This window comes from Enoplosus armatus, chromosome 21 (assembly GCF_043641665.1).
Source record: "Enoplosus armatus isolate fEnoArm2 chromosome 21, fEnoArm2.hap1, whole genome shotgun sequence".
Classification (NCBI taxonomy): Eukaryota; Metazoa; Chordata; class Actinopteri; order Centrarchiformes; family Enoplosidae; genus Enoplosus; species Enoplosus armatus.
This window is the reverse complement of record NC_092200.1, coordinates 8,377,803-8,449,891: the sequence shown is the minus strand read 5'-3', so window position 1 is coordinate 8,449,891 and position 72,089 is coordinate 8,377,803. Positions and strand designations below refer to the sequence as shown.

At 39.6% G+C, this 72,089-nt stretch overlaps 2 protein-coding genes across 2 annotated transcripts in view; both read left to right on the top strand.

Annotated features, from left to right (window-relative positions):
* Positions 1 to 2,911, top strand: part of LOC139304316 (phospholipid scramblase 1) — a 3,561-nt gene extending 650 nt beyond the window's left edge. The window contains exons 2-7 of the mRNA XM_070928237.1: positions 1 to 18; positions 560 to 602; positions 714 to 934; positions 1,520 to 1,681; positions 2,198 to 2,359; positions 2,882 to 2,911. The exon at positions 1 to 18 is cut by the window's left edge and continues 72 nt beyond it. Of these exons, the coding sequence (XP_070784338.1) occupies positions 1 to 18; positions 560 to 602; positions 714 to 934; positions 1,520 to 1,681; positions 2,198 to 2,359; positions 2,882 to 2,911 (636 nt within the window). The remainder of the gene's footprint in view (positions 19 to 559; positions 603 to 713; positions 935 to 1,519; positions 1,682 to 2,197; positions 2,360 to 2,881) is intronic.
* A 9,117-nt stretch (positions 2,912 to 12,028) lies between these two features.
* plod2 (procollagen-lysine, 2-oxoglutarate 5-dioxygenase 2) lies at positions 12,029 to 42,771 on the top strand. The gene is made up of 20 exons (XM_070927848.1): positions 12,029 to 12,131; positions 23,538 to 23,629; positions 24,704 to 24,840; positions 27,050 to 27,213; positions 29,705 to 29,817; positions 29,916 to 29,979; positions 30,306 to 30,403; positions 31,540 to 31,641; positions 33,494 to 33,619; positions 33,733 to 33,854; positions 34,587 to 34,691; positions 35,630 to 35,755; positions 36,538 to 36,679; positions 37,433 to 37,495; positions 38,802 to 38,915; positions 39,211 to 39,276; positions 39,470 to 39,574; positions 41,080 to 41,226; positions 41,471 to 41,596; positions 41,790 to 42,771. The coding sequence occupies exons 1-20, from the start codon at positions 12,029 to 12,031 to the stop codon at positions 41,943 to 41,945; spliced, it is 2,271 nt and encodes a 756-aa protein (XP_070783949.1). The 3' UTR covers positions 41,946 to 42,771.
* Positions 42,772 to 72,089: the final 29,318 nt, after the last annotated feature.

Sequence of the window (72,089 nt, the reverse complement as noted above, 5' to 3'; positions counted from 1 at the left end):
TTAGAATACCTCACTCAGGTAAGAAATAAAACTATTCAAGCATCTGCTCTCCTTACAAATGTTTAATGTGAGTCAGAATCACCTTCCCTGTTGTTCCCTAAATGTTTAACATCCACATGCTCAGGACACAATATCACCAGCTCGTCCAGTGGCACAGTGTTAAGCTTTTATTAAGCTAGCATTAAGCTGATTCAGTTTCAGGGTCCTGCTATTGTGCGTGCTGGCTCACTGGGACGCTTAAATAGAACAAAGCCACCATTACTGTACTTCTGCCACCATGACAAGTCAAGTTATCTACTGTAAAAAAAGGATCTGTTGGGAAGGGAGTTGCTGATTAGTTGATGCTGCTGTTGTCACCCTTCTGCCAACCCTCACCTCTGCAGATTGAAACTGAACTATGCAAACCATTTCTGTGTTGGAGATGCATTTATACACATCAGTGTATAACACGTACATAACAATGTCCACTGAAACACAGTATACAGGTCCACTGTTGCGTTTAAAAAAAAAAAAATTGTGAACATTTGAACCCAGTGTATGTGGTTATCTGGTGTTCCAGGTGGATCAGCTACTCGTCAAACAGAAAGTGGAGCTTGTTGAAGGTAAAGTATGAAATATGCACTGACTTCTGAGAAAACATATCATTTGTGCTGCTAGTTCTGTTTAGTACAGATGGGTTTTGACGTCTTCATACGTTTTGTTCGTCCATGCAGCCCTCGTTGGTTTCGAGAGCAACAACAAGTATGAAGTCCGTAACGCCATGGGCCAGAACGTGTTCTACGCTGTCGAGGAGAACGACTGCCTGAGTCGGCAGTGTTGCGGTCCCATGCGCCCCTTCACCATCCACGTCCTCGACAATTTCGGACAAGAGGTCATCACTGTCACCAGGCCACTTAAGTGCATGTCTTGCTGCTTCCCTTGTTGTCTACAAGAGGTGAGTGAAACCACTTTCAGGCCAGCTCACTTTGTGTCCATGAAATTACAGTGTTGGAGGTGGTTTTTGACCCCTATATCCATTATTGTTTACACATGACGTCGTCTAGTTTTACGTATTCCTTTTAAAGCAAAATTTCTTGAATAGCTGCATCCCTCTTGAAAAGATCACGTGTACTCTGAGAAATGAATACATCACCTCTCTGAAGATTTGGCAGCCCTACTTGACCCATATTGACACTTTGCCAACACCTTTATCAGATTTGATATAGAAAATGCTACCAGATTGATACACCATTAGTCGTCAGATTAAGACAGGATTATTTATATTGCCTCTAATTATTGTGTGTTTATGTTATTTATTATTCTTTATTTATTTAACTATTTTTAGACTGTTATCTACTCTCTTTTAGTTTGTAGGTGGGTGGGGCGGGGTGGGGGGGGGAGTCATGCATGTGTGTGTGTTCTGTATGTTGTGTATGTCTTGTTAAAAATGAAAATAAAATATTCCCCCCAAAAAAAGCAAAATTTCTTGTGAGGATATGACTACAAATCACCCTCTGTTCTCCCACAATCCCTCGCTCAGCTGGAGGTGCAGGCCCCCCCCGGTAACACAGTGGGGTACGTTATGCAGCAGTGGCATCCATTCTCCCCTAAATTCATCGTTGCAAACGAACACACTGAGCCTGTACTGAAGATCCATGGGCCCTTCTGTGGGTGGAGCTGCCTTCCAGATGTTGACTTTGAGGTGGGTTTTATCTAAACACAGAGATCGATTCAATTTGTGAGTCATAACACGACACGGTAACATTCTCGCCTTCTGGACATTTTTTTGTAAGGAATCCTCCTCGTGCTCTGAAGCAGGAAATATGTTCCCAATCAGAGCAGGGCTGTAGCTTGGATGAAGCCATCGCACAGGGCACGCTCTTGTGTGGTACAGTGTGGCCATTGTTCCACGGCTCAGCTGGTTTTATTAGATTGAGCTGTGAAGGGGATTTGGGTCAGTGATAGAGACCTTTTACCAGACCCAGAGGAAGGGTAACTGAAGCATGATATTACCATCCCCGTTCCTCTCTAGCTGCTTTGAAGTTATTACTGGGATACAAAACTCAAGTTACTGTGGTAGCGGGCAAAAAGCTGAAACTGGATGGGATTATGAATTGTTCCATGATCTCCCTCCAGTAAAACCAAACAAGTGTAGGGATTGATCTTTATCCTAATGCAACACATGTCAGCATTTTTTCCTTCTCTTCAAACTCTGCAGGTTTTGACGATGGATGAAGTCAGCAAGATTGGGAAAATCAGTAAGCAGTGGACAGGACTTCTTCGGGAAGCATTCACAGACTCAGACAACTTTGGTATCCAGTTCCCCATGGATCTGGATGTGAGAATGAAGGCAGTGATGATCGGCGCATGTTTCCTCATTGTGAGTAAAGCAATAAGCATTATTTATGTGTCTTAAGTTGTTAATCAACATCCACTCCCAAAAAAGTAACATGATTACTTGAAAAGGCAAATCCCTGTACCTTTCTTTTTTAGGATTCTCTCATAGCAAAATAAGTGACAGATGCAGTATAGCCTCATATGACCCAGCGTTCATGGGGATGTGTTTCTCTTCACTGGCAGTCGGAAATTTCATGTACCTACCACTTAATGTACCACTTAGCCTACATTTTGTGGGAAATGTGACCTGAAACCACCCCAATCACCACAAATTCAAAACAGCTTGTCAGATTTACTTTCTGCAGTAGCACGAGTCACATTTGCTAAAATGCTTAAATGCTAAAACCTCCGCATGTGGTCACAGTTAATTTGGCAGTGACATGTGAATGAATAAAGTCCACACCTTGGCTGATATATTTTTACAGCAATTAGGCATTAGAGCTGTGTCAATTTAATGCTCTCTCTTTTCTATTAACTCTTTCATCTTCTTCTTCTTTCTTTACAGGATTTCATGTTCTTTGAGACCACTAACTAGGAGTCAAACAGGATATCCATGTAAGCATACAACATTCCTGGAAGAACAAGGCCACAAAGCCATAATGATCAGTCCCAAATGCCCGAACATAGAACAACCTTCAAATGGATAGTTTTAAGAAAGTACCACAAGGTACCTAAATGTTATAAACTCTGCATGAACAATGAAATAGAAGGTTTGTTTTAGTCTTAGCTGCTCAGGTTGGTTGTTAAAACACGTTACCAGGCTGTGAATGCACAGTGCAGTGTTTTTAGGCAATGTTTGTGAGGAAGTTTTCATTTGTGTTTACATTATGGTCGCGGAGCCCATCTGGGCCCAGAACCTTTAGTTACTATTAAAAGAACAAAACACTTGAATAGAAGGACGACATCCATATACAAGTAAATGAAAAGGGAACTCCATTGTAGGCAAGTGCTGTTATACAGTTTGTGAAGGAAAGATTGGTGTTATTATGGTTAGTATGCAAACGGGGTCAGCCAAATAGCACTTGTGTAATTTTGTCATATTAATAGTCAAGATGTTAATTTATATAGGACACTGTGCTTGTAGCTATATTGTGTGAGAACTGAAGGACTCATGTAATGTAGTAGTTTGTAGTTCAGATATTCACTGCTCTTATTTATTGATTTGTATTTTGTTTGATAATTTGTCAACATAGAGCATGTGTGTGCGCTGCTTTGTGTGCGTGTTTGTGTGTCTGTGTGCTATGAGCGTGTGTGCGTGAGTATGTGTGTGTGTGTGTGTGTTAACTAAAACATAAACTATCACAGGATACAATAATATTTTCGATGCCATAATATTTATGCATTGTCAACTCTGTAGAGGTTGGGAGCAGATGGGTTATGGCTTGATGTCCCTGTCTTGTCCACAAGAGGGAGCTAGCTTTTCATTTAAGAATAACCTAACACAGCCCAAATGGACAAACTAAATACCTGCTTATGCTGTAGGTTTTTATTCAGATATTAGTGTCTGATGACATTGTATATTTTTTGGACAAACTCAGGTTGATGCATGCTACTGTATTATAGTGTTGGCTACTGCTGGCTCGGGAATTACACACCTGCACCTGATACTATGAATATGAAAATAGGTTTTGTACATTAAATCATCTAAATATCCATATTTCGCATACATTTCCTGGTATATCAACTTGAATTTTGATCTTTCTCACATTACACATGGTGTTGCGGCTCTACATGTGTCAAAAATGCAAAAGTTAAAAACATGTAAAATTTCCATCAATTGGCCATTGATACTGCTGTGCACCATGCTTCATAATAAAATTCAAATATGATTTAACGAGAATGGCCTTAAGTCTGAATAGGGATGTATAAGGTAAAGTATTGTAGCAGACAAAGACATTATCTATGTGCTACATCAACATTAAAGCTATTTAAGAGCTCTTTTGTAGCATTATGATAAAAAGTGTTTTTCTCTACATATGTGTCATCTGTGGTTATGGAAAAAGAAAACATCCATCTTAAGTCAGTTTTGAACAGATATTAAGTCTTAAAAGCTTAAAGGCTTTTATTTTTGTAAAGTATTATAAGTAAGTATTGTAAACTGCCAGTGGGAAGAGTTAATGTTTCCAGTGTAGAGTCACATTTTCTTCAGCAGTGTTTTATTCTGTCTTTAATATATTGACTCTTGTTTGTAGAATTACCATAAGTGGATTTATCTCAGTTTTTATGAGCAACATTTGTTTAAAAACTTGATTTTAAGACTAAATACATGATTAAGTAGCCTACTTAAGATGGATGTTTTTTGCAGTCTGTTCTCTTTTCATGGCTTAAGTTGTTGAGAAACTACTCAATTTAAGTAAATTTGAATTACATTCTTACCATTAAGATTAGCCTGATTATTTGGCTCTTGTTTGGTTGGATGCATTAATAGTATAAGATGCTGGTGCTACGTCCTCTGAAGGCTCTTTGATTGTGTTTAAAAGCCAAAAATTAAAGTCAGAAAGGGAATTGAGCTATTCCCCGTCAGTTATATATTAAAAAAACAAACAGTTTAAGTACTTATTCTTCTACTTTTGCACTAATACTGTGAACTAATAAACCATTTCATCATGCAATGAATGCAAACAAACTCTGTGAGCTAAGCTTAAATTGTTCAAATAGTCCATGGAAACACTTCAATAAAAAAATAATATTGTGATGTGTGCAGTTCTTCTGATGTTTTGTCTTCAGTCAAATCCATTTTGCATTAAAAACCACTGATCCTCAAAAACCACTAACCACTGTCAGGGACCTTCTATAGTCCTTTCAGTAAAGTTTGTATCTGTGAGTGTTACAATGGTCAGACCTTGTAAATGGTCATGTAAAACCACTGAGCCTTGCCTGTTAATTAGGTGAGTTCATCAGCTACTGTAATTGCCACCTTCACCTTTTTTAAGTAATTTTCTTGAACGGTCCTCGTGAAAAGTGAATGTCTTTTATTTTCTGCTGAAAAGAATCTGGCTTGCAGGTTAATTGCTGGACCGACTACGTCAAACATAGATGTCCTTGAGGGATAACATGAAAGGTATCCCTTAACCTGAAGCTGTTAACCTTGAATGTAACCTAAGAAACTCTCATTTAAAACTCCCCTTTTAAGCTTTTTTAATCACACATGAATGAAAAGAGCAACTTTGGGGCTGAGTTAAGAGCAAGATTAAATCATCGCTTAAATCATTGCTGTTTCTAGTATAGTTTGGTACACTTTTCACAGGAATACACTGCATCTCAGACTTTCTGTGAGTCAAGGCAAATACCAAAGTTTGTGATAATGATTTTTTACACACTGCTTGGCATGGTTTTCTAAAATATATGACGCAGTGCTATAGTTAATTAAGCTGTGGTTGGAAAACAAGGTGATCTGTGGAGGCATGTACATGGAGGGCCAGAGAGGACATGGGTAGGGATGATTTCTTATTCCATCTTCCCGTGATCATGGGAACATTTTTAGTCTGCAGAAGTTCATGGGAATCTAGCAAAAATGTCCAGTCTTGCAATGTTTATAATTCCTGGATCTTGATGTTCCCTGCCCCCATGTTTTTGAGTTACCTACCAAACAAACAAAAGTAAATTTGGAGTATTGTGCCGCCTTACTACTCAATTATCTACATAAACTGTAACACATAAAGCTATCTTTAGCTGCTTTTTCTGTTGACCACCATTTCTATGGGTGCTGTGGTCTGACATTAATTGCTGTTGCAACTTTGGTGCATGGTTGGTACCATGGAGGTGTTAAACTCTCACCTTTGAACTCTCAGTGACCCCTCATTTCAATTAACTTCACTGGGAACTTTCCCCCAGTAAAGAAACAGCTGTGGTCTGCAAAGATTAATGATTAACTCTGCAGTGTTTTCTTCCTTTTTGAACGACTGTGGAGACTTCCTTAGAAATCACCCTCACTATTCTGTTCCGGGATGTTCGTTTTTGGATACACGGAAATTATGCTGTAAAATAACATTCCAGAGAAAATCTCAACATTTGGTATGAATTAAACATCCAGACCACATGTAAGTTAGATGTTACTGATGTCAGTGCAGCAGTGATTTGCTGGCCGAGATGTCCCAGACTGGGAAAATGCAGATGTTTTCTAAAGCTACAGTGTGTGGGGTTCTGTTTTGCGCAACATCCCATTTCATTGACTTCCCTTATAATTAAATACATATTACAGCTTAGCAGCCCATCAAATGTGTGATAATTTTGTGTTACACGTCTTTATAAATGACACAATTGGTTACACACGTGAATTTGAAGTCTGGGAGTCGGGAGATACAAACCAACAGGGTGTAGATTGCTCACTACACACAGCATACTGTATCTGGAATTTCTGGTATCTGCGCTTTAAAGCCACTGTGACAAACAAATGGCTAAAGCAACATCTGTGCAAACGCAGCCTAGGAAAACACCATATACACACAATAGGGGGAAAGAGAGCAGATGCAAATATACAATGGGGGATGGTTATTTACTTTTATCGTGGCATTCCTAAGAATGAATCAAAGACTGGAGACATTTTAGACCTCACTGACACTGTCTCCTAAAAGTTATGCTCATGCACAACGTATTTGTATTAGCAAATATGTTTTGTATTGCAACAAAGTATTTCATTTGTTTTACCTACAATACATGTTCCTTAGCATGATTAATGATTCATCTTTTTATGGATATGTTTAGGCAACTCAAGGCTGGTTGGTTAAGGTTAGGAAAAGATGATAGTTTTTGTTAAGTATTGAAAAAAACAACACAGAGTTGACGCATGAGATGGGACGCATTGACTTCTTACAATATTTAACCAAACCCTAACCTTTACTAAGTGTTTAAGCAGCTAGTCCTGACAACATGTGGGACGAAGGACCCGAATCTGAGGCTATGGTGTCAAAGTACTGAGCTTTGTACATCTAACCACCTACACCCGACCTCCTCCCTGTGACTTCTGGGCAATATAAAGATGTCACACTTCCTGGACTGGAAAAATCATTGTCAGTAAATGGAGTCCTGGCAACAACTAGATTTTCTATAAACTGTATTTGGCAAAGCAAATTAGGAGTGTATGAACGTATTCTTTAAGGCAATGAGGTGGCACTGGAAGGACAGGATTAATGCAAGGTTAACCTACGTCTGGAACGGTTTTTGGAGCCTTGTGGTTTTAACATGGCTGCCTAATGATGACATTCAAATGAAAGGCCAGCAAAGGAGCTCATTAAGTGTAATTTTCAAGAAGCGGTGCCCAAAAAACCCAGCCTATCCTGTTGAAATGCAAATTTAGAGGACTGAAAATCACACTGGTTTGAAAATTGCAAACATCTTCTGCATTTAACATAATTTGCTGCTCAAATCTTTACGGTAAGACAATGGATGAAAGACCGCCCATGATCAAAGTGAATTAATTAATGTGGAACCTCTTTCCCCTTTTGTGGCCATTTTAAAAATGTACTTGCTGTGCTTGTTAAAATTCTTTGGTCTTAGATTAAATGCAGTGGTGATGAAACCCCTTTCTCTTGCCCCCTCCCAGCAGCCCTTCGACCACACCCTGAGCCAATGGATGCCCTGTGGCCTCAAAAGTGGGACCAACGTAGAAAGAACTGAGGCGGGGATGACGTAAAGATAAATTCTCATGAAGACGAGCTAACTGGGGGAAAGGAGTGCTGCCCTTTCCATTGATCTGGACTAGTAATTAAGCTTTCTGTGGAGTGATCAAAGCATTTGGGATGAAAATAAAACCCATTCTTTTACAATCATGGTGCAATTGTGGGTTCTCAAACAGGGTTTAGGGGACCAAATGACTCACCAGTGCAATTGCAAAACCATCCGGTTGTACCACCAAAAGAGGGTTACGTCAAAAATAGAGTCGAAAGTAGAACGAAAATCAAGGTGTGTCCCAACCACCGACAGTTATGTGATTTTGGCTTAGATCTCGCCTGAAGTAGCACACTGACATAAACGGAAGGGACAACACATTGTTTTTTAGATTATATGCCTGACATTACTGATGGTGGTCATAAAAAGAAATCCGTGAATGAATGGAGGAACCATTTCAGCTGTATTTTCCCATGTGTCCCTTTTCTCAATGAGCTCTCTTTTTCCTCGTAGGAATATTTAGTTTTATGGTCAATATTGGGCATCTCCTTTGCAGTCTGCCTCCCTAATGAATCATCTGTTTCTTCTTTTAGCTTGATTAAATTTAAACGGTTCCTGCAAACCCACTGTCTCCACAACAGTGCTGAAAATAGAGGATGGTCTTGTGTCATCAGGAAGCTGTGACACTGTTTAGTCTTCTACTAATGCAAGGGCAGCTTGTGTGTTTTATTTGGCTCTGAAATAAGCCAAAATGAAAAAGCAGGCTCAAGAGCACACCACCTGTGCCACGCAGTCTGTGCTCCCTTTTAAGGTTGATAAACAGCTGTATTTAGACTCCAATGTCTGCCACCTTCTACTGATACCCAGGCAGATATAAAGCAGGGATAATTATGTGCAGGTATGCCTCCCTGTGCTGATGAGCTCCTGGCTTTCTACTCTACTACCTCACCCTACTTACCTACTTACCACAGCAGCCTCCCAGCTTCTGCATTCTGCATCTGCCAATTTTGTGTAATTAAATGTAATTTTCTCACCCACACCACATGTATCCCAAATTTAAATATGTCATCAGTGCCACTGCCACCACCACCAGCATGAGCACGTGTCACATTGCTGCAAATCCTGAATTAGAAAGGCAATAGACTATGGATGGCCTTATGTTTTATAAAGGCTCTACAGTATCGCACTTCTCCAAGTGCAGGCCTCTGATGGGATATTAAACTGCTCATAACTTCTGAACTTTTTTGTCAGGGTGTAATCAAATCCAGAGGACATTCACTGGCCATTCCAAATGTTTAGTGGGTGTTCAGACTTGAGCCAGTAAATTGAAGCAAGACATGGCGCTTTCCCTATCGCATGCTGCCAAGATCCTGCATGAGGTTCTGTACCACAAACAGTTATATTTTCCAGCTGCAGAGAGTTCCCTCACCAGCCCACAGGGTAAAAAAAAATCCCTGGTAGACATTTGTCACTGAGCCGTTTGATTGCAAGTAATAGGATTGGTGTGATACCTTTGACCACTTGGGTTAACCTTGTGTTGTTTTAACTTGGTCTATGTTTGTCTGAGCAGGGAGGATAACCTTTTTTGGTTGAATGTGTTTCTATTTGAGAGACAGTTAGACAGCAAGATTTGAAGTGTTAATTTTCTCATGACACACTAATTTCCATAAACGTGCCTGCCCAGCGCTCACTTTAGTGTCAGCTGCATGCTGAACTACAGTAAAAAGAATGTCCAACTCAAGTATGTTAAGTCTCCTGGCATGGCTGTACATTTTCAGGGTTTATCAGGACCTCACTGGAAAGAAGTAATTTATCCCATAAAAAACATTTGGCTTCTACTCCCTCTGCAGTCGAAACCATGAACCCAGTGATGTCATTAAGTAAAACAATCTGGGCACTGGCAGCCATCGCAACTGCCATGCAACGTGTTTGCCAGGAATGGTTTGAGCCGGGGGGCAAGTCTGTTAGTCCTAATAAGGAATGAGCGACGCAAATGAGACAAAGCATCGGTTTCAAGGTCAGCTGAGACACTGGGAGACACAGATACAATGTGACGGTAAATGGAAGCTGGATCTAATGTTTGGTGTCTGTTTTCCTCTTCATTTCTCCCTCATGTGTGCGTGTGTACACTGCTGTAGGGAAGCAGGAGCAGCTCCAACATCTACAGCATCAGTTAACTGTTTCACATACTGTCAATGGCTGGACGAGGTCAGGGGGCTAACTGCTGTACCACATAGAGAAATGGTGGAAAGTCGAGCTGAAGTTGGTTCAATTGTTAATCGGCAGAAAATGTGATAACTGATTATTTAATCATTTAAGTTATTTTCTCAGAAAAAGCACACGTGAGAAATGAAAGATCAGAGAATTGGGGTCAGGTTTGCTTGAAAATCAGAATCAGAATTTCTGATTTCCAATGTGCTTTTTCAGTTTTCTTTTATTATAATATACTAAATGTTTTTGGGCAAAACAAGAAATTTGAAGATATCATCATATCATACATTGGGCTCTGGGCATTTTTCACTATTTTCAGACATTTTAAAAACCAAATGATTAATTGATTAAAGTCAAGATGAAATGGCATTTTGAGAGTATCTAAAGTTCATATTGTGACATATTTCCAAATGAAACACGATAGGCAGGCGGGACATAACGTTGGGAGGAATTTGATTTGAACATTGAAAAGTGGGCGTGTCATGTGCTGTTGCTAGCTAACTAACTATTGAATGTTAGCTCTGTGCCGCTAAAAGTCGAAGATAGTTTGATGGGTGGATGTCATGATATTATTGGTTGAAATTGGTTGGTTCAAGCTTATGTAAGCACACGTCATATTTAGTTTTACAGGAAGAAAACGTGATTGAATTTTAATACAACAATACAAAGAAATAGATTTGTTGGCCTATTTTGTTAGATAGGTGGCACAATATGCCTGGGGATGTGATCTAAAAGGGTTAAAAAGGATTTTTTTTTATTTCATCTCGACTTTAATTAAGAAAATAATCAGCAGTTGCAACCCCAGTGGAAAGTAACTGAGTACCTCAGTGGGAATTGTACTTTCCATTAGTATATATTTTTATCCTACTTCATAACTTTGCTCCACTGCAATTCACAGGGAAATGTTGTAACACTACGTCCATGTGCAGATTACATTTTTTAGACAAAAAACATGATGCTACTGTTATTGTTTACTACTTAACAGAATATGAGGCACTTAAAATGAGCTCCACCTCCACCAGCTTTATTGTAACAAAGTATATTTAGACTGTGGTATTTCTACTTTAACTTGAGTAAGGGACCAGAATACTTCTTCCACAGGTCCTACAGAGACATTTCTTATACTATATAACCCCATGTGCAATGGGGCTTTAAAACAGGGACAAGTGGACCGTGCTGGATCTGAAAAAGGGAAAAATGGATAAAAACAAAGCAAATATTGAATAAAGCCCTGTACAGTATGCTGAACATTACCATATTTCAAATGTGATTTTGTAGTTTTATTCCACAGTTCACACTAATGTGGCTGAATGAAAAGTCTGTTATGAGCAGGGTGTAGGAGGGGAGTAGTGTTGGTCAGGCGGGCGCTTGGTGCTCAGGGGGAGGGGACCAGGGGAGGGATATCTAACAGTCAAGAGGAGGGGGGGGGGGGGGGGGTCAAATACAGCTGTGCTTGGTCACACTTTCGCGCAGGACGTGCCTGTGTCGGGGGGGTGAACACCGTTATCTTTCCTCCACTGTCCCTCTCTTCCTGAGCTGTGACTTCACCGGCAACACAAGTGGCTGCAGTTGCAATTAAGGAACCACGCCTGTTGCTCTCTAAGTCTCTGTATTGCACTACTTCTACTACCCTTCCCCGGAGCAAGAGAGCAGTCCCAAGAGCCGCTCGTCCAGACAACTTGATATTCACTGGATTTTTTTCTTCATTATTTTATTATCGCGAGATCGTACATTACGACCCTCCAGTGTTGATCCTGACCACTGCTCTCGGGCTGGGAGGTAACAGTCCAGCCGGTCACCCGCACTCTGTCCGGGAACACGCTCTACAACAGCAATGGAGTACCTCAAGTTTTGTTTTGTGTTTTCATGCTGGCTGAAGTTTGCATATTCTGTCTACTCTACTGAAACACCTCAAGCTCCTGCGCCTATTCCCAAAGGTAAGCAGCGATAAAAAACTTCTTCTCCTTCTTATTGTCGCCCCGAACTCAAACACGCCTGATGCACTCATAATGCACGAAGTCGCGTCATATTTTATTGCTTTTTTCCCCTTTGATCGACATGCTGCATTTCAGATGTAATTGTGCAAATAGGGAAGATGTAATTTACATGATGTAACTGTACAGGAGGTGCAGGTTGCATGCCTGTGTGTGTGGGGATCTGGGTATGTACAGCGCTACATATGTTGCAGCGTAAAATTACAGTGCTTGACACAAAAGAACCGTCTGCGGCTTCTCACAATCCTGCTTTTATTTCATGTTGTTTGGTTGCGTGCCGCCAGGCTTTTATACACAGACGACAGCCTGTAAAATGCCAGTGCGAGAAATAACTCACCAATTGGAGGCGAGTCTTGATGGTTTGCACTTAGACTTGAAAGCAAGAACAATCGTGCAGGTTTTAGCTGTGATTTAGCATGGATCAGAATGCACAAAGAAATCAATTAGTAGTTGATTTTAATAGCAATTATGTGCTTGAGAAACAGAGCCGCGGTTGTAGACCTGTTTTAACTGAGGCTCATGGAGCAGAGCCAAGTGCAACCTGTTCGAGTGCTCAGCTGTTGAGACAACCTACATACTGTATGTATGTTTATGCTCCCCAAAGCACCCCCGATGTGTCACAGTTTTATTGACTTGTTTGAGAACCCCTCCCCTGTTAGCATGTTGCTGTGGCTAAATTGCTCTAAATTGCCCTAAAATCATTTCAGTTAAACACAGCTCTTTTCACAGTCACAGGGCATCTTGTAAAAACCTGCAAACAACAACATAAGTGGGGACATATGGTTTTTTTACACCAGAGTTGGTGTTATAAGTACTGTGGGCTTATGTTTAAGTGAAGTCTGGAAATCTGGTACTTTTCTAATGATGCATTATGCTGGGGGAGGCAGGGAACAACAGCTGCCTTCAGTCTCCACAGGCTTGTTTTGTCCTCTGGTCTGGACTAACTGGGTGTCTGTCACACAGTAGCCACATTTACTTTAAGAGGGTTAAAATGTTTGTTTATGAAAGAATCGTCAGTGCATCTGGGAGGAATCATAGAATGAGGTAAAGGTGGTACTTGTTGGGAGGCACATACTAAATCTACTGATATTTAGGCCAATTAGCAATTGGAATGGAAGCTTTCATACTTTATATGACCATTTAATGACGTTAACATGTGATGATATTAGTATTTTAGTGGGTTTAATTTTGTTCATGCTACTTAGTTCTATTCCCCCATATTTATCCAGGTGCCATATTTAAATTTTGATTTGAAAAAAAAGATTTTTATATTATGCCACTTTGCTGCAATAAAAGTAGAAACACCTTTTTTTTAAAGAACAGTAGAGGCATTTCAGATTCAAATGGATTTGATTTCTGTAGGAAAAAGGGTGGGCCATAAAACACAATATTCATGTAATAAACCCTTAGTTGACTTTATTCAATTTTCCCCTTTTTTCATAGCCAAAGGAACATCATGCACAGATGTTTCGGCATATAACTTCCTCAGTGTGCAAAATAACAAAATGTGATCGAGACGGTTTTGCAGTTTCTTTGTGTGAAATCATTCTTTAACTACTAAAGAAGTTTTGATGCACTAAACAAGGCACTGGCGAGTAATTCAACTGACTCAATTAAACGTTTGTGCAGTATAACTCTATGAATAGTTTGCAGCCCCTAAACATATTAGGCAATTACACATTATATGCCAAAGTTTAATATGTAGTGGAGACGTTTAGTTTTTGCAATAATTAGTTTCTCTCATTTTTCTAATCCAAATAGGAACCATTTGTTTTTAACTGAAACAAAAAGATAAAACCAGTGTTCAGCCCTTTTGGGGCCTGCCAGGGTCGTAACGTCAGACACACTTGTGCATTACACTTATTATATGATGTGTTAACAGAGTGGAATATCAACTTGATGACTCATGTTTTTCCCCAAAGTTCTCGGGTAAACTGTTTTCTTTCCCTTTCTTTCCTAAAGAAAGAGGCATGCCCAGTGTTGTGGTAAAAAGTGAAGCAAATGACTGATGACTTGGTAGTGTCATGTTGGGTCTTGGCCAGCTGGGCCTGAATATTCGTCTTTAGAGGAAGGTCAGATGACGTGTTGTCCACCACGTCAAGAGCAACACGTTGTGCGTACAGTTTTACAGTGACTTTCCTTTTAGGTGGGGCAAGATGCTGGTCGTCATAGTGACGGGGTAATACAAAGCAGTTAGGAAAGAACCAACAAAAAGGCTACAGAAAAAATATTTATATATTTATTTAAATATATATATGGTTCAGACTTCTTCAAACAGATTCTGTTACCTCTCCACCAAATCTTCTGTAAGAGCACAACGCCTCGCCATCGGTTGTAGCACAGACGCGAACAGTGCAGTTCAGTGGTGAAAAGGGACAGTGGAAGAAGTAGGAATGCAGAGCTCTGCCCATGTCTCACCTATGCGCACCTGGCTGGTCGCTGTGAACAGCGGACGTGGCTGTTGGTTTGTTGGTTTTGGAAAGTTACAAAAACTGGGCGGCGTAGACCCCCACTGTCCAGCCACCTGAAAGGAGCCTTTCACTTATTTTTGACTGACTGTGTGAACAGCACTTCTGACAGAGTAGATCTTGGATTTAACATGTAGTTCTTGTGGTGTGAGTCTAAACCACTGTATATCTGTGCATGACTCTTTTGTTCAACTGACTGTCAATCCAAGGCCAAATAGTTTGCTACAACACACAAAACCCTCATTCAAACAATTGTTTTTTAATCAATTTTGTTATGAGTGATTGGTTTCAGAGTCATTTCACAATGTTGGTGTCCCAATAAGTAAAACAGACAAGTTTCAGTAAACCATCGCAACTATTCACCTCCTTAGTTATTCTAATGAAACAATGTTTCTCCAGTGTTTTCAGTGTCCTTAGCCTAACTGCTTGGTAATCTATGAAGTTTGAACATGACTGTGCCCCTATCTGTAAAAGCTTAGGTGATCTAAAGGAAATCTGTTTTAATATCAACAGTATTTTACAGAGATGTTGACATAATTTACTTAGAACAACCTTTGAATTCCTGACAGTTACTAGGATATATTTCTTGGTGAGTGAGTGTGTGTGTGGGAAAGATAAACGCCGTTACTCACTATGATCTGGTCTGCTCCACTGTCCCATGGAATAGGCGTCTTTAGATTAGACCTTTCCCAGACATCACTGACGTGTCAGCCGGGAGCATTTTATAGAGAAGAAAAGGAAACTCCACCTAAAATTGTCCGAGCCTTATACACAGTATAATAGCGTTCTCTATTGCCTGAAATTCCAGTCTAACAAACTAACAAACCCCGTTGGCAGGCCAAGCCTGCAATCATGTCTTAGAACATTGTCACTGTATCACCACAAGGTTGGTTCGGTGCCTCCTTTTCAGCCAAATATGCATTGTGTTGTCTGCTTTTTCACTCAGTCTCTTTTTTTCTCGGCTGTCTGAGGCTATAAAATAGATAAGAACAGGATATCAAGCTGACAGTTCCCATGATGCACAGTCTTCCTCTTGAGCAGTACTGAAAACAGATGACATTTCAGCTATGTTGTCAGGACTATGGTTATACTACAAATATCCCATTGTTCTACCTAGTAGGTCATTTAAATGATGACTGTCTGAAAGTGGGAATTGAGCAGCTGTTGATCTTTGGCAAGAGCTATGTTAGCTGAATCGTGTCTTGATACAGCTGACTGGGTGTTCTGTTGAAAGAGCCACTTAATGTTCAAACTTGCAGAACTTTGTTTTAAATTGTCATTAGTAGTTATCAAGATATTAAAGATACTGAGGCTGCAATATTTACTGTAACAAGTGTGATATAGGTTTTAAAATGAGAGAAAATGAGACCATAGCACTAAAAAAATCTGTGTACAATTGTCAGAAGTAGGCAGGACAAAGTTGCATTTTTTTACTGGGAAACGTTCCCTTGGTCGACTCACAACACTGGAGAGAAAACAACAACAAGACATTTACTTTTATGGAAATGTTCTCTGTTATTGCTTTAAGTAATTGATACACTAACAACATATATTCCAGTAGCAAAATTTCAAAGTACAGCCTTTCTTCTGTCTGTTTATTAGCCTGCGATCTCACTTTTTATTTACTTATCACTTGAGTCTGTTAAAATAAATCAGCTAGCTGAGCCAAACCATGCACTTTGCGAGCAGCTCACTGCTTATCTTTAAAGCATTTTCAATTCAGTTTCCATGCAGAGAAACTGGAGCTGTTTCAAGGTAACAGCATGTGGTTGTGCATTAATATTCTCATAGCAGCAAAATACAATAGCTCATATCATAAAGTTTGGTTCTGCTTTCCATTTACAGCACAAAAATAAACTAACAAATTGATTAAAGCACAGTTTAAACTGAAATTGTTAACCTCTAAGTGCATTATGTTGGATTAAACTATGTGTGTGTTCCTGTCAACAATGAAGGATTTAAAGCTCTACAGAGACACCGGACTGTGGCCAACACAGGACATGATTGTCCTTACTGTAATTGTTACCACTGACAAGAGCACTGCATGACACAAACCAGATGAAATTAGTTGTTATTGTGGGATAAAATAAATAAGCTATTCTTGATTCAAAATGATGTGTGACAAGACTACAGAATTGTTTCCTGGCCCAATGCTGGTGACATCATGCCACATCCTAAGGCTGAAGTGCCTGTGGTTTAACACATGTAAATGAAAACAGCCTTTTTCTGTGGAAGCACTACATCACTCTTGTACTATGGAAATGGTGTGTTTTATCAATTGTGGTAACTTCACTAGAAAATAAACTATTTCAGTTGTGGACAGCTAAAATAATGTCCGACTAACTAACCTGAGTGCATCAGGTTTTCTAGTCTCTTGTGTATCCATCCCTCTAATTTGGTGACTACAGCTAATTACAAACACATGGAGCACTCACCTAGGTAGCAACAATGGTATTTCTTTTTTTTAAGGCGAAAAGGAATGTCTGCATGTCTAAGGGCTCCTGGCTTTTGATGTCAAACGTGCTACCTTTGTGCCAAAGCTGCCTGTGGTTACATTAAAATCTAATGCATTCTAAAGCTGGAAAACCTTTAAAAGTAACTGTAGGTTGAGTAGCGTGCTTCTATCTTTAGCTGAAGGCTGAGAATGAATGTATGGCAGAGTTATATATGTGAGGACTTAACAGTTAAAGAAATGTATTGGTCTAAACAGAGAGATGAATTGATTTTTGTGTCTATTTATCTTGGTCTGTGTCCGACCATTACTGTAACTTTCCGAAAAACCGACAATCCGACATTCATATTCACTTCACACAGTGATTAACCAGCTGTGCTGAGGTAAGAAAGGAGCCAGGGTTTGAACTACTCTCCCCAGCTTTCTTCATTCTTTACACAACTATTTCTGTAACTTTTCATGTGTTGAACCAAGTGCAACACTATGAATTCCTTCCAGGAGAGACTGTCTGAAAATGTGGGTCATTGTCCCCATATTTAAATGATATCGTGTCTCTCCCCAGCTTCGAGTGTGGCCATTCAGGAAGAGGTATAAACACATTTGATTTCCAACGTGGTTGGACAACATAGTACGAACTAAAGCTTGTCTAGCATAACCCATCCCTTAGACCTTAAAGCGGCTATGATTTATATTTTTATAAGAATATATCAAATGGCAATGTGAAAACAATGTGACAATGTTAAAGGTTTTGCTCGTAGTGATGAATCTACAGGGAATTATCACCGAGTCTGCATCTCCCCTCGACTTTACAGAGGTTCATAGAGAGTTTCGGCTCATTGTTTTGCTGTCCGGCCTGCAGCTTTACTGTTTTGGTTCACTGTAACTGTTCTCATAGCATTGTTTTCAGCCGCTGCAGGAAGCTGTTCTCAGCAGAAAAGCTCTAAAAACCAACCACACTATCGCACGGCAGGCAGACACAGTTAGTAGCTTGTGAACATAGTGGAGCATTTAGCAGCTAAAGAGCCAGATATTTCCCTCAGGAGTCGAAAAAGAATATTCGCCAGGTGGCAAGAAACACGACTCCAAATGAATGATAATGAAGTAATAAGCAGCTGTTTGCTAACTTGTTCACCATATCAACTTAAAGGGGATGATATGTCACGATTGTGCTCACAACCTGTTTCCACTGCCCCCATTTGTCCAAAAAAAACCTCTTATTGGAGCAATGACCAATAGCAGTAGCCATGTCTTAATGTGTATTCTTTTTCAATAAAGGGAACATTTAATCCAAGTAATGAAACACTTTTTGATCATAAACTACCAGAGTAGTGCCAGAGTTATAGTAACCTTTACAGCAGACAAGAACATGACACTTGCCCTTTCATTTTTTGCAAGATGGATTTAAACGACACAGAGAAATGTTATGCAGGTCCCTGTGGACAGAGATAAGCTCTGTTTCTGCTCTGACTTCCATCAGGGGAAATAGACTGAGCCTGTTCAGTGTCCAAAATATGGATTGTGGGTGTGTTTTTGCTTACAAGCTGATGGTGGTGAAACATTAGGCCACTGACTTATTTGCATTTTCATTTCCTGGGGTATTACTGTACCTTTCATATACTTGGGACCTGGCTGACAAGTCTGTCTCCATGCATATTACCCACTAAGGTGGCCAAACAATTTTGACTTCAACATAACATAACATAACATAACATAACCCTAACCCTGGACCTCTTTGCAACCATGTGCTTTTGTCAACCGTGCATTACATACCACCAGAATACGTGTCCAATGTTGTTTTTTTCAATACATTTCTTCTTCTGCATTTCCACAACATTCCCTTTTAGAGAAAGCTTTTGCCAGGATGGTAAAGGTGTGTGTTACCTTTAGTAAAGCAATGAGGGGTTTCAGCTGTACAACCTGGCACATCACTGCTGAAATTTTGGCACAGCTCAAAGGCCAAGGCCCATCCATGAAAAGTAAATGCCTGGGAGACTGTTACACGTTTAAACGATTTAAACGACCACTCTCCATGTATCCTGATATTGATGTCTAATATCATTATTTCAGGTGCAGGAAAAGAACATAGAGACAGACTTGAGTTAAAGTTAAATTCACATTTCATATGATGAGGGCTGGCTTTTCTGCCGTCCTCAGGAATGCTCTTTAGGTTCAGGAATGGCACATTGGGTTGCACTCAAAAAAGCAGAATTAAGCATCACTTTGCAGTCCTTTGCCTGAAAGTCAGACGCAGGTCTGATTTGGCTGCAAGCAAATAAAGGCATGCTCAGTCAAATAGATGAAAGAACAAAGGAATGTGGGCTATTAACTGAACTACTTGCACTTTCCTTTGCCTGACGCTTTCCGGATAATTTTGGTTAACTTTTAGGTTAGGTTTTAGGTAACAGTGCTTATTTACTTGGATGACCAAAATAGAAAGAACAGTTGTTTGTGTTCACTGGCCAGGAGTGTCTAGTCAAAGAGGAAAGATCCTGTTATTCTCATGTTCAAGGCCAGGGCACATTCCCATGATACCCCTTTCCGTTCTGCAAGAAATGCTTACTTAAGCTCAGCCCCAGCCAGTGAGTCAGAACTTTTGCTCGTCGAAGTGTGAAAGTTTACCTAGACGGCTGAGCCCCATGTGGTACAGAGAAAGAGTGAGAGGGAAAGACCACTTGGCGTCCATGCCTTTCTTGGAGAGGAGTTACAGCAGCTCTGTATGAGCTACATTCCTCTCCTCCTGTGGGCTGTTCTTACAGGGCTGACATGGGAGTGTGATGTGTTTACTCTGACTAAACACTCATCCTCCAAAATCACGGCTGTCTAAAAACTCCTCTCCTTTTGAGTTGCCATCTGTCTCTCAGCTGTGCTTCATTATTAGTGTGATTATGGTGTATTAAAAAAACACATTGAAGGACTGGACAATTGGCCCAGGATTCAATTTTGTACGTAGATTGGCAGGTAGATGTGTACTTCTGTTGTCCTTAAACAATTATTGTTTTCTCTCCTCGGGGACTAATTTGAACAATGAAGCAATATGTGACAAGCCATACTTACAAAGAAAGTAATATATGGTCTGAATGTTGCACAAAAAGAGAAAATATGTACAGATGATGTGCCTTTTCCAGATATTGTGACCAATTGATTGACCCATGACATGTTGATTAACTGTAGACTCCTCATCCACTTTGTTATATTATGTTGTACAATCAATCTTCTATGTCATTTTCAGACAACATCTGTATAAGATGACTGAATAAGACTGGGATTACTTTTACCTGTGGTGAACAGGGTCTTTTGGAGCAGGAAACACACCTAATTTTAGCTGTGCAACGACATAAAGTACGGGTTTAGTATAATATCGATATATTAACACTTTAAGTGTGCAAGGTTGGCCACTTTGTGATCCATAGTTAGATGTGTGATTTAACAATCTTGCTTTAAACATTGTGCCAAACTGATTACAAGAGAATTACCAAGTAAGTGATGGAAATCCCCAAATCTGGGTTTAAAGCTGCAGTTTGACTTCCCCCAATTTAACATAGTATAAAATAGACAAATGGCCTTGGCTTGGCATATTATCAGCAGATCATTATTCTTCCTGAGGCACTTTGTGTTGTATTTGGAGACAATATTATAATATCCAGCCAAGGTTTCCAGCCATAGTTCACATGAGGCCACTGTGAATCCTAAAGGATTTTTTTTCCACCAGGGATTGTGTATGGAAAAGTCATGTGAATGAAAAGTGTTTGAATAACAAGTTTAATGTAGGAAATAAAAGTGTCCATCTCATCTCTTTTAACAATCAAAGGACGTTTGCGTCCCCAGGCTGTACTTAACCGGGAGCTGGCTTGTTGTGATGCACTCATGTGGCCAGCATGTTTACGACAGGAGTGTGTGGTTCCATAAGGTCAGGGCAAAGTCACAGAGGGGTAATTGGTGTGAGCTGTCAGCCTATTTCCCCCTGATGGGAAATGTCTCCCTGACATCACAGGCAAGTCAGTGTTTTTGTTTTCAATATGTGTGCTACAGCACAGGAAAAAGCACAGCCCTTAATAGTTTAGTGTTTAGGAAATTAAAATGGATAAGTCATATTAACTGAATAGAGCAGGGATCACAACATGCAGCTCACCACTGGCTTTCATTGCACAAATACTAACGAAACTACTGGTTATGAAGTCACATTTTATGGGACCAGACAAATAAATTGAATTTGTTGCAAAGAGAAATACAAAACATGTGTCCTGGCTGTAATCGCAGCATCATGAAATAGAGAATTTTCATGGAGGTTTCCAAATATAGCCAAGAAATCCCGGCAGAAAATACTTGCGCCAGTATACTCTGTCAGAGCTGCTTGTCGGACGGTTAAATAGCTTCGGTACCCTCCTCCCAACTATTTGTGGCACTTGAATGAATGGCTTCCAGGAGAGACTTTACGAAAGTGTGCGCCATTTTCCCCATATTTAAACAATATCAATAAATATATCAATAGTTTTGCCCAAGATTTGCTTCACACAGCAAAAAGGAGAAAAAGGAGATATAAAGTTTGATTCATAGCACATCTTTTGCCAAAGGAATTGGTCTTCATTGCATTTAGCATACCTGACATGGGCTTCAACATTGCCACCATTATAGTTTGTAGTAGGAAATGAGAAGCATGTAAACCTCTTCTGTAACCATAAAAATCACTAGTTTTACAGAGCTGCATGGGAAATGTGTTTCCCAAATGTGGGAGACACCATCCCCTCTCTGCACTGTGCCTCTTCACCTTCAAGCCAAGAACAAGAACAGGGACACACCTGTGGCTCGTAATAGGCATCCCCTCCCTCTGTGCGGTGCTTAGTTTGAAACTCACATAGTTCTGCCCAGTTCTTTGCAATACGTCATCTCGTGCTATTAGGTTAGAGGCAGACGGGGAACTATTTCCAACCTGTAACAGAACCTCTGTGTCAGAGGAGCACTGGAATGGCTATTAGAGCGATGACAGGGCCACAGGCTAGACTGCGATGAGAGAATGGCTAAGTCACATTGACAGGAAATAGATGGAAAAGAGCTGTGAGGAGGCTGCTTGTAATGTACTTGAGTGTGGATGAGTGGGTGGGAGGCAGGTGGTGGACAAATAATGCTTTAGAGTGAGACCTAGGCTTTTGTAAGTCCTCAGGCTTTGCTAAGTTTACTTCTCCGGTGTAGAAATAAAGTACAAATACAGCCGATGTCAGGAATCTGTCCAACTTTTCATCATCCACAGAGCACAGATTGTCTGGTACGTTGTATATATAATTTTTGATTCTGATTGTTTATATCCCTATCACAACATTCACCTTCCATGGCAACCACAGTTGTATGACCACTCTTTTGGATGAAAAGTGACATCACCACATATCTTTTTTTATAGCTTGAATCTTTATTTGCATGGTGAGATTTGCTGTGCAGTAAACAAGACAAATAATAATAATAGCCACAAAAATGAAACAATGAAGACCTGTAAATCCTGTATTCTGCTCGCTCTTTAACTGTGTTCTGGGACACAGTGCACTTTATAGGGCCTTCATATGTTCTCTTTTACTCTTCCAATCCTACTTGCCAATGTCCAATAAATCATTTACAAGGGTTCAGTGGAACGTAGTGCTGTGTATTAAACTGAAGGCAGATTGACTCTCGAAACATGAAAAGGAGGATTAGTATTGAAGTGGTCTTATGAAACCATATTAAAGTGTCATTCACTTTTTGTTGGCCTGACTCGATACTACTAGCACAGAACAATGCTTTGCAGAATAGCAATAATAAAGTTTGATTAAACAGATATGGAGATTCAGGGTACTTCCTTCCTCACAAGCACAGACTGCTTTCTAAACAATGCCACCCCCAGTTGGTTTTCAAACATAATAGAGCTAGCTTAGTGGGTTTAGTCTGCCTCTCTGTAGCTTCACATGAGGCTATAGTGCTAATTTGTATTTGGTCTAACCCTTCCTAAAACCTCAGACTTCAGCACTCACGGCCACTGGAAATGTCCTGGAGGTTTGTGGGAGTTCCTTTAACCCAAGAAGAGAGAAATTATTGAGTCCATATTTAAAAATATGCTTCTGTTTTTGAATCAAATCAAAACTACAGTAGATGTACCTAATTTGAGATGTAGGTTTAGAGTGCTAAACCAAATAGTTACCAGTTTGTTGACATAGGTCTGAGGTTTACAAGGAACATTCACAGAAGTGGGAATCTCAATACTTATATAGCATCAAAGATTCTGTGGATATCCTTCAATAGAAAACAAGATTTTGCAATAAAAAGCTCGAAATTCACAACTCAAAATGTCACAATTTTCAGCTACAGGAGTATATCCCCACATCCCTTGTTGGCAAAAACTATGTGATGACTTTATAAGTCCCATAAGTAAGACTGTGGAAATTTGAATTTGTTTTCTTTCTTTTTCAGAAAAACTGCTCGTCCTAACTGTTGCAACAGAGGAAACAGATGGCTTCCTCCGCTTTATGCAGTCTGCAAACTATTTCAACTACACTGTGAAGGTAAGATTGTCTTCTCATATTCTAAAATGATGTCCATAAATGTGCAGTTTCTCCCAGCTAACGATGCTACACTCACACACTCAGCAGCCAGATGTAAACATACATAAACATACACTTGATTGATTAGGCCTGTTAAAGGGAACAATGAAGTGCAGCAAGCTGCAAAAACATCCATCTTAAAGGGACTCTCCTCAATGTGGGTCCAGAATTCCCTTCTGTGGCTGCAATCAGCAGTAAAACAAACATTGTTTTGTGACCCAAAGCTCAGAGTTAGCGCACCGCCTGTATTTACGTGGTCCCCTGCCTCTCTATGCGATCCTTCTGCACCTGTTTGTATTCTATCTCCTGCAGACACATGCTTGCTAGCCTTTTTGGGCCCTTACTCAAGATGATTCTTGCGAGAGACCTTTCTAAATTAGAGTTAATGTTGTGAATTTTCTGTTATTCTTTGCTTGGTACACTCATCTCTGTGCAGCTAAACTAAATTAGTAAACAAAGAATAACAGGGACAATTTGACTGCAACTTAGGTGTTACCTCCTGTGCTGCAGGAAACTCTGGCCATGTGGATTATCAGTATGAGGCTGCCTTAAACTCCAAGGCTCACATTCTTATCTACATCTGCATCTACAGCTGTGTGCTTTTTTCAACACAGCTGTGTTACAAACCAGTGAAATTGTGTGTTAGTGTATTCTGGCAGCACTTAAACACAACAGTTTATAAACATGTGCCATATTGGGTGAAAAAAATGGCAGTAGGGTTTCCCTACTTTCTAAGGCAGCATCTTTAATCCATTTTCTTGAATCAAGTGTAATTTTCTTGAAGTTAGTCGACCCATCTTACACTGTCCTATTTTAGGAATGTTCTTGGAAATTTCTGGCACATTGGAAGACGAGTGAAACATTTCCTCCCACTGGCAGAACTCCTAACTGGGGTTGAGACATTAAAAAAAAAATGAAAGACTGAAAAATGAGTGAAGACTTTTACAGTGCTGCTGGGCTGCCTTCTGCTGAAGTTTGGTGTCAAGCCAGTTCATGTTGGGCTCTACAACTTGTGCTTCATGTGTTCTGACTCAGGTGTTGGGAATGGGAGAAGCATGGAAGGGTGGCGACGTGGGCCGCTCTATCGGTGGAGGGCAAAAAGTCAGACTACTGAAGGAGGCCATGGAGGCTCTGGCTGACCAGGAGGATCTTGTTGTCCTTTCTGTGGATAGGTATGTTGACAAAGACATTTTTTGGCTTTTTTTGTTTTATTCAGCTTTACATGACAGTATGATTTTACCATTTTCATGGTAAATTTAGACCAATGCTACCTTTCCTTTGCGCTCTGACTTTTCTAAATGATTCTGATTCAGTTTTTGTTGATTCAGTAGTAAAACACATATCTCAAAACCTAAATTAATTATTGCTCAGTGATCCCGTGCAGATGGATTGTTTGAATATTGACCGAGAGTGACATTGCCAAGAGATATATTACTATAATACTGTAGAGAAGTCAAGCTCCTCATTCTGATTCCTTGTGTTTTCAACCAACAAATAGGAAAGAAAGATCAAATTGTGATTTTTTTGCTCGCTTATGTGTTGCTTTTCTTAGAAATGTTCAGCTTCCACCCAAACATCCGTTTGATCGAGCTTTGTTCTGATTCAGCTTTGATTTGAAATATAAAACATATCCATAACAAGAAAGGGATGCAAAACACCTTTAATTGCCGTGCAGATGTATGAATTAAAAATTAAACTAATTTTCACAATCACAGACTGTAATAATTGCTCTGAAAGCACTGCCTCCTCAGTGAGAGGTGTCTCTGCACATTTGTGTGGCACTAAACCGCCCTCCACTCATTCATGTAAAGACATTATTATAGAGCATTGCCAAATATACGAGGAGAGTAATTTTCACATGCAGGTAGCTGAATTATGAGTTTTCAAGGCCGATGGAAAGTTTTACTGAGTTAATGTGTGTGGTTTAGAATAATAACAGCTTTGCAGGCCATATTTCCTCAAATAGAGCAGAAGATGATGATACTTACTGCACCATGTCACATGAATAATGTCCGCTATAATTGCTATGCCAAGTTGTCACACCCTTGAAACAGGTAATTGGAATACTTTTTTTTCTTTTAGAGGAAATGATTGTAGTGTAAGAAACTGCATCTGCATAGAAGATTATGAGGCATTCAAATGTGTTATAATCCTGCTGGACCATCTTGGCCATTTTGACAGTTTCTGCTTCTCATTCAGTCACAGCATTTACAGTGAAATTGAAATCCATTCACTGCGTCGTCGAGCTTCTGAGTGTGTGTTCCCAAAATGAAAAGAAAATGATTGCATGTAATTCAAAAAGCCATATACCTTAAATGGAGACCACAATTGCCATTCACAGCCAGAACGTTTTGCGTGAGTTGGCTAGTCGCTCTATGCACATTGTCATGTGTATACTGATGACATTTGGGCTTTGCAATGGGGAATGTAACCAGTTAAGGAGGTTACCATATTTCTAAACACCACATACACTAGTACAGTTAAAACCACTACATCAAGAGTTAAAAACCACTAATGATCTCACACAGTATTTTAGTGTTAAGTTGTGCTCTAAAACCAAGTCAGAGTCATACTGTAGTTTGTACCTTTTAGTTCTGTTGTAAAACAGACCTATTTTTCCTCAGAAGGCTGGTTAGTCTTATTTATTTTAATATCATTCATTTTTTAAACATTTTCATGAATGTTTTGTGATGGACTGCGCGTCATTTTATACTGCAGCTTTAACGATGATCGATGACTTAACAAGGGACAGAGGGTACTTGAATGAACATGTGTCAGCCAGATGTGGATACTGTAGAGCTCTTTCACTTTTCCTACCACCTTATATGAACTGGTATGTACATAGAACAGGATTTTTTGGACAAAATTTTAGAAGTCAGTAGTCACATCTAGAACAGGGTGTTTTATAGTCAGTGACTCTGTGGAAATGGAAATGAATTGACTCTTTTACTGTTATGACCTCACACCTCAAAGTAAATTCACCAGAAATATTAGGAGTTTCCACGTCCTAAAATATCTGCCCTTTGAATGATAGCATACTTTTAAACAAGTCACCACCAGCCCATGTACAGGGTTAGGCACAGAGCTCTATAGGCCCTGCATGAATCAGCACAGTTGTGTGTGTTAACGTCTGGCAAAGCAGGTCTCTTTTGGAAATATCTCACAGTACAATCCAGAAATGCTTGCCTGTACAAATGCCCACTCATGAAGAATGTCCACTGTTTACATTTAGATTTCTATCTATCTCAAGCAAGTAGAAGCCCAGGTTATGCGTCAGATTCAAGATAAAATTTACTTGTTTCAGAAAACTGTCAGACTGCACCTAAAGGGAAAAACAATGATACTGATCTGTTGTATTTCATCTTCACTCCTCCCTTTTAGCTATGATCTTATCTTTGCTGGGGGTCCAGAGGAGATTCTCAGGAAGTTCCAGCAAGCCAATCACAAAGTGCTTTTTGCTGCAGAGGGACTGATATGGCCAGATAAGCGACTAGCTGACAAGTACCCCTCAATCCGCAGCGGCAAACGCTACCTCAACTCTGGAGGTGGGTTCCAAAAAATTGAAATGTTTCGACCTGTTGAATCCTCTCCCCTCATGGCTGACATCATGCTGTGTTAACACTTTGTTCGGATTATGCAAAGGTGTCTCTACTCAACTATCAGGTGACAAAAAGTAGATGTTGAAGTGTCACCCTTGACATATTGCTGCATCTCTTTAAAGAGGAACAATATATTATTTACGCTGTACACATAATGACATAGATTCTTGTTGGCATATGATCATAATACCAACAAAACATATACTGTGGGTACGAACAAATTCTGTGGCCCCTACCTAAACGTGATGAAATAGGCAAGATTCTGAGGTCTATTACACATGTTGACCCACGACTTGCATTTTATTCACGCTAAACACACATATATGCAACCTGAGGTCTATTTTCTTTCGTTTTACATGCAGAACCTACACTCAGTAGTGTGCCTGAATAGACACAGATGGACTGAAGCTGCTGCTGCGGCTCATGCTACACCTCTTGTGTCGACATGGTGTATCCCTCACACTACCCTGACCCCCAAGTTTGACCCTAAGCCTACTCTGACCCCATGTTTAATCCTAACCCTAAATGACACTATGTCTAACATTAACCTGAAGATTAACCATAACCTATACCCTCATCTGTACTGAATGAATAATAAATGAAAACAACTTGCATTTTCAAGATAATATTAAGATTAGTGACACAATGGTTGTTGCTTCACAAACTAAAAGTTGTTAAAATAACCATTTTATTCATGTTATGTACATAGGCATTTTATGTTGGGGTAGATTGATGTTTGAGTAACCTGGTTGTAAACCCATAACTTCCATGGGTGCGCATGGGTTTACTCATTCCACCATCAGCTGTCGAACTTTGAAGACTTGCAGGCCTAGTTGGAATTCAGGGGGCTAAGCAGCAGCAGACGTCAAGGAAGGGCAACAGACTGGTGTTAGTTTTAAAATATAAAACCGCAGGACTTTTATTATTATCTCTTTCGGTAAAATGGAAGTATATTTTCCCTGTGAAATGGCTCCTTGAGGTATTTCCTGTCCGAGGACAGGAGGTGACAGAAGCCCATTCAAGTGAATAATAACTGCATACTTTGTTCCTTTTCAATCCTTTTTTACAGCTAGAACTTTTTAGTGAGACACTTTTGCATAGGCAGGCATCTACATTACATATGAAGATGTTTCTATGCATAATGTGACATAAATGTGCAGACATTTTAAACAGAAACAGTAACAGTATGTCCTCATATGTCCGCATAATCCACAGGGCATGGCCAGCTGCATCCCGTCAGTTCTTCAGGACATTGAATTGCTACTTTCCCTGTGGTCATCAGTCTGGTCTGACCTCCCATATTGGAGCCTAGTTGCCTCAGACTGATCAGAGACTGTTTTTAGCATTCATTGTCATTGACATGACATGTGGATTTGTCTTGGCCCCCAGAATGTGCCACAGTTTGTATAAAATTGTATAAAATTGCAGGTTTTGTTTGTGCTCCTATGGCTACTGCCCAGATGACCATTTGGGAAGGTTTTACAGCATCTACAGCAGACACACACTACTGTGTCACAGAGAGTACAGTGTTTTCAGGGATGGAATCAAGATACAGTAGGGTTGTGTTTGTGTGTGGCGGTGTGTGTTTATTTAAGTATATTAAATCTACTCACTAACAAAACTAATAATAGTTGAAACTAGGGACCTGAAACAAATGGGGGATTTAGCAAAACAGTTTTCTTAAATGTAACAATCTGTCAAAATAGACACATGATAAAAAGTTAGATTGTTTCATGTTACATGCTTTCTTTCTTGCAACTTTGCAGTCAGAATATTGTGAACTGTGTTTTCCAGCAGAGCAGTGCAAATTTTTCCAAAAGGATTGGGTCAAAAAGGCAAGCACTTCCAAGCACTTTCCAGGATCTGTTGATTTTAAAGCCATCATTTTGTGGATAAGCTACCGAAAATATGATTTGCATTGAATGTCATGATATCCTTTTTCTTGTTCCTGCCATTTCGATTATGTCATGTCTATCCATCAACTTGTTTACAGTGTCTAAGGCTTTTTTTTAAATGATGGGATGCAAAGCGGTGCACACCAGCAACATAGCCAAACCCTACAATCTGTTACTGTGGTCAGTGTCCTTGAGCAAGAGCAGGAAAAAGCAGACACAGGGGAAAACTCGAGTAGAGATCGCCATGAGAATGTACATTTAGAGAGGATGTGATATACTAGCACACACAGTGAGTTGTGGGACAGTTATAACATATAGATTACAGCCTTCCACTGCCCATTATTGCACTCCTTTCTGTCTACAGACTGTGGGAAGTCCCTGCCCATTTCTTGTGTGGTTGGATTTTTGCCCAAAATCATACTTTGTGTAAGGCGTTCAGGCGAAGTCTTTAGACCAAGGAGCCAGCAGATACAGTATCACCGACAGTTTGCCAGTTGTATATGACCGCAGGATATGAGTTTCATGCTGTATTTTACTTGCAGGTATAATCGGCTACGCCCCATACATAAACAGAATTGTTTCACAGTGGAACCTCCATGACAATGATGATGACCAGCTCTTCTACACTAAAATATATGTGGACCCTTTACAGCGAGTAGGTATCTTGTGTCAACTTCGACACTTAATGTGAAAATATATCCGTAGAAAACATATCTTAGATAGTTAAAATACTCATGTTTCCATGTCTTTCAGGAAACTCTCAACATGACTTTGGACCACAAGTGCCAGATTTTCCAGAACCTGAATGGGGCAGTTGGTGAGAAATCACAGAAACTGAATTCCACTATTCAATTTCCTGCTAATCTGTATATTATTTGTCCAATATTTTAAACTCAGTTATTTAAAACCCCAGTTTTATGCTCGCACGAGTAAGTGAAAAAATGAAAACGTGGGCATTAAATAACTTTTGCTGCACTAACTTATACCAACTGTAGCTCCCACACTCTGTGAAAGATTATTTTCAGAGAACTTGCAGGCTTGGCAATTTACCCTGTAAGTTATAAACCTTCACAGCTCTTGCCCATGTGGTAAGTCGATTTTCATAACCTGGCCTGAAATGTCTCTTGTTTCTCTTTTTGGCAGATGAAGTGCTCCTCAAGTTTGGAACAGACCGCGTAAGAGTTAGAAACACAGTGTACGACTCTCTGCCAGTGGTTGTCCATGGCAACGGAAACACCAAAGTGAGTAAGAAGTTCTGCCCTGGGGCACATCTAACATAGAGTACTTATGGCACAGCATAGATACTTTTAAGTTAATTATTCTCATCAAGGACACTTGCTTTGGGTTTAATTATTGAACTCTTCTTTCCCATTTGCAGACGAGCCTTTTAGTTTTTTATGCAACTAACATTAATTACCAAAGATTGCATTGGAGTGCATACATTCCCACACACTCAGGATATATACACAGTGTTCCTATGATGCTTGCCAGTAACCCTGGCCATAAAAGGCAGCTCATTATTCAGTGGAGGGGAGAGGTCTGGCCAAAACTAGGCTATAATTCTACTGTCCATGTGTCCCCCATTTTCTTTTTGCCATCGCTCTCTGTATATAAGAGTGACAGGCTCAGCAAGCTGAAGAGCAGGATGATCCGTATGATACCATCATCATTCTGTGGTGGTTTTTTCTGGTCTTCCCCCCCCCCCCCATCTCCTCACAAGTCTCGCTCCACCACCAGCCGCCTGTCTCTGGTCTTCCTTGGTAATGAACCAAAGCCATCAAACTGTTGAGTCATTCTTCCCAGAGGCCTCAACATCTGGAGGAGAAGCTCTAAATGGTAGATCACAGAAGTCTTGTCCTAGCAGTGGTTTCTACTGTTGGAGCTGCTGAGTTGGATCTTTGACAATTAGTTCTTTATTATTTTCCGGTTAGTTCAATCCTGTTACAAATACATGATCACAATGTTAATGTCTGCGATAAGAGATTTGCAAACTGTATTACACTGAAACTATTATGTTTCCCATAAATTTGAACTTTTTGTGCACACTAAATACAGAGCAGCCATAACTCTGACATTTATGAAGAGAACTGAGAAGAAAAGGAATAATTACACCAAACTGTCAAGTCTCAATTTCACTAGAAGAGACATGTAAAGCCCTGTGGTCTTTAGCCTGACAAGTGATTCTGCCTGGTGATCGTATCTTATCCCAAATTCCTACAATAAATCTGTGGACTCAATATCCACAGTCATATTCCACTGTAGAATATTCCAAATGCAAGAGCTGCTGAATCACAGGAAAGATTTGGATTTTTTTCTAATGCTGAGTTTAATCTCCTGTAACCATGCATTCACCTGCTCTGAATTCTTTCCTTTACAGATGTACTTGAACTACTTGGCCAACTATGTCCCCAACACATGGAACTATGAACATGGCTGTAGCAACTGTGATGATGATGTTGTGGACTTGTCTCAGTTAAAAGTAAGTACTTCAAATTGAGCCATTTTCCATTTATTTATCTGTCCTCTTTAGTCCATTTTTAAAGTTCTGCTGTGGAAAAATGTGTATAAAGCCACCTCCCTGTGGACATAGGAAAGGATGAAACATTGCCTGGTCTTCCAGCATGAACCATCCATCAGTTTCTGTCTAGACAGTAGGAGTGGTGCCCATCTTGTCCCATTTCAACAGATAAGCGAGACTGTTGGTGCTGCACACACTCCCTTTCCAACAATAATAGGTTACGTGCCCATTAGTCCTTTTTGGACCCTTTTAAAAGAGCATGAGTGCCAGGGAAACTACTTGGGGAAGAGGAAGCACTGCACTGCTGTGGTGCAGGATATGGCTTCTGGGGTTTCCAGAAGGGCTCATTTAAAGGGGTGTCACTGTCGACCAGCCTGCCTTTTAGTGGGCTTCTCAGTATGGGTTTTATCCACAATAGTAAGCTATAGTGGTTATGCTGAAAATGTGTCACAGAGTTCAGCCAAGGCTGGCGAATGTATAGACAGCAGGAATGGCAGGCACTGGGAAATGTCTCAGGCTGTGTGGTTGTGTCTGTCAACAATGTTACCAAACTTTGCTTCTCTCTTTATGGGCAGAGTACTGAAGCATACACAAGATCCCAGTCAATCTGTTCTATTATCCTTGTTTTTATCTACTAGGTTACTGCAAGTTAGTTTGGTACAAACAGCACTATCACAAAATGTATTACTGAGACATAAATCCCTTGAGATTTACTGTAATTCTGTTGGCTAAGTTTAACTGGAGCTGATTCAATACAAACCCAACTACATGAAAGGCATCTCTGTGAAAGCAGCTAACGGTGACCTTCCATAATAAATGCAGAACAACGCTGCTTCTCAATAATAGGGAAGTTAGTAAAGACATTTCATTCCACTGTGCCACTCTGTGTGTTTGGGAGAGAGACTTCTAGAAGATCAGGTCATGTGGAAACACTGGTCATACTGTGGTAAACCCAGGTCACTGGCAGTCCAGCTTGGTTCTTTCTGTATGTTGGTTTTGGGAATGAGCTTAGGCCTTGCAAAGACACTGAGTGTTACACTACCAAAGCCCTATACTTGTCTCTTGTGTTCAACTGAAAAACTAGGTGTTGCCTCTGTCTTCTTTAATACATGCCTTCGTTATACTTTTCTCTGGCCTTTTTGCCACTGCTTTCCCTTTGCTGCGCGTCCACAGTATGTCCACAACAATTTAAGCTCACATTGGCAAGATGAATGAGTTCCCCTTCTTGTGCCTGAAACACAGTCTTTGCGGAACTTGCAAATTAGACGGTTCTCCTCGGATCCCTTTTCATCCCTGGTCCAGACCTTTGCTGTGAACTGGTCAAGAGGATCAGGAATCCAGACTGAGCTGTGTGGGCTGGAGCTGGAGTGTCATGGGAAAATGTTTCCTCCTCTCTTCTCTGTGTCTCTTTATTTCCCTTTAAATCTTCTTTGCCCCAACTGTCAGAGCAATAATTTTGTACGTTAGCAGTCCTCTGAGAAGAGTTATACGTGGCAATCTGAGTTAGAAGTTAGAATTTGTGTAAAGTAGTGCATACCTAGTGTACCTACTGTCCTGGTCTGTAGAACCAAGAGATTCAGTTTAGGACACTGCAGAGAATAATAACAGGGGTTATCAGTTCATTCAGAGCAAGTAAGTGACGTTAAAGCAAGAGAATGCTGTCGTGGATCATCATCAATCATCCATAGCAACTTGCTTGCTTATGTCAGACGTGAAATGTCACAATCCTCAATGATTTATGTTAAACAGTGTTCCACAACGCAGCCTGTTTGTTTGAAATAGTACTCATTTGTCTCTCCTCTAATCTAAACAGGAGTATCCAAATGTGTTGGTTGGGGTATTCATTGAGCAGCCAACTCCATTTCTTCCTGAATTCTTCCAGCGACTGGTGACAATGGATTATCCCAAGGATAAACTCAAACTTTTTGTCCACAACAATGTGAGTACATGCAGCTGCAGCTGTACTCTTAGGTTCTCTTCTACAGTAGATCTCTACCATGCGTGGCTCCTTATATGTGGCTTCTAATCCATTAATATTGGCTCCTTGCTCAGGAGGTTTACCACGAGAAGCACATCCAGAAGTTCTGGGAGGAAAACAGGAATGTGTTCAACAGTTTCAAGGTTGTGGGACCAGAAGAAAATTTGAGCCAAGGAGAGGCCAGGAACATGGGCATGTATGTGTGCCTCTTCTCTAAATCTCTCATCTCTCAGAAGCTGTGGTTTGAAGAACAAAATTGATGAAACCAGATGATGGTGTTTTTGGTCCAGATTAAGCATAGCCTAAAGGAAAACTTGCCTGTTACTTTTAAACCTCCAAAGGGTGCTTGCATGATTTCTATTTTATCAAACAGTTCTCTCATGTTGCAGAACAATGTCAATACATTGTGGTTATGATGGTCCTTCTTGGCCCCCAGGTGTTTCAAACTAAGTCTGTTATGCATATATATGTAGTTGGAATATTGTCAGATCAATAATTTGCTCTCCAGACTATCTGTTTCCTGTCTTGGGTAGAGCACACAGAACTGTGCATGTGAAATACTACATAGCAGTCAAAGGTGCAGTATTTCTCCCGGATTCGTCCTATGTGGACCTTCCTTTTATCGCTCAATGTTAAGTAATAGTCTGTTGTCATGGTGATGATTCAATCTCCAATGCCTCATCACAGAGATTCTATCAAAAGAGCAGCATGCCTAAAAGCATTGGTCAGGACAGCCCTATAATGAAGAAGTCTAAGGTTTATTAGCAGTCTCTAATCTTCCTAAAATCACATTATCCCCTGGAAGCTTAAAGATAGTCGATGAGAGTCTGACTCCATGATTACTTCCCAGTATTTCATTGACTGTAATCAGCTCTGGATTGAATAATCACTACTTCCTCTGCTATGTCTGTGTTTTTGATTTTATAAGGGATCTTTGCCGTAAGGATGCCACATGCGACTACTACTTCAGCATTGATTCAGACGTGATGCTCACCAACAGACAGACACTGAAACTCCTCATTGAGCAGAACAGGTAATCATATGGTAACTGGAATAGAAGCCACACTGGAACCCTGTCAACAAGCCTGGTAGTTGTCGTGATTGTTTGAACGATTTACTTTATCCCTCAAGTGGCAAACCCACAGGAACATTACAGCCGAGTGAATGAAAGTTTAAAAATAAGCCGCTCTGGCTTCCTGTTTTTTGCGTGGCCACACGGAAACAGTGAAAGAGTCTACTGCACTAATCCTGGAATGCCACTTTGCATTATACGGAAAACAAACATGCAAACCCTTTTTCCCTTCTGCAGCTCATGATTGTGAAGAAACCAAACTAGGTGTCATTGTGGCAGTGACATGTTATTGTGACCTGTTGGAGGCATGCATAGTAAAAGCCTTTCTATGATATTTAAAGACAGCATGAGAATTCTCTGCTGGCACTGAAGTTGTGGAAGGAAAATGCCAATCTATTTTAACCAAGAATTAAGCATTAGCATACTGTAGTGCATCCATTTGCATCCATATCAACCAACACTGTGATTTATGACTCAATTATTTTAAGTCTGCCCATTTTATTTCATAATAGAAAAAAATCCCTTTCATTGTGGTTTGGGTTTGCAAGACTACAAGAACAGCAGTGGAAAAATCCTGTTACTATATTTCATGCAAATTCAAAGAAATAGACCAGATTCTGGGTATAGAAGGGCCTGCTGCAGCAAACCGTTATACTTTTCTGAAATCAGTCCAGTGTGATTTATGGCTCTGGTTTGCATTATGCACTTCTATGATCTGTTAGTGACTTGGCAGTGATCATATCTTTCCACGGAGAGGTTGATCTCCTCGATGCAGCATGCTGGTTTTACCGCTAAGAGACTCAGTACATTAAGTGGTTGCCTGTCTGTGAGATGTCACTGAGTTTTATCTGCTCTGACAGAATTACCATCTCTCCTCTCTGCTTCTTGCTTCCCTACAGAAAAATAATTGGTCCCCTTGTCACTCGTCACAGCAAGCTGTGGTCCAACTTCTGGGGAGCTTTGAGTCTGGATGGTTATTATGCTCGCTCTGAAGATTATGTCGACATTGTGCAGAGAAAACGTGTGTAAGTCACAAGTGCAATAAGGTTACACACAGCAATGGCATTGCATTCTTATGGTTCACACACACAGCGTGTCTATGACTAAAATAAATCTTGGCCTATTGTGCTGAAACAGCTCTCAACCATGTTTAGCCATAATTAAGATGCTTTTTTATGAGCTACATCCTACAATACACATATAAAAAGTCATTAAGGCCACAATCAACCGGAGTAATGATTTAGTACTGAGCATCGAAGCCTGAGGCGTGAAAGAAGCAGCAGTCAAATTCACTTCTTCTCTCAGACTGATTCACTTTTTGTGTGGTTAAAAATAAGTTGAAATGGCGACCAGATGGCGCAATGGAGTAAACATTCACCCACCACAGTAGAAATCGTCATTGCTGCACTAGCAACTCGCACTGGTTAGTTGGTGCGTGGACAGAGAAGGTTGGGAACTGGAGTTAGCATAAACCTCCAAGACAAAGACCGTACTGCAAGTGGAATTGGATGTAATTATCTGGCAGACGGTCCATTTCAGAAAAAACACAAAAAGATCTTTAAAAATAGTCGTATGCTATGCAATTGTAACCAAATAGACAAAGGATTCTGCATGAGTTTACCATGACATGCTGCCTTATTTTACCATGCAGTTCACCAATACATTCTCCAATAACTCTACAACACACCTTGTCATGGATGACATGCGTATTACAATAAAAACTCTTAAGTATTCTAAGAGTGCAAATTTGAACGATTACTGTAAATTGAGCACTTCCTTTCTCTTGTCCCTGTCTTGTTGTTTCTAGGGGTTTGTGGAACATTCCTTACATGGCACATGTATACCTTGTCAAGGGCAGTGCCTTGAGGAATGAACTGAAAGAGAGGAACTACTTTGTTCTGGAGAAACTAGACCCAGATATGGCTTTGTGTAGAAATGCCAGAGAAATGGTAAGAATACTGAATCTCCATCTTTAGGGATTCATGTCTGAGTGTTGTAAACTTATTGTGAAGATACTGTAGCATCTATAAAAACATGTTTACATTAGCACATAGCCACAGTAATATAGTAGAAGTATTTACACATAGAAAAGATTCAGTACTACTAGTTTAAAAATACAATGAATCTTAACCCTGACCAAAGCCAACAGCTCAACGGAAACCAAAGACTGGCAAGTATAAGCGGTTTGAAATGTCTTTGTCTGTCATCAAGGCATGAACCTCCTCTGTTTATTGTTGCTCTATGGTGCTTTACGGTCCTCTGCTCCACTTGTATCCCATCATCCTTCACTTTGTATTCCCCTCGTTGTCATATGGCCACAGACCACTGGTTGCAATGCCTGGCTGGCTAGCTGACAAAAGTCATCTTTTTTGTTGTGGATTTTTCTTTCCTTATAAACTGTTGATCCAGCTGGGTTTTACAGCACTGACATATCACCTGTGCTCTGCACTAAACAGCTACCATGCCTGATCCAAACTCGGTGCACTTTTGGATTGCTTGGCCTTCTCCCCAGCATGCATTCCTCCCATGTTAACCTACGAAAACATCAGCTTCAGAGGGAACCTTGCTCCTTTTTCATGCAGGCGCATTTCTTCTCCTCCTGAGTTGCTATGTGTGTGACATATGTTTTTTCAACTGTCACCTTGTCTCTGAAACAATCATTTATGTTATCCTATTTACATGATGCTTCTCCTTTATTTTAGACCAGTCACAGAGAAAAAGACTCCCCTTCTCCGGAATCATTCCATATGCTCAGACCCCCAAAGGTTTCCATTTGTTTTGATTATTCTGCTTTCTGAAACATCCATTTCCAATGGGTTAGCACCCAGAAGCCACTCCGAGCTTATTTCATGGGCAGACTCCTTTTCACATGCAAAAGAGTTCAGAGTGCCTGATTTGATTGAGGATTTCTTGGCATTGCTGAGTTAAATTCTGTAAATGTGTAGGTATTTAATAAAGTAAAACACCAGCTTCTCCATTGGAATTTATATAATCATTGTCAATTATTATTCCAGATTTATAGAAAACAATATTTTAATATTGAGTTGCTGTCCATGATGCTGCCTATATTCTCACATAAGAAATCAGGATGTCTGGCAGCTCTTTGGAAATCGATGTTGACATTTTGCTTGAGTTTAGGTTCAAAAGCAGATATTTGTCAAAGTAATATAGAGAGAAAGACTTGTTTTCTGTCCCGTTTTTATCATGCCTTCCAAGAGGAGACCAAAAAGGAGAAAGAAGGTTGGAGAGTCAGTTCACATGCAAGTCCCCTGTCCTGATGCTTTACCCCTGAACAGCCGAATATTACAGAAAACACATGTAACCAGCTGCTCCCTCTAAACACACCGACTGTTCTCAGACTAGGCTCCAACAATATTTCTTTTCACTCATGCAAAGTACCTGGTCTAAATCACAGCTTTCACAAGATGATTTTGTACATTAGCAATTTGGAAACTTGCACCAGGAAATTGCAAAACCATTCATAATTCATCATCTCTTGTCCTCCAGAAAGCCTAGTCTGATAGTGAGTCCAAATCCACCCCTACACAACGCCCTCCCTGTGCTTCACTGTAGAGGGAATATCATTCCTGGATTTGCTTTGTCCCTAGCTGCCCAGCACCCCTCTGTTCCTGTTCTCCCACTCCTCTGACCTCACTGCCCCACCCTGTCCTGTTCCCAGCCCACCAACATCCTGCAGACCACCACCCATAAATAATCTTAGATTATTTATATGGCATCTGTGTCTCTATCTAAATTGAACATAATTGATTTCAGTGTGTTAAAACACACTTAAATCATGCTTTATTTTTTACTTTGGTGCAAATGAAGCTTTGAAGTAGTTTGCCACAAGTAACAGTTTGTCAGTTTTTATGCCGGTGCTAACCATTGATGAGTGTTGAAGTCATAAACAGTTACCATAATTATGACCTGCAGTGCGCTTACGTACTGTTAATGTGCATGTATTATGGTTATGTTGATATGGATCTGTTAGAAATCCTTTCTGTGAGGCATTACAGATATTTCAACTCAAACTTTTGTGAAACTGACTGAACTTTTTCCCATTTGCTGCAGGGAGTCTTCATGTACATAACAAACCGTCACGACTTTGGGAGGCTCATTTCCACAGCCAATTATAACATTTCTCATTATAACAATGACTTGTGGCAGTTATTTGAAAACCCTGTGGTAAGTCATTATGATCTCTCATTATTCTTCACACAAAAAAGACATTTTTCTGAATAGCTGAGATAAACAGCAATCACCTGTAAAGTTATTAGCCATAATGGAAGGATTACAGATGTGAGACAATTTTGAAATAATGACTTGTGTGATAAGACTCCTGACTGATAAGGCTCTGTGATATTTACGGTATTTGGCACACTGGGACTTGCCCTGTGGGAGAGGGGATTAGCTCTGTGAGGTATGCAGGTAAGCAAACAGTCCAAAATGGTCACTAATCCAATTGTTTCTCCTTGTGGAGGAATGGAAGGAGAAGTATATCCACCAAAACTACACTCGGATTTTCACTGAAAACTTCATGGAGGAGGTATGTATATATTTGGGTGTATCTGCATGTGTTCGAGATACAAATACAGACTGAGAGACAGTGAATGTGAATGCCATAATGTTTGACATCTGTTTTCAAACATATCTGGGTATTACATTACAGTACACTACAGCTCAAGGTGAAGGTGTGAGTCAAGGCTATTCTCAGAAGTCTGTCTGTGTGTGTATTGCAGCCTTGTCCAGATGTATTCTGGTTCCCAGTATTCTCAGAGAAGGCCTGTGATGAAATAGTTGAAGAGATGGAGCACTACGGTTCCTGGTCTGGAGGCAAACATGAGGTCAGTACTGTTAGTTCAGGTTCACTAAACACAGAGCTGTAGTCGGCACACTGCAGGCACACATGTACTTATTTTTTCTGTGGTTATGTTCACACATCTTTATAAGGGCAAGAATGTGTGAAGAATAATATTATGGCTGCAAATGATTATTATTTTAATTATCCTTTAACTATTTTTTGATTAATCAATTCATTGTTTCATCTATAAAATGTCAAAAAATAATGGACCACTGCATGTTGCCAGAGCTAAAGATGTCCTCCTCCAATTGCTAATTTTGTCTGAACAGTTAAATAAGACTACAAGTTTACAGCCATGCTATCGGCTCTAGGAGGCTATGCTTAGGCACAGCTGTGCTTTGATATAGAAGCTAACATCGGCATACTAACATGCTCACAATAACAATGCTAACATGCTGATGGTAACATTTGCAAATGCAGCTAGCATGGCTAAAAAATCCAAAGGGATTCAGTTAATAATCATATTAGATTTAAAAATGCTGCATATCCTCTCTAATTTTTGGCATTTTCATTTGATTACCTGAAGCTTTCATTTCCAAACTGTTGCCCTTTTTTCTCTCAGTAGACACATTATTGTGGTACTAAATAGCACCCATCAAAAGTTTGTGACAATAGGTTGGCATCATAATTCCCAGCAATGCTGCACACAGTCAGCACAGTTGGCGACACCAGGGCTAATTTTCAAACCTTCAGAAGAAGCCATTTGCTCTAATTTACTCAGTATGCATAACAAACAACGTTCACAACTTTTAAATTGCCTGAGTTAGATAATTATCATAGTAAAGATGAAGCCCTCAGTGTCTCATTGTGGTTAAGTGTTTGTTGAGTGTGTGTTATTAATCAAACCCAGATTTCAATAGAAAGACATGAACGTAAAGAAATAATTCCTCATGTTGCCTTGTAAACTTTATTGTAACAGACATGTCTTTGTTGTCTTTGATGGCTGGGTGAGCTGTTACTTTCAAGCTACCTTTCACACCCTTTAGGGGTTGGGGGGTGGGGTCAAATGTTAGCCAGATGTAGGGAGTAGTTAGTGGACTATTCTTCTTCAGCTACTTTTTGAATTTTGATGTCATATTTTTGTTAGGACACACACAATCTTACCATCCTCTCCAGGTCCGTCATTTAAATATAACCAAATAAATGGTTATGATGTTGTGTTTTACGTTTACGGTGTCTTATTCATGTGGCCTGTTTTATGTAGTTTGAAATTGGTAATTAACGTGTCCAAAAGTTTGCCTGGGAGACTAAAAGTGTACAGATACTTGACTAACTCTGTTAGGAAAAAGGCTGAGCTGGATGGGTCATTAAGCCTCATGCAGGCAGAAAACAGTACAGCCTGCGGTTTTACAGACACACACACTCACACAGACACATCATCATCATCATCACTTTGAAAACTCTGGTCACACACATCGAGGATGGTGGGTCATTTGTTCCATCGTTAATCACACTGCAGTGTGCTTCATTTTCTCTCCTTTTTCTCAGGACAAGCGGATCTCCGGCGGCTATGAGACCGTGCCAACAGATGACATTCATATGAAGCAAATCGGCTTTGACAAAGAGTGGCTACACTTCATCCGAGAGTTCATATCGCCCGTCACGTTAAAAGTTTTCTCTGGCTACTACACCAAGGTTAGTGTGACCTTGTGGGGAAATAAAAGACAGATCAACAGTGAACCCCACCTCTATTTGCCCAAACTGAGAAAACTGAAGAAAACGTTCTCTCTTTTCATAGAACCTGTTTTCACATGTACAGTGTGTCACATTCTATGAAATGTGAGCTGTAACGGTGGCTGACAGGTTTTCCATTGGATGATATGTGCAAAGATACACTGACTGTCAGCTAACTTGATGTATTTCTGCACCCTCATCGCAGGGTTACGCTGTAATGAACTTTGTGGTAAAATACACGCCTGAGAGGCAGGCGTACTTGAGGCCCCATCACGACTCCTCCACCTTCACCATCAACATCGCCCTCAATAACAAAGACAGAGACTTTCAGGTGAGGAGTTGTATTAAGGGAGATGAGATGTGCTGATATTAGAGTGGAATAATCTGGATGTCATCAAATTTGATTTAATCTTGAACCTTGCCACTTACATCATGTTTTTAATATTCTGTGACTTATTTCACAATTATTCATCCAATATTAAAAGTCTTTTTGTTACTTTATCACCTTCCTTTTCTCGTATTAGGGTGGGGGTTGCCGTTTCCATCGGTATAACTGCTCCATAGATTCACCAAGGAAAGGCTGGAGCTTCATGCACCCAGGAAGACTGACTCACCTCCACGAAGGCCTGCCCACCACCAACGGCACCCGCTACATTGCAGTGTCCTTCATCGACCCTTGAACTATCTGATTAAACTGTAAATTAGTCTTTTGACCTTGCTTTGCTCTTTTTCGTCATGTTTGTTTTGTTTTGTCATTTGGTGTTTTGTGCCCCCAGATGTTTTGCTGATGAAATTCTATTTCAAAGCAACTGCTTTAAAAGAATAAATTATTGCATTAAAGGAATCTCTGTCAAACAGAGTGTAGAGTGGAAAGGGAAGTGACGAGAGTAATTCACACTTCAGATACACAAATTAGAAAGAGAAATATGCTAGCAGGGTACCACACTCCCATTTCCATTTAAACCATTTATTTCTAGATTAAAAACCAACATCTTTCCAGGAATTATTTGTACTGTAGCTTGTCATGATTTTCACAATAATGATTTAACATAACCGCCATTAATACACACTGGTAACTTTGCTAGCAGTTAATGTAGCTTTACCATGCTAGCATGCAGATGGCCATTGTGTATCTATTTGTGTTTCAGGTAAAAAGTCACTGAACGCATGTATACTGTAAAAACTTGTCATTGCTTCAAAAATGACTACTGCTTATCAACAATCCATGTTTCTGCATTAGAATTTTAAGTCAACATTTGGTGGAGTGAAAGTTAAAGTGTGTTTACACCCTAAAAGCCTACCTTAAAAACTCAGTTTGTGATTTCAATTAAATTAAGATTTGATATGTGCCCAGTTATAAAAGAAATCTATTTTTGGGATTTTGCACACCAGAAAAACAAGACAGCAGGATTCAATATGAATTCTGTTTGAATAAAGTTCAATATTCTGTTTTACTTGAAAGGTTTTTCTTCCTTGGTTACATTCATTCGCTTTCCTGAAAACATTTCTGCAATATTTTTCTGAGAGATGTGAAACTCAGAAAATTAAGTTGTTTAACTTATTGTCAAAATTTAATAAAAGTCTTTATAAGAAAATCAAATGTTTTCTTTTTTATTATTCTGATTATCTGCATCATTAAAACATAAGCACACAACAGTCATACTCCTTTTTCTACAGACTCGGCACACAGTAACTTCAGATACTCAATTCAACATCAAGTAATTCCGTCCTCTGCTGATTCTTCTGGCAGAAGCAAAGCAATGTCTGGAAGTGATCACTCGCCACTGCAGACAGATTTCCATTGTGTTATCACTGTATCAGTTCATCTTCTAAGTCTGTCAAGTTGTTCTCCACTGAACACGTCACATGTAGAAGCAATCAGGCCTGGTCTGGCCGGGAGTACTGCTCTGCTGCAGGGAGCGGCACTCGAGTGTTTGGGGTGGGGTGTAATGATGTACATCAGTGCAAATGGAGTTCAGTTTACTTTAGGGGCTTAGTGTAAACATGTACATGTAACCTTGTGAAAGATGTACAGATGGGGGTTGAAAGACCGATGACAGAACGGGGGAAAGCATGGAAGGTGGGGCCAACAGAAAACATGTCATCCTTCAGAGAGGAGCAACAGAGCTCTTTTAATTACATCTCAATGCCATTTTAATCATACAGTTGGACGGAGCAACTGGTACAAACTGATGAAACCTGACCAACTGTTGAGTACTGGACACAGATAAACATGATAACTACGAGCAGTTACAAGCCAGATACGTTTCTTTCTAGATGTATACCACCTAGAAATTAAATGCAATCTCAACCCCAGATCAGTGCTTCACTCATGAAACATCATCTAAGGTCTAACCTTGCTCTCAAATCTCATTACTTTTTAGCACCCACAGCCTCTGGAGACTTTCCCCCCCTGAGGCCCATGTTTTTACCCTGCAGGGCTGACTCCCTGACTAGGCACACGTTCCTGCTCCCTGTGCAGCCTGGATGAAGGCTGAATGTCTGAGTAGCTGCTATGAGGCAGAGAGGAGGAGGAGATTTAGGTCAGCATGGGGGAAAGGCTCTCTCCTGCTGAAAGAGCCCTTTGTGGCCATCATTTCCCCTGGTCTGCCCTGTGTTCAGACCTCTGAAAGGTGACATTGATCCCAGCCAGGCGTGCAGGAAAACCTGCATACCTACTAAACTAGCAGGTTCTCACAGGAACAGCTTTATCAAAAGGCAGAAATGAAGGACAATGTTTTAAGATTGATTAATTTCTAAAGTCAGATCGAGAATGAAGCACACTGGGTATTTGAAATGCAAAGCAGGTTGTATTATATCCTTTTCCGCCTTTGAATTATACAAAGATTCAACTCGGTTGTTTTCACAGTCAAAGCTGAACACACCAGGAGGCCAAAAACTCCCTGTTTATATACCCATACTTAAGGTCAATGGCTCTAGAGATGGGAAACGTGATCCTATACCAAAGTCAATTCAAGTGTGCCACTAACTGCAGGGTACCCTGTGACAGATAGTGATTTAGCCATTACTGTGGCATACACTCTGGCCCTGACTAAACCAGGGTTTTAAATTAAGTGTTAAGTGGAATGATGAGAGAATGCAAGTGCCTGAGGCCAGTCAATGTGTGGTCCTAGCTGGTGCCTATGGTTTAGAGGCAATCGTGCTATGTGGCAGTCTGGAGCAGTTTCCAGCATATTTTGTCTGCCATTGATGCACTATTTACCTTGTCAGGATCAAAGTATTAATCCATGAGTACCAGCCTTGTGACCTGGTATGTGCCACAAGGAATTCGGAAAAAGCTGTTTACTTGCAGACTGGGTATAACCAGTCTTTAAGATGCTGTCCATTCTAGACCTCTTTCTTCTTTTTCTCCTAGTATTCTATATACTCGCTTTTAGTTCATTTCTAATAATGATATGAATAAGACTTTTTTTTGTACAGCACTTTTCTTAACAAGGTTACAAAGTGCTTTGCAGAAAAAGAACAGCAGATAAAAAACCAAAAATAACCATAAAAACAACAGAAGGATTAAATAACATAAAAACACTGGGGAATAAAATAAAGTTCAAATTGTAAAATGAGTGGGAGATAAAATCCAGCAACATATTAAATAAAGTTTTAAAAGATGCTAATACATATTTATTTATAGTCTTGTTTACTTTTGTCTCGCCTTCTTAGATACTGGCTCAGAAGGTGAAAACATGATGCACTGTCCAAGTTAAACAACATATCACATTACACGCTGTCAGTGGCTCTACTAATATTGTTAAGTCATTGACATTAGCATGTGGCTCTCTGGCCACAAAGTCCATTTGTTCCTACTGAAGATATCAATAAATAAAAAAGGGTCACAAATATATAGTTTCAATTTACACATTTTAATTTCCTCTTTTCCTTTTTAATTTCCTGAAACAGCTGGGCACTGTTGTTTTTACCAAAGTTAGTCAAACGGGAGAAAATAGTACTTTTGTTGAGAACTTTTTTCAGGTACACATTAAAACACCTAAGTATTTTAGCACCACTACTGACTCAAAATAAACAACTATGTTAATGGCTGTTGTTAATCATAATGAAGAAACATGTCACCCAATGCAATGATGTAGCTCACTGATGGGATTTTAATCGTTTTTGACACAATGGAGGTGTATTGAACAGACGAATAAGCTGTATCAGGCTTCGGCTACGCAGGCAGGTTAGTAGAATCAATTCATTGTTGGTTTTTTTCTGGGATTCATTGACAGTAACAATATAGAATATCATCAGCCTTATCCATTAAGTCATTTATTGTTCTTCTTGTGCAATAGTTTTGAAACAGATACTATATGCTAAATAGAAAAAGTCCCTTATTTGAAATCTAGTTTAAACCAACAAATTAAGTAGTTCCAGTGTTGAATGCAATGCAACTAATTGATCCAAAAGGCATCATATGAAGCAGGCCAACCATGTGTGTGATGTGTACATTTCTTCAAATTATGTTTGGAGAGGAGGGCCGAGGGGTGGGGGGGTATTTGGGTTCAGGCACAGTGCAATTGTGAGTCAGACATTCGTGGAAAAGTACTGGGATAGAACACGTATACAGTGAGGAAACGTTCAATACAGCTGGGCATGGATGCAATTGAGTGCGTGTGCATGTTTCTTTTTTTACTACAATTTAAATTTCATACAAATGGGACTTCAGGGAACAAAGAATTCTAGGAACTGTGTGAGAGAGCAAAATACATTTAATACAGGAATGTCTGAAAGCTTGAAACAAGCAATAGCCATGTAAATGGCTACTTGGCAGTATGAGGCCTCTGCAGAGCGTCTCCATTTTTAACATTCCTTAAAAAATGGGGATGATGAAGTATGAGGCCTGCTGTTGTTTTGACACTTGTTTTGGTACCTGCTTCCAACCAAAGGAAATTGAGAATTAAATAAAGATGCATAAAACAAAAAATGTGTTTAGGGCAGCTACATGAGCAATGTCAGTAGGTTCCACTATTACAGGTTCATGATGAGCTCCATCTTTACATTTGCAATAGTGCAAAGCAAACAAAGAGAACACCATACTTACTTATTTTCAACTTTTTTTTTATCTTTATTTTGTTTGTTTAGTATTTTATGCAGTTATATCAGGTTTGTTGTTTCCTTGGTTCTTTTTTATGTCTATTCCATTAAATTAGTATGTAAAGATATAGAAAAATAAAGAGAATGAAAAGATGAAAAATATATAATATATAATATAAAACAGTTCTGATTCTGTATACATCTGCTTTTTGCTTAAAACCTGTATATATTTATATCATCATAAGGCAAGTTTAAGTGCTTTGCCAGCTGAAGAGAAGGAGTCTTTAATTCTTTAATTTTAACAACTTAAAAACCACTGAGTCTGGCAAAAGGAGCAGTTCTAACACACTGTAAAAGTTTTTTGTTTTTTTTTAGTAAACTTTATTGGGCTCTTTGAAAATGCCCATGAGAATCTGAGTATGCAAAGGCCCTGTTCATTTTTCTCTCTCATACTGATATCATGTATCAGACATGTCAGGTAGAATGTGATTTAGTGAACGTGATCCATATTGTATAATTTAACCAAAATAGTACTTATTATTACAAGCCTGCCATCATGCCTATCTCCCAGATAAGTAATCAAATAAGTCCACAGTCCACAATACCAATTATACCTGATTGTATGCTTTAAGACTATCAGCACACTCCCTTTTTACCAGCCAGACTGTTTACTCATCTCAAAGTAAACTGGGTGCAAGTGCCATTTAGCCAAATTACACAGCAACGCTCTGTAAAAACAATCAGCAGCCCCACACTCCCAGACACATATTGATTTATGGAAAAGACAAAAGCGGAATGAAAGACGGATGGAGGATGGAGAGTTGTCAAAAGCCACAGAAGCTCCGTTTATAGTGAGCAGAGAAAAATATAAGTCACACAACGTGCCTTTTACAAGCTATTTCTGAAAGATCCTTCAGTGTGTTTAGTCTGGTTTTGCTCCTCAACTTTGCAAGTTGAACTGAAGATGAAAGAACGGTAGTGTAGAGTGTTCTGATGTCAGGGTGTGTCTGTGTGTGTGTGTGTGTGTGTGTGCCCTAGTATATGTAGAGGTTACGTATCTTAGGTCAATATGGGTGCAGAGGGAGGAGCAACAGGAGGCCGGTGTTCAGACCCCCAGAGCCCCCGTGTGGGTACAGACTGTCTGTGCCATTTTTAAGGTGGATGTCGAACAGTTTGTGAGGTGAGGAGTCTGGAAGCAATATCATGGTCAGAAGAGGTTCTGCTTCGTATCACAATGAATCAATCTTTTATATGACAAGTGCAAGCTATGATGAAATGAAGAGAAAATGCATGTATATGGATCCTTAGGAAGCAATAAACTGCAAGCAAAACTGAAATTGGTTAATAAAAATATACTGTTTACTGATTCACGATGATTGCTGCAACACTGATTTCTCTTGTTCTCTCATGGCACCACAAGTAACATCAACATCCATGCCAGAAAGGACAAAAGTAAAAAAAGACAATACAATTTTACTTGCAGGATCTCGTCTCACTGCCTATACAGTTGCATTTAAGCAGCTATATGAGCACAACTGTATAGGCTCCTAAATCACACATTTGGACAGTGTTCACATATACAAAATAAGGAAATATGTGAAATGTTGCCCATTGACAGGAAGCAATGAAATGTCTGTGCTGACGTTTCTTTAAACAGGCAGTGAAGCCCACATCTCAGATAATGCTACTTGCTGCAATGTTTGTTGATGTCTGTCAACAAACTTTGTATCTGTTTGTTTACAGGCACTCCACTTTCTCGCTGTGTTTTTTGGCACAGTGTTGGAGATGGCCACCCACGCTAACCATGTCCATGATACATCATGAGAATCTGGTGTTTGGGAACAGTGAGAAATTATATATATATATATATATATATATATATATATATATATATATTACTGTTTGACACTTTTTATTTAGTTTCTGCCATAGGAGGTAGGATTTTATGTAGGCTATGATTCATAAATCGAAATCTACTAGAGGTTTTAGCATAAACTAAACACCACAACATAGCAGAGGTCCACCTGTCTTATGCGCCGCCATGATCACCAACTTGTTCAGTCCCTTATGCCAGACTTGTGCCAGAATTCAGCCTTGCAGGTAAACATTTTTCACAGGCTGTGTATGATTTTTACCCTTACCTTCACCATCTATAACAAAAGGCATTTGATTGAGTGGTGCAGCCTGTGTGCGTTGTGTCGGGTAGCTGTCTAAGGAGTATGGAAGATCACTGTTACTTGCAGACGCAAAAGGGTTAATTTTTTTCTTCTATATCTAAAACTAAAACTCTTTTATTTTTTGTAGTTGCAGCAGGACAGGCTGTACTTCATTCACTGAGAAAGAGAAAAAGAACATGGTTCTAGCAGTGTTTGTGACATGAGCGCATTCCCACCATTGCTCTTGACCTCCTGCCATAGAAAGCTTTCTCCCAGTGCCTGTCTATCCATCGGTATGATATAATTGTATGTTCTCGGTTGTGTGGCTCTTGCTGGATTTGTAGTTAGCACTTCTTCTTCAAGTCCTATCAGATACGAAGAATCCCTCAGTGGGGGCGTGTTTGTTTTGAGCCATCCATGTGAACTTGTTGCCCTCTGAGGAGCCAGAAGCAATACAGCAGCAGACTGGCAATCTGGTAACCACAGCACATTGAGACAAAACCAGTGGTGATCCACCCTAATCCTTTTAATTGGCTCTCTGGCTCCAACTTAAAAGACCAACCGCAAGTGAGGGATTTTTTTTCCCTTGGATACCTCTGTTGCATGAACAACACTGGACGTTGTGGTCTGTAGCCCAGTGTTGTGGCATTCTGCCTCTGTCTAGGCACCCCGCCATAACCCTCTTTTTGTTTTGACTTTCACAAGTTTACATAGAGGGATAATTTATGACCTGGGTCAAGTGTAACTAGCCATGCAATACTTTAATATCAGATTTCATGAGCAAGATATGCCCAGAAAGATACACGCCATGCATACAAATACTGCATGAGTGATTTTCTGTAAGACAATTGAATAAATATTTTTTTCCCTTTTTGCCAGTTTCGCCCCAGAATCTAAAAAAAGATGCATAAAGATATCCATTTTTTTCCATAAACAGAGCAAGACAGCTGATATAAACCACAGAGTGGTTTCAGGTTTTTAACACAAAATGTTGAAGAAACGGGTGAAATCTGAGCCAACTGTCATTGTGGTTATAGTGTGATCACACTCCCAAAATAAATAAATTAACTAGACTAAGAGTCTACAGCCACGCTAGCGGCTCTGTGAGGCTGTACTGAGCTAAATGCAAACGTCAGTGTGCTACTGAGGCATTTCGCTCAAATCAACAAACGTGTACCTCATCGTGGTGCAGGAATTAAAGTCAGGGGATCACCAAATTCATGAGTATACATCATTTTGGAACCATGTGTTTGCCAGGCATGTGCTTTCCATGACCAAGTATATTACACTTGCAATGATGTCCATCTTTACCAATTAATGTCAGAAAGCAAGTGTTTTGTATCACAGTAAATATCTCAGTCCAACTGCAATCAAGTGAACATTTGATCCTTATCAGAGAATGACTTCATTGTCTATGTTAGCTATTTCATCTTGTTTGTGCTGGCAGGAGATGAACTGCATTGCTGCTGTATCTGCCAGGTGCTGCTCTGTGTAATATTAGGGTTGTTTCATACAATTACAGAGTAAACTCAGACTTAGCAGTGGGTCCTCTCTATAAGATGGCAGAGTAAATTTAGTCTTTGAAGGTCAGGGTTTAGTTGAGAAACAAGTGCCGAGCACAATGCCAAAGTCAAGTGGTGGTCATTATGGAGCACCCACGGGAGCCCCACCCTGGCCCTTACCCTCCCTTCTCCCCCCAACGCACACATAAACACAGAGGTTGGAAACCAAGGCGAGTTGTGAAAGCTAGAAATCACACAGCTCTCTCGAGCAACACAACCTCCCAGGAATGCAAAGCCTGAGACCGGTTCACAAGGTCAAAGTCCTCCTCTCTCTCTCAGATCTCTTCCTGGATCTTGTCTCTTCCCTCTCCACCATGTTCTCTTCTTAAACTAGTGCTGTAATAGCATGTGAGACCAGTGATTAAAAATGTTAAAAATACTCATTGCATATTGTTTGATATTTTCTGCTATGTGGATTGGGAGTAGCCAGTGAGCTTATTCATGTGGCAAGATTCCACAATATCTATGATTTATTAGTGTGCACACTGCAGATGTACACATGTTTCCACTTTTGTACATATAGCTTTACTTGAGCAAAGCCTGACAAACAGGGCTCCTAACCTCCGATCGCGCATATCTTTCTGCTACTGGGGCTTGTAACAGTTCAGCCCAAATGTACCCTGGAACTTGGCAGCATTATTCAACGACACTTCCGCCTGCTACATCTCTTGATTCTGAGCCTCTTACAGCCTGCTGGCACGAGGCCTACAAGGCATAAAAACAAAATCGTGTTGTCATACAGATTGCAGATCATCTTGTCCATTTAAAGTCTGTTAGATTTAAGGAAATGCACCTTTGAAGGAAGACAACATTGATGACAGTGACAATACAAAAGATAGTAAAATTAAAGATTTGCTAGCAAAAAAGGAGGACTTACAGGTCTCCACCTGTAAAGCATCATGCAGTCTCTTGAGAAAGCCTCATAATTCATCACTTGTCTTTATGCTGGCGTGCTTGTGAATTCTCATAAAACAGCTGGACTAGTGTATGTTGTATTTGGGAAAGTCATCTCTTCTGGTTAGGCAGCTCTTTCTGACAGAGCTGCAGGTGATCAACCCAAACTTGAACTGGAAGGTGATCTGGAACATCCATCATCTCAAGACTAACCCCGAAATCCTTTATCATAAATTTCTTCACAAGCTGCCTTGACTTTATTCATATGTCTTGTAGAAACATACCATTGGAGGGGGTTCCCATGTGCACTTCAAACGAATTGGGAGAGAGTACTGTTCTGTAGTTTCCCTTGGAGCTTTATAATTATTCCAAGTAGTGTCTAGCTGTCATTATCAAAGATCAATTTATTTGTATAAATGAGCAAGAAAACAGGACAAGTCTCATGGGTAAAATACTACCATGGGATTTTAAACATTTTAACCACACAGATGATTTTCCTCCAACAAAACAACATTCAAATGTACCAAATATACTGTTCCTCTTTTGAGCAAATCATTAGATCCACAAGTGTGGCATAGAGGCATGATAATCTGCAAGAACATGCTGTAGACAGGCAACACTACACTACCCACACTCATCTCCTCACATACAAGGACTCTTTCAAGGCACTCATTTGATTTAGTCAGTAGGCTCAAATAACTGGGGTCAATCAGTGGTTGCTGTATGTTTGCCCACGTGCATATTCACACACAATTTCCTATAATTTTCACTTGCACAGGAAGCCAGTTAAATGTACACATACGGCCACCCAGCGTTGAGTGTGTTGATTGCCTTCTGTCCCACCCACAATGTGCTGATTCTGCTACTGAAATCTCACCGTCTACCTCCACAAGGAATTCCCTTATTGCTGCATGTATGTTGTGTCGGTTTAGTGGTTTGCCGCTCTATCTGATCTCATGTTCCATTGTACAGAGTCAAAATAAACAAGAAGTCAGTAAATGTTTTTATACCTGGCTATTTATTCATGTGTATGTTTTTTTTCACTTAAGCTTAGCAATGCAACTGCACAACTCACAATGCAAATATCCAGAGAGTTTGCAAGAAAATGATATGTACATTAGCCATAATGATCTCAAATGGCTCTCAAGCGAGCCATGATGGAATGAAAAACATTTAGCTTGCGGGACCTTGCCTCCTGTGTCAAACGCCAAAATCATTCATCCTGCATATTGCTCTAAATTTGTGCCACTCTCCAGTGTTGCAGACAGGAATGTATCGCATGAGGTACACACTTACAGCTTGCTAACAAGGCACTAAAATGTGCTTCATAAGAGAGCTGTGAGAGAAGTCAGTTTGTAGTCTGCACCCTAGACAAGCATGATCAGAACCGTGGCTTGTTTTTCATGCAGAAAAGAAAAAACATGGAAATGGGTGTTGGGAGAGAAATGTTATGGCCAAGGTGTTATTTCCTCATAAGAGTAACTGTGGCACTGCCAAGACAGTTGTAACTGCCAGAGGCCCAAATGTAGGGCAACATTAAAGCACAGCCTGAAACTAATGAGTCATGGTAGTCTGGGCGAGGGTGACATCATTTCCCTTTAGCCTCAGTGGGTCTGGAATGTGACCCCCCCCCCCCGGCCCTCCTCACCCACCCTCCAGTCCCACACTGCTGCTATGTCTGGATTTGACAAAGCTGTGAAATTCATCTACAGTGGAGATGGTCAGGGTTCACCGACACCCAGACCTCTGAGTGAAAGTCAAATATGACACAAGCGGCAACCTCGCAGCTCATGGGGATCCACAGATAAGGAGGCCCTGTGATAATATAATTTCATTTGAGGCACTTTGAAGCAGCATAAAGAAAATTATAAGAGCCCTGAAATGACGGCATGATTTCGGTATTTTCCCGACTGCTATTTACAGAGATGCGCTGTAATCCAGCCTCGTCAAATTGCAGGGTTGAGCCACAAAAATAGGCATTAAGTGAGTTTTTCTTCCATTATGTCCCGCACACGGGCGGAACATAAAGCTAAATGCCAAATTGAATGGTGTTATTACTGCAATCTGATGAAATACTGTGGAATTTAAATGGGGCCGAGTCGCAGATGCAGAAATGAATATGAATACCAAGAGTGAAATACATATTCACAGAGAGGCCAAAAAGACTCCAGAGAATGACGTCTTTTCCCGAAGAATTACTCCCCCTAAACTGATATTGTGACTCAGCGCTGATAAAGAAGGATAAATTCTCTGGAAGTTTAAAATAATGTGCGAGGGAGAGTTCTGTGAGCAGTCATACATTAGGGCTGGAAACACTCTACAGCCTTTCTGCTGCGTGGGACAGACATCTGGTCGGTGAAGTATGGGAGTGGAATGTAGCCAATAATGCAACACTGTAAGACTAAACCTTCACTCTCAGGAGATTTAGTGTTTCTGAAACCTAGGTTCGACGGAGAAAATGATGGCAATTAAAATTTTATTCAAGTGTATGTAACAAATATATTTTCTTGTTATGTTGGCTATCTTAAACTGCCAGAAGGAAGAGCAGCGGCCTCCTCTTTGGACACACAGGAGGTCTGCTCATGACCTCTACAATTGTTTAATGGTGCTGATTTGACATGTGGTAGACTCATACAGAACATACAAGTCCCAGTTGCATGATACAAAGCAGCCTAACTCATAAAGCCCCAGTGACGAAACACAGGTGGACGCATGGCCTATCAACATAGTCAGAGGGATGTTTGCAGTCCAATGCGTCTCTGACTACCTCTGAATAAACGACGAGATCCCAGAGTGTGCTTAGTTTGTTCCATCACATCAACCCCATACTCATTTTAGTGCACAGCTGTCCAAGCTAAAGGGGGGGAAGCAGGAGGAGAGAAGCAGTGGCATGTGTAGTTTAAACACCGTAAAATTGCACACATGGAACTGGTGCCTCATTTGTGTGCTCATAGTTGTAGTTGTTTGGGGTCAATTTGACGTCAAACATGAGGTCTAATTACACACTAAACAAAACGCTTTTAATTCACACAGGTACAGGACTGTCATCATAAAAATATGAACACATCTTAATAACTAAAACTTGACTATAAGACTTAAAGAATGTTTCAAATGTTATCTTATACAGTTCAAAGTTTGGACACACTTGATTTTAAATATGTTGCTTGCAAGTGTGAAATTCCATCATTCTTACACAAGATAATCAACACATTACAGGGAGAGAGTTTAAAAAAAGAAAATATGCTTCTGAAAACCATTTGGATCAAAAGACTAATTAACATTTGCTCATTCATCAGAATTATCAAAAGTTGACTGAAGTTGTTGTCAACATCATTAACGACAAAGTAGAATTTCAAATGAAAAAGACACATTTGATCAGTGAGATGAGAAGCTTGCATCTGTTCCACTCTTCTTCCCCCTCGTGGCTGAGGACGGGACAAAAAATCAGTCCTAATGAAGTGTGAGTGACAATTAGAATTTCAAGCACGCATTTTTTTTTAAATGTGTTAATCCTTGCCTTTAGATATTTTGGCCAACAAAATATTCTCATGGCATTTAATCTCTGTATAGATATAATAAACATAAATAATTTTCTTTACATATAACCTGCTGTTTTATTGATTGTTTACGTCAAAGAGCAGGAATCGCTTCTAATAATAAAATAATAATAATAATGTTTACCAAGTCAATGTATTGCAGTTAAGAGAGCATTTATTTGAAAAGTTTGAATGTCTTTTGTCTTCAGACCACAAGGCAGCGCCAGTGAGCTGCGAATGGAATCTCCAAACTCCAACCTGCATCCAAAAATCCAGTTTAACTCCCCGACTAACTGCTCGCAGTGGCTGTGCACTCCTAATTGACGATGTGGGTTTTGAGTTTCTGAGCCATTCATTGGGAGCAAACTGGGTCATAATTTACAAACATCATTTAATAATAATGCCAATTCATTAGTGCAAGACCCAAGCAATCTCTTTCATCAGCTGAATAGGAGAATGCCACTGGGGCTTGAAAGCGGGTCGGAGGGGGGGTGGGTCGGGTAAGGGGGAGCAGGGGGGATAAACAGCAGTGCACATTCGCTGGCTTAATGTGGCTGCCTTGTGTATTTCTGTGCCTTCAGTGAATTTGTGATCAGAAATGAGCTTCATCTGCAAAGTACAAGTAAATGTTTTTATGAGGCGCAGCGACAATTTGGGAATCACTGATGTCTTTGACAGAAGCATAAAAAATGATGTGTTTTTATTCTCCGCTCTCTTCTCATAAACAAACTGAACGGCCCATATCTTTTGTAATAAACTTAAATCCGCAACATATTTCCCCTTGAAGATTCATATTGGTGTCAGTTTCTTTGCAGAAGCAGAGAGAGAGAATAGTTGGGAAGTGATGTCAAAGAGAATTGTTATTCAGTCCGTCCGGCTTTCTAGAAGATCAGAGGAGACTGCACAAGCAGAAGAAGAGATGAATGGTCATGGAGGAGGCTTGGTTTATCTTCTCTGCGTTTGTGTCCAGGGAGATATGATGGATGTCTGTAGTAACCGTGGCTCTAGGTGTTGTCTGGATGGCAGAGGCATAATAGAATGTGAGGGATTTTTCTCAAGGTGGGTCCCGTATCACCCAAGGATAAGGACACTTATCTACCAAAATTGCGGTCCCGAGAGACAACATCAGGTGGAAAAGGAACGGAATTGGCTCTCATCCTGCTCTTTGTGTCTGATAAACGACAGCACCACAAGCACTTTGCTCTCACATTATTGAATCAGCTTGCAAATCCCGGGGACTGACTCATCATAGACATTGTGAATGGTAAAGGCAAACATAAGCCACAATCATAATCTGAGTAAGAAACAATTATACAATTCTTGTCAGGGTTGAAACGATTGGTCCAATAAGTTATTAGTCAATCCACAGAAATGTTTTCACCGATTTCGATAATCAGTCAGTTGTCATTTATCGAGTAAGAATGTTAAACATTTGCTGATTTTAGCTACCCAATGTGAGGATTTAGTGCTTTTCTCTATTTGTTATTGTAAAATATATTTTTTGGGACCGAATAGGAAACATAATACGCCTTATAATCGTTTGGTCTAAAATGTCAGAAAATAGATAAAAATGGCCGACAAAAGTTCCCAGAGTCAAAGATAACTTTTTTAAAAAGCTTGTCTTGTTCGAACAACAATTCTAAACCCAAAGATGTTCAGTTTACTTTCATATAAAACAAAGAAGAACAGGAAACCTTCACATTTGAAAGGCTAGAATCAGCTATTTTTCTAATCGATTAATTAACATTGACATTGTAAATAGCTCTCTGCCCACTAGCTGTGTTCCCTCCAGCCTTAGACACGCAGTAGTGCACCCACTTCTTAAGAAACATTGTTGAAAATGAGGCCCTCAATGATCCTTCAAGACTTACATAAAGGTTGAATAAACCTCACATTGACCTTCTGGATTTTAAACGCATTTCTAAATTTCAACATTTTAGAGATGATTATTTACGTAAAGTTGATTTCTTTTATGAATAATCCTAATATCTTTGATCAATTTCAGGTTTACGTTCACGTCAGCACAGAAACTGAACATTTAAGTCGGCTATGCCTCCTTTTGTGTGCCCTGTCTGACCTGTGGTGTTCCTCAAGGCCATCCAAAGTGCTGTATAAATACAGTTTATTGTTATTATGATCATTTCAGCTCTGAATATGTCAATTGGAGATCTGAACATTTTCCACTATTTTCTGACATTTATAGACTGAAAGATCAACCGATTTATAGAAAAGTAATCTACAGATTCACTGATAAAATAATTAATTGCAGCCCTTATTTACTATTATTGTTCTTATTATTAGAATTATTATTCTTTTCTACGCCCAAGAGCTTTCCAAAACATATGAAAAGACAAACTGATTGCATAAATAATGGTAGAAATTAGTGTGGTGACTGCTTCAGTGCATTGGAAAGTTTGTCAATGGCTGTCTAGCTGACAGTCAGTGAGGGTCAATTGAGCTGAAGCCTTGTCTATTAAGTCATCTGGTAACACACAGTTCAATAGCAACTCAGGACATTATCCTAGTGTCTCAATGTTTAAGCACATTGAATTCCTAAAGCATCTTAGAGTGCTCATCCCCTGAGCCCCTCTCAAGAACCGTACAACCGGACAATGCACAAGGTGAATTAATTCAGATGAGAATAAAACCTATTCACTTCCAAAGACACCTTTCACTGTCTCGGATGAAGTCCCACATGTGGGAAAGAGAGATGAATTATGAACAGTCGTTTCCACTCTCTGTCCGTTGCGTCCACACAGTGCCAATCTGATTTGAGGAAGATTAGGTCAATGGCACAGTCATGAGAATCCCGACTGTTTTTCTGACCTTTCAGCTCTTATTTGAATTTTGTAGGTTAGGGAGTGCAGTCACTTGGGCTTCTAAGACGGTTTGTTAAAACCTTGTGCATTTACTGTTATATGTACTTTCTGTGCGTCTTGGAAAGAGCACAACAATTTCGGCATGTAAATGATTCTCCAGAGTGTTACAGTTAGTGTACTTGCGTGGGTGACAAAAACATCAGTAGTTGCAGAAGGGCAGCAGGTGGTATCTGGGTGATGAATTTAAGAAAAATATGGTAGGTGGATCATAAATTGAGACATCACCTCTCCTCTACCCCTGCAGGCAGCTGCCTGTAGTGCCATATCTACCATATTCCCATTACATGCTCCCTCTGTGCTTTTCCTCTGGTGAATCACAGCAACGTGGTAAATATCAGGAACAGAGGGAGAATGGGAAAAAAAAACCAAGAGAGGACCTGAAATACAGGCATCCCCTATCTGTAGCCCTCCCTCCATAAACGCTGTTGTCACTGCTGTTTGCAGGAGCAATTAATCTCAGCCAGAGGAGGCAAAAAAGAGAGATGCACAAGTACAAAAGCTATCAAGATGACAAGACTTCACAGTGCAATTTACTAGGTTTCTATTGCTGTCAAGGATATAAATGCCAGGATAAACTTGTTATTGTGTGTTGGGAGCATATTGCTCATGTGAGGCCCATGTTGATATTGCTGTAATTGAGATTTTCAATTACATCGGTTTTGCAGCTAATGAAGATAATGTAGTATACAGTCTAAGAGCACACACACACACACACACAATGGGACACAATTGTAAGATTAGTGGGTGTTATAAAACAAAAAAAAGGAGCATATAAGCACAACTGCCCTAGGAGAGTCTTAAATGTGAAAATCAGTCTACCGGTGAATCATTGATGAAAAAGTGATGCTAAACTCCTGTGAGTAGTCTTTTCAGAAAAAAATGAATTACTGAGACATCATTTCTGCAAGGCCAACTGAAGTGAGGCCACAAAAGACAGGTGAGATGAGTGTTCAGTGGCTGGCCTTCACAGAAAGCATCCCATTATAATGACCAGAGGAGAAAGACTTTTGATTGTAGAGTGCCATCTTCATTTTACAACCACAGCACTGCATACAATGACATAAACTGAAATGGAAGGTAATTATGGATTATGAATATGTCTAGAAGTAAACCCTTTCACACCGATAAGTACTAACTGCTGTCTTTATGACATATTTCTAACAGCTTTTTTTATGATGTTAATATTTTTTATACTTTTACATATTCTGTTTAAGTTATGAATAATAACAGATATACACTTTTGTTATATACTACTTTTACCCCCTTGCGTCATATGGGTGACACTAGAAAAATAATGTCACATTATTATATATTATAGTGATTTTCAAGGTTACTTACATGCAGTGGCTTGATTGTGCCTTTCTTGCTAGAAACGCCAAGATGGGCCCCGTCATACATTCTAATAAGACTTGGTGGGATTTTAGGATCTATGGCGGAATCCATCAAAGCACTCAAGCACAGTATTAGATATATACGGCAGTTCTGTAACAGATGGCATGAGTCCTGTCACTGACATTTCAAAGAAAATACGGATCACGGGCAGAAAATCCTTAGTGCAACGTCACTACTCATATTGCTGTGAGAGCTGGGTGTGTTTAGAAAGTCGTTGATGACTGTGACATTGATCGACTAATTTCACAGGACATCAAACAGGCCTCGAGTTTGTTGGGTACTAGCAGTAAACACAGATTTGAGGAAAGAGCGACTGACTGTGAGCATACAGTAGGTGCAGCACATACTGCAGTTAGACAGATTACAGCCCTATCTACAAATAAATGTCCACTTTATAAAATGCCTTTTTTAATCCTGTGAATATGTTGGTGATTCAAATTCAGATTGTATGGTCTTATAAACACTTAATGTTACCTAGAGGCATTAAAAGTATAACAATTTTATATACTTATAAAGTATGATGGACTTTGTCTTTGGAATAAAAAGGCATTAAGCCAGTGAAACCGTACTGTGCTGACATACAGTCATTGTTTTTTTCTATAGATTGGTCTATCAATAGTAGGACAAAGAAATCACATTTATGAACTATATATTTAAACATTAAATTAAAAAAAACAGCAGTCTGTATGTAGCATCCTTTCGATGTCAGCGACAAATCAGTTGGAGATTTCAGTATTCATTTCACCGCTGTTGTTTACTTTGTTTGCTTTGCTATTGTTTTACTTCCTCCACAGATATCACAATCATTAAAAGATGCAGTGCTATTCAAAAATAGAAGTCATCAGTGCTGTGGGCAAAACCTTTGACCATGATGAGCAACCTCTATATATGAAATGATTGCAGTCTAGACTCTGTGGAGGTGATGTATGTTTACAGGCATTAAATGGGTTTATAAAGAATGAAACAGTGGCAATAGGGGGTAAAATAATATCAAAAAATAAAATAGTATTAAATCTAATGGAAGTGTCTCTGCATTATTTATTTACACAGAAGAAAAATCTGTAGAAAAGAACAGAAATACAGCCAGGCTTATAAAACAACAACAAAAAATGTGTTCCAGTGTGTGGATGTTAGACAACTGAGCATGCTGAGCAGAACAGGATAAGGGAGACAGGGAATATCTTTATGTTTAGAAAGGCAAACCGTAACATACTTGTAGATAGATTAATGCTAATAAAAGCGATCCTGACATCCATAAACACTAGTATGTGTAATCATAAAATCCATGAAAATACCATTTATCCAGAAGAATGTCGTCAGCGTATCAAAAGCATTGGAAAATACCAAATAAAATAAAAAACCTGCAGCAACTCATGAAAAAGTTACCAAGTCAATATTCTGTTGGAAGGCCACATGGACGTGAATACAAAGTGTCCACTGGTCAAATGTTAAAGGTTTTCTTAATGTGTCATTTTTTAAATAATTGAGAAGCAAAGTAAACAAACGTCAGTCCATTATTTAAGGTATTACAATGAGATTCAATGCTAATCTGATAAATGTAAACAATTTTCCACATGGCCAACTCTGCCTCATCATACAACTGTAGCTCAATAGTAGGCGGAGAGTGATTCAGTCGGCCAAGTAACACTTGCAATAATAATCTTGGCATGTCCAATGGTGTTAGCACCATGGTAATTCTTCCTATCACTTTCCATTTATGTATTTTGGTATTTTTATATCTGTAAACCAGTACTGCATGAATACTCCCTTGTATTCACTTTTGTATGGACCAAATTTAGAGGTTTAGAAAGGCTCATTCAAAATCAGATACTGTGCTTTTTAAGACACTTTGTGACATAAAAATACACAGTTGAGTTTGTTTGTTGTTGTCTTTTTTAAAGTAATGGCACTGCAAAGGTTTTTGTACAGCCATTTTGATTAGTAGGTTTATTAGCAAGTGCACACACTCTGTGAGAACATTTACAGAAAACAAAAGCACATTTACTTGCTCGTAGCACAGATTATAGTTAACAGATTATAGTTTATTGTAGAAAGTTACTATGTACCTTAAACTTTCAAGTAACTGGGTCTCAAATAAGTCAACACAATAAAATCTCAAACCAATGTAAATAATGCCGGGGTCAAAAAGAGGTCAAGTTAATATTTTGAGGCTCAAAATGCAGTCAGCCAGTTTGTTAGACCTTGATGCCAAAAAGGTGTTCTGGTGAGTAACAAACGTAAACAAAACTGTGTTTATGATGAATAAACCACTGGTACTTTAAATGAATTACTGTCAATATGTCTTCCCTGGCAAATAAATCCACATTCAGAAGAGGAGCAGAGGAACAATCCATATTTATAAATATCATATGCATGTATGTATGTATATGTCTAACAGCATTTAAGCTTTGTTTAATGACATATGCAAATACTATCTGTATATATAACATTAGATATTCATGTACAAGATGTACAGTTCTTCAATTATAAATCAGAAAAATGACTGGTTTCTTACTGAATTATAAATCAATGTAGATTTTTACTTCACTTCCACGAATGTACAAGTCAGTTACAAATGTGTATAATGTTTTCCACTTACTTCTTGCATGTTTTTATTTGATCATCAGTGATTCATTTAAGAATTAATTTGTCAAGACTTCCAAGTGTTAATTAAAGTGTAAATGATGAAGTTAGATTGTAATTATCCTCAGGCAACAAGGTAGAGGCACGTAGCTGCTTTATAGTTTCTGCAGTATATACAGTATTTCCCTCTATGGGAATGAGATGCATAGCTTATTCAACAAGGCCAAGATCAGCTGATCGAACTTTCCCCATAATTGGGTTTATTAAAGATGCGGTTTACTTTTTATGCCGCTGAGATACTGGATGTCCCGGGGACGTGAGCAATGGAGGAAATGATGTTTACAGAAGCAACGCAGTGCCCTTCTCTCAGAGGTGCTAAACCACTTTACATTACAAAAGAGGGAAACAGCGACAGGAAAAGCTAATTATTTACCTGATATTTACAATTCAGCCAGACAATCTAACATAGTGGGTTGTTTTCATAATTTTTGTCTCTGTATTTGATAAGATACCGAACACAGAGCTGACTTTTAATAAGGCACGGGCACCGCACTGCCTTTCTGCTCCCCAAGAATCAACATTCCACCAGAGAGAGGCAGAAAAATGCATACCAAATAGGAAATCATTATTTCTGCCTTTCACAATGCGGAAAATGAGGGGCATAAGGTTTTTCTTTGGTAGCAGAGTAGACGGAAAACATTTAATTTTCTTTTTTTCTTTTTTTTTTAACTTGGGAACTCAGCTCTCATATCAAGCTACTGTGTGCTTCAGACAGATCTGGTGGAGAGAGCATTCACTGTGCTTCCACTTCAGCTGTGCATTTCACACCCACTACAAAACATAACTCTCTGATTTTCATACCATAAGACCAATAACCTCATAACCTCAAGTACAAACATATTGCTTTCTATATGCTAAACAGTGATTTGTGTCTCTGTAACAGTTTTACAGACTTAAAGAAAGAGGAGTAAATGCCAGTTAATGGACTAAAACCTAAAAGTTCATTCAGTCAGGTTTCCATTTCTTCTGGTTATGACCTCTCAGAAATATCATGTGCTCCCCAGTCTATACCCAACACATAAACTACTGTGCAGATGCCAGTTTTTACTTGGTTATTTCAAATATAATGTTAGGTTAAATTCAATAATGATGGCTTTTGAAATGTTTTGGCCTGTAGCAGCTCTGTGGGTTCATTTGAACAAAGCTCGCCCAATACTTTAATCCCCTCTTCTGAGCAGAATTTGTTGTTGGCTACAGTAGATGGTCAGACATGGTTAAGTCCTCATTTCAACCATGTTGGCACCCTGCTTGAGTCCTGAAGACACAGCCAATCAGCGGCTGTAATGGAATAGCTAATTAGCCTGATTGTGTTCAGCTGTGCAGCTTCCAGTCTGTAATCAATATCCATGCAGCTGACCTGACGTTGGTCTGTGGCGTAATTATTGTTCTTCATGTTCCCGGTTTTTATGATTGCAACTAAATGCTGTACTGTAACTCTTCACGCAGTTACTCATTGAAAGTGATTAGCCAATTAACTTTCTGTACAATGTGTGTTTACATTTGCCCAAATTTAGTGGTATAGATTCTTCTTTTGCAGCTGCAGCCTCTCCTTTTCAAACAGACAGATCATATCTCAGGTGTATTCTGCACATCCAAGTGCATTTCATATATAAATGCAAAAGCACAGTGGTTCGACAGACTTCAAGGCCGGTTCCCATTGTTTTCACGAAAAAAAACAATCATCCTGCTATTTGTGGGAATGTTCGGCATGCATTTTTTAGTGTGTTCACTGTGTTTCAGGTTTCATGATAAGACCAGAGGTGATTGTGGCAGTAATGACAATAATGAATTATTTATTGCTGTTGGCCACGGATATTGTTCTCTGCCACTGTCACCAAGGGTTGAGTGTATAAAATGTTTTTATTCCCTTTTCTTCGGTTAGACATGTAAACAACGCACATACAGTAGTAATGTGCCCTGAATTCAACTGCCACCATTCAAAAAATTCAATATCCAATTCAGTTCAGGGCCAAATACTGTAGTGCATCTACATGGCAGTGTAGAATCTGTACCCTAATCAATACGTGTATTATTTTGAAAGTGCCCTCTCTGGACATGTGTTGATATATATTACGAACAGTACGTCACATGTACGGAAAACATAAACTACAAAAAATGCAAAACACATTTGTATTATTATTGCTGCATTAACAGAACAACACACATGGAGGGTAGGTTATTTTTAGAGGGCTGAAAGGAAGAGGGATTACTGTTGGAGGTCTCGTACACCAGCCACTCTGTGGCTTGCTAACAGATGGCCACTCTGTCAGACCTGGACCATGGGTCAACATTATTTGCATATCAAATCACTCTCTGAGCAGGAGCCGCTCAGCTTGCACTCACCTGTGTCACTCACCCTCAAAGACCAGTTTATATTTTGAGTGTATGTGGAAAGTGTTGGATGTATAAATACAGTGGTTTCACAAATACTAATTAAAAAAAAGTCCCCACAGGAGGCATTGTGGTGCACTTTAGTACTTTGTACAGTATTGTACTTCTCAGTAAGGATATTTTCTCAAATCCCAGCCTTGTGTGTTTGCATGTTGACATTGGTTTCCAGTGGAATCAGTACTCAGCGAGCAGATCATCCTGTTCTTTACTAAATGTTGTTGTGCTCTTTAAACTTGGGTCCAAACAGCAAAGTCATGTCAAAATAAGCTCCTCTTGTCAAACATGATTAATCTTGTCAGAAACGGTATTTTACCCATCCACTATAGAATGAGAAATGTAACTGATATAATACATTTGCCCAAAGTAAGAGGTTTAACAGAACGATCATTTGTTCTGACAAATTTGTTAAAGCCATAAATATTTCCCCAGGAACTAGCTCTAAAAATGATGATGCTTCTGTCAGCATTTCTGCAAAATGATTTCACTTCCATGAAAAAAGGCCTTCAATTTTTCATGACTGTGGATAACAATGATGAAAGACGTGCTCTTTCTAGGGGCTGAAGTGCAATATATTGTTGCTTTTGAACCAACTTTTCTTTTCTGTCATGGTTACGGACAATGAGGTTTGTAATGAACTCACTCGCTTTTCCTGCTTGCAGGTTATTGAGAAAGATGCTGTGTCTGACTTGGACTTCCCTTTTCAGGTTTCCCTCCACTGCTCCTCACCAGTGGTGTTTTGTGGTATAGAATTTGCTCATATAACACCCGCTCACCTCCATAAATTAAAGCAGGGAAATGTGATTTATCTTCCACCTCTTGTGGTTCCTTTCAGCTGACTCTCTGAAATAACAGCAAACATAAATAGGGGGTATAAAAAGGGGCTGTGAACGCTTGAGAGAGTGGATTACGCCATGAATCAGTTTATTAACGGTGGGCCATGGAGCAGTGTCGGCGCAGGGGGAATTTATTCATTCATAAAGCAGTGTTTACAGCATTTATCTTCACCCGAGAGCAGGCCCCTAAAATGTAACAAAGCACCGTAAGACAAAGATATGGCATGATGGATCTAAGGGTTCCCGTGTCAAGGCCGCTAGCAGACTCTGAGGTATTCCTGTGCTGCTGTAGGTTTGGCGAGGAATAATATAATCTTCAGCACAATGGAGTACGGCAGACAATGTTACTATTGTTTCTGCATGCTGATTGGATCTGGTTTACACAACATAATCCTCAGCCGGACTGACAATGATGAGAATGAATGTCACTGTAATGTATGTTCTGTCGAAGCTGCAGTTACAACATTTACACTGATCTTCCTCGAGCGCAGGAACGCAAACAAAAACACATACACACACAAACACGTGCCTCATCTGAAGTGATTTACAGGCTGTACTATGAAATATTCTAACTTCTACTGTGGTTTGAAATATTTTTTCACAAGCTAGGCTGCATCTTAATGAGTTGGACCCCTGGAGTGTGCAATATGGAAAGAAGAAAACTATTAACTTTGATTCTGGATCCAAAGCCTGTTTTTTTCCTCTCCAGGTGAACTCAGTTAGTCGGCGCAGTCTTTGAAGTTTGATTGAGCTTCATAACTGACTCTGGTTTGAGCTCTTTAGAGATGGGACATTTAAAAAGAGAGTGCGGATGTTTGAAATTTCATAAGGTAAATGATGTCAATACCAGGCCACAACAGAATCAATCAGGCTGCCAAACTAAGTGGCAAAAAAAACTAAAAGACCGAATAGGGAAGAGCACTTCTGAAAAGTGCCTAGTACAAAGACAGGACATCTCTTTCCTCTTCAAACTTGTTTTGTTAATATACATCCAAGACTCACTCACCAAACAGGTGAGATAAGACTTTGACCAAAGGCTTTACTGTTTTAGTGTGGATTCATATTCACTGAGATCAAAGTATAAGTCTGGCGACATTCTATGACTGTCTTATTGTCAATCCATGAAATGGCCAAAACCAACAGTGAAGTATTGTCTGTGTAGCCAAAGCCTGATATGATTTGTCTTTGCCATAAACCCTCATTGTTGTCCAAAAACACACTAACAATCCACACTGGGTGACATGTTCCCTCATTACCACAACCAGCCAACCCCACATACAATGTTCTGCTGCCCTAATTACTAACTATAGAGCACCAAATGAGTATTAATCCGCGGATGAAAGTAGTCCCCAATAAATGCAATATTTTCGCCTGTTGAAGTAATGTTTGCTTTACACTACAGTGCCCAGCTGTTATAGGGCATTACTGAGACTATTTTAAATAAAACAATATAGTTGTGACCGTTTTTTGTGACCTGAAGATTTGAGTTTTCAGTAGGAACAAATGGGATTGTGACTGAGTGCCACAAACAGGTTAAGGAAGTTGGAAAGTACTGAGAAACCGACTAACATATTGTTGGTTTTGATTTGTTAATAATAAGAAAAATCCAGAATAATGTTAGCCTTATTCCAGTAGAGTTTTGACCATGTCCATTACTACACGGTGCTATTTTATAGCAATGACATGACGTGAAATGATCATTCCTTGAATAAGTAGGGTGAACAGCATATTGCAAGTTAGTTTTAAGAAAATAAATAATTCTATAACCTCTTTAGGTCAGTATAAACAACACAAAAATATTCCCCCACACCAAAGACACAGAACGTCATAATCCAACTGCAGCCCTGACTCCTCAGAAAGTCCCCCGAGTGTGCACCAAACGAGCAGATAGACGGTAAAGGCAAATGTAGAGCAGATGGCACCCTGTGGGTGGTACCGGCCATCTCTGATATGGGCAGTCATGCTGGGTGAGACGGAGTCCATGGCTGATTGGTGTCTATCTGACCCACTGGTTGGTTGATTACTAGCATCACACTCCACAGGATACATGACTAGTGTTTGTGTGGTGACAGCACGGTGGAAGAATCATTATTACTGTGGATTTCAGTGGTCATCATTCTGCAGAGAAGAATGACAAAGCTGCAATCTGTGCCACATGATTGACATAGAAAGAAAAAGACTATGAGTGCTACATTATGTGTCCATGTTTGCACATTGGTGAGGTGAGTTATAAAATTCAAGGCATGAAAAAAAGAAAGAAAGAAAGAAAGAAGTCTGTTTCATAAACACATTTTCAGTATTTTTGTAAACCAGTGTGACATTTTTTATGCCCATCCAAAGGCCCCCTTGCACTGTTGCATCATTGCTTGCCATTTATTAAAGCATGTGACCTGTAATATTTTTCTGTACCCCAGATAAAAGTAATAGAAATGCAAATGTATGCCTTACAACATGTCAAGAGCACAGTAAGTGTGGCCAGTTTACTGGCACTAGCCTGTATAAGCATTGTCTGGAAAACGGTACATAAACTTGCCATTTCTTCTGAGCTCCTGTATTCAGCTGCCAGCCACAGGTCAGCAACACTGGCTTGCTGTGAGTATATGAAGGCTGCAGATGACTCAATCAGGATCACTTCAGTGCCAAATATGTAAACGCTTTTGATGATCAATTTGCAAAGAAGTTTCAGTGACAACAGCTATCCTTTCTTTGTGGCTTGGACAAGGCCAATCTTAATGGAAGGAGGATGAGGTGATATCAGAGTAGGGACAAACATTAATCAGGGAGAAAAGCTTAGAAAGCAACATAAGACAGTGTATCAGTTACCTAAAGATTCCTCTGAATTCTCATATATATATATCTGAGCTGTAGCCTTCACACAAGTTAAGTATATGCTCTTTATATGCACATATGCAACTAGTTAGTTAAGTAATAAAATACTGATTTGGACAAAAAAAAAACTGATCACATAAATTCAAAAAACAATTTGTGAAGTCATTTTTAAAAAGTGAAATACTGTTGAGAGTGGTGGAGTCTAAATCTACAGTAGCAGTGCTGCTGACCCTGCAGTGTTCACTTTGACCCCTGTCTCCTGCTTGTCCTCAGCATGTCATATTTTGTTGCCAATGATTGATCTGTTTGTCCAGAGTTGAATGGACACCTGACTAAAGCCACAGGGACTTTGATGACATTTTGATATGGTTGTTATCCATCTTTGCAATGACCGACAACAGGCTAAATTATTGTTTTACATAAATAATACATCAACCAGACCACTTAGGCTCAATGCTCATTAAATGCAATTCCACACTGTCACTTCAGAGTTGCACGTCTTCCAGATTACTCAGCGACATCGTGACAGGTATTGAAGCCAAGTGTGCTTTCAGTATTGACTCATTCTATGCCAGTAATCAGCCAAATGAGGTTTTCAGTAATTGAAACAAAAATAATTTTGCTCTTTTTTTGTAGGCAAATACCAAATTTCTGAGGTTGTCATCGGAGCATAATTATTTGGCCTCTTTGTGCTTAAACATCTTTCGTGATAAAATTGGTAATGTGACAGAAGTGCACTGGCTATTTTTTGTGATAGAAAAAAACCAGAAGCTGCATGGCAATGGTAAGCTACTTCTGCAAGGTCAAAGTATTAAACAGTTAACGGACAAAGACTTCAAAGTGTCAGATTTCTTTTTTATATCATTATTATTATCATTACTATTATTAGTAGTAGTAATAGTAGTAGTAGTATATTATTATACTGAGAAGCATCTTTATATTAAATAGATGATCCAAAAAAAAGTTTTGGAATGTAGCAGTTTGTTGTTTCGTTGTGCTCCTGTTGTTCCTGCTGTTTCTGTCCCACTAAACCGCAAGGCCCCCCTTGGCTCCCAGCAGCTCATTTTTCCTCGTTCGTTACTGGAGCACGGAATATTGATGCTATCAGAATCTACTGCATTTTGTCAATGTGAGACAGCAGAATGAAAAAATATGAAATGTGAGCACACAGGAAATACATCCCGGGAATAACTGCTGTGGCACACAAATCTGTCAGTTATCAACACCATGAATAGCATGCCCCATATCCCAACCCACCACACAATCACATGAGCAGACTGGCTGACCATGTGTGGGATTCAAGTAAATAAAAGGTTTGGGTCTGCAGAGTTAAATTACTATAGAGGCATTTGGATCACAGCAGAGCAGTGTGAGGTTCCTTGTGTCAGCCGTTCACATTCACCTGCCACATATGTGAAGACAGACCTGTGATATTATATATATGGGTGTTAATACAGTGTTAAAAAGGAGGGTGTATACCAGAAAACCAGCATGTTTATGCATGTATGTGTCTGTCTGCCTCTGCTGGGGTTTTTATAAAGCAGCTGGGGCCGAGACTAGCTGTTGCTAGGAGGCGTGTGCGACAGCTGCATATGGCAGGGAAAGGCACAAGCCAGCGGGCGGGGCAGCAGTGACATAGGGCCATTCTGAGCCAGGGGCTGCCTATGTCATGGAGCAGAGTTACTGCACAGTGGACATCATTGCTGAACTGGGCATACATAAGATGAGTGTGAGAGACTGAAACTGGATGTGTGTAAAGCCACCAATATACTAGAAAAGGACTTAATTACGTATCAGAACAACCCTGACCTTAACAGTCCTGAGCTTAAGCCAAGTATTTACATAGACTCATGAGCATTAGAAACATGTCGTCTTAATCTTTCAAGCATGTAACATATTGTCACATATGCTAGAGAGACTCCATGGGACTTTACTCATTACCTCCATAAGAATTGAGATTAGCCCAAGTGAAATCCTTTGAACTAGGGCGGGGTGATATAGTTCAAATTACTATCATGATATTTATTAGAATATTAGCAGACATTAAAATATATAACATATTCAAATTGATGTCCTGTCTATTGTTATGCACAATATTGGACACAATTCTTCAGACAAAATCTCTCGTAACTCATGTCTGTATTTCATCACAGTTTGCTTAGAATCATTCATTTGGACAAAGTATTTTTGTAAAGCAATTACATGATATGATCACAACTCCACTCAAAATCCATATGCAATTATATATATATATATATATATATATATATATATATATATATATATATATATTGGAGTTAGATATAATGAAACTTAAGAGTTATAATTTTACGATTCTCAAATCTTACAGTTATGAAACTCCTACATGAAAATGTAAGAAAGAATACAATTTTGTGTTTGGAAACTGTGAACCAACAGGTTAAGTGTAGTTTTTATTTTCTAAGCCGAGGCAGCTGCGAAATTGTTCACTAAAACAATGCCGTCTTGGAGATAAAGATAGGTAGGAGATTGGTACCCTAAAGATTGTAAAGGCCAGAAAGGGTGGACAAAGAAGCAGGGTACTTAAGTGTTCCCTCCTGCAGTGATGCTCTTGATTTGTCCGTGGCCTTTTGCACAGATGCAGCATAAATCACTGTCCATGGTGCTGAATTCTGTCATCCCAGTGTGTACACACTTGACAACCATTAGTTACAATAGTATCCAAGGCTTTCTGGAATATGCTCTCACCATTTAGTGAGTTTTGCAATTTAGTTTGACATACGCTGATTTAGCTTCAGAGTCAAAAAACTGTAAGCCATTTAGAGTTATTCAGGCTACTGCAGCTGAAAAGAAGCGTTCATGTCATTTTATTAGGAGGTTTTTTCAGTGAGGGGGATACTAGTCAGCATTAGCGACTAGCTTCTTAAGCATTAAAGAAGGGTGCCATCATTATGCCCTTCCACATCACCCTGTGCTAAGGAGAGGGTGAAAGGAAGAACATTTATGTCGACATCCATTTGTGCTTAGCTGAAAACACATCATTTATTGCATTCTGTTGCTTTGTTTTATGGGCTACCGTTTGCATTAGGTTCAGGGTAAATAGTGATTCAGTGCACGAGCTCTTCTTGTGAATAGCGGAAGAGCGTTCCTGTACAGTTATTGTCCAGGGCCCTTGCTACAGCCTTGAGTGTACATTTCTAATGTAATGGTCTTTTTCAAGGCTCAGCTATGGCTTCTGCACAAAAAAAAGCTTCAGCAGAGCTGAATACACTTGCATATATTACTTCCTTAGCATTCACACATAAATCCCTAATCCTTTCTGAAAGGCATACGGTGTTCACCACCCTTCTCTCCAAAGTTATATTGTTGACATGCTATAGTGCCACAACCTGATCTCGACCAAGTACCTTATTAACTACTTGAGAAGGGTCTTATTCTGGGGGTCTAGCCTCTAGAGACCTGATTAGGCTAATACAGCATATCCACAGGCATGTAGCGCACGTTGATTTGGCCAATTAGGAGGGTGACAAACCCTGGACATATTCTCTATGCAGACACTCAGAATCTCATGTTATGATAATGGCGCAAGGGACGAATTTTGAAACTGGACATTAAAAAGGATAAGAGAAACCAGTTTTTACTATCTAACATGAGCATCTAGACAGAATATGGTTCTGACACCGAAAGGGATGCATTATAATACAATAAAATGGTATTGAGGTAAACAACCTGCTCTTTATTGGATTCGAGTCAGTAATTCGGACAGATCCTTAGTAACCACCGACTCCCTGACAATAGCCCTGTGGCTATCTGACTGTAGGTGTTACTGCAAATAAGCACTCCTAATGTGAGCAAAGTACTAAGTGGATACCACAGAGCATTCCATTAGCCTATATAAAAAGGCCTCATGGGCTTTAAGTAGCTTGGTAATCAGGTTCATTCCCTTTTCCTAAAACAGAAAAAGCAATTAAACAATCATACAAACTAACCTATAATTTTTTTCTCAATACAATAACCTGTTATTAATTAGGCTATGATATTGTACAATATATGACACCATCCTTATTTAAATGCTTTAAATACATTACCAGACGTGTTGTAATTACAAAAAAGTTATTTCACACCATAAAGTCATGGTGCATAGGATCGAAAAATCTTGACAGTGAAGAAAAAAAGCATTAATGCACGCTGTCAATCATTTGTACTCGCTCTAGTAACAGTGTTTCCGTCATCAGACTTTGATGAGGTGATTTTTTTTACCCGAGTTTTACTTGATGAAGGTCCAACGACTGACATCTTGTTGATAAAACGAGTATAAGTGATTGACAATGCGCGAGATTCTTTGGTTTCGTCATATTTGCTACCACATACAACAGGTCGAAGCTACAGCTTCTATGATTGTAATCAAACAATCACAATTTTTCTTTGTTCATGGTTGTGACTTTCAGTCATTTTTCCGGGCTGCCATAACTGTGAGAGAAAACAAAAACAACAGTGACAACTCATCCCAAAAACTGGGTTGATATGCTGCATATGGAAGTACTGTGTATGAGCCAAACAGGTAGAATAGACATGATTTGTAGGAACAGGATATATTATTACACCATGTCAAAGTCCCATATCATAAAGCCATAGAGGAGTATACAACACATCTCACAACTGACACAACTTTGGCTCTTAAAGA

Excerpts from the sequence above, each read along its gene's own strand:
- plod2 (XM_070927848.1), top strand. The coding sequence starts at position 12,029 with ATGGAGTACCTCAAGTTTTGTTTTGTGTTTTCATGCTGGCTGAAGTTT. Across the intron at positions 24,841-27,049 it reads GTTGTCCTTTCTGTGGATAG|CTATGATCTTATCTTTGCTG; the intron begins GTATGTTGACAA and ends CCTCCCTTTTAG. Across the intron at positions 34,692-35,629 it reads CTCCTCATTGAGCAGAACAG|AAAAATAATTGGTCCCCTTG; the intron begins GTAATCATATGG and ends GCTTCCCTACAG.